The 72,089-nt window shown below is 33.5% G+C and overlaps 1 pseudogene; it reads left to right on the top strand.

The window, feature by feature from the left end:
* The first annotated feature begins 48,682 nt into the window (after positions 1 to 48,682).
* Positions 48,683 to 51,855, top strand: LOC114083531 (small ribosomal subunit protein eS1-like; annotated as a pseudogene).
* The last annotated feature ends 20,234 nt before the right edge of the window (positions 51,856 to 72,089 follow it).

The raw sequence follows: 72,089 nt of genomic DNA, 5'->3' as shown, positions 1-72,089 counted from the left end.
TCAGAGGGCTCTGAAAGAAGAGAGAAAAATACAAACAAGTGAAAGATTTTTATAACTTCAAAAGTGACAAAGAAGTGAATTTTCTGTGTTTTGATGGTTTGCTTTGCTTCCATATTCCTGCTTGGGTACTGGAGAAGTTCATAAAACAGAAATGCCAATAGAGGCAGACAAAATATAAAAAAAAACCCAAGGAAGCATGGTTTCTCTAAAAAGAGACTGAGAAAAAGATGGCAATGAAAGATGTAACCCTTTAGACTATGTCTAGTCTCCTCCAGTGAGTAGCAAGAGAAAAGCTGTGCCTACTTCTTTCCCCACTGGGTGCTGCCTTCCCAGAGACTGCACACAAAACCCCATCTTTCATCCCTTCCCTGCTCCAAGGAGGCATCAAACCACCATTCATTGTCACGACTGTGTGTTGGAGTCCTAATAACCATTCTCATGCTACACACACTTAAAAAGGGCTGCATCCCCTCTCAGCCACAGTGATCACTGTTGTGATTCTGCAATAAAATAGCTGTGTGAATCATTTCAACCCAGTGCTGACTACAAATCAGCAAAAGAGCATTATTCCTTCCTCTCTTCACCATTGTCTTTAGAGACTATGAGGTAGAATCCTGTTTACTATCCTAATCTTGCACTAACCTAAATGACAAAGCTAAAGCTCTACACAATTCAAAAATAGAGAGCAGGTATAGGGAGGGAAGGGAACTGCAGTATAAGATTTGCATAGAAAGCTCTAAGTAAACTCCAAAATGGCTTGAGCATGGAAGCAACCATAGGATTTCAGAACTGATACTTTATTGAAAAACATATAAATAATGCAGATCACAATGGCACCATAAAGGTTTTGAAATTGACATTTAAATAATAGTTCGCAAAAGTAAGCCAGACCTGAATTCTGAACAATGCATGCAAATCAAGGAATATTGTCTGCATAGTAAGAAAAAGTAGAAAATAGTCTTATCATATAAAACTAGTATCTGTCATGAACCATACAAAATCTTCAAAAAAAGACTGGCAAATTGAAACCAGAAATAAAAATAATCATGCACTTTGAGAAAGACAGTTTATCAAAGGAATGCAAAGCTGGCTTAGTATTTGAAAACCAAACAATGTAACAAACTATATTTACAATACAGTTGTCCCTCAGTATCCATAGGTGATTGGTTCTAGGACCCCTCACAGATAGGGAGGTCTGTGTATGCTCCAAGTCTCTGCATATGCACATCCTCCAAAAACTCTTAAGTTATCTCTAGGTTGTTTCTATTATCTAATGTAATGTAAATATTATGCAAATATTCATTGAATTGTTTAAGGAATAATAACAAGAAAAACATTTGTTCACATTCAGTACCAAGGCATTCATATTTTTCAAATATTCTTGGTCTGAAGTTGATTGAATCAGTGGATGTATAAACAACAGATACAAAATGTTGACTATATAAAGAAGAGAAAGCATGATTATTTCAAATAATGCAGAAAAGATGTTTGCCAAAATGTCATGCCCATTCATACAAAACTGCTTAGCAAAATAATAGAAAAAAACTTCAATCCGATTAAGACCATCTATCAAAAATACATACTTACCATAATACATGCTGATGAAAAATTGTTTTCCCCCTAAAGTTGGGAGCAAAGCAAAGATATTGATTATCACCACTCCTACTCACCATAGTACTGGAAGTTCTAGTCAGTGAAATAAGGCTAGAAAAGGAATCAAAAAGCAAACAGACTATAAAAAGAAAAAAATGTTTACTGTCCCTCCCATGGATGTCATGAGATGTCAGAACATTTCAAATAATCTATTTTTAAAAAACTCCTAGAACTATCAAGTAAACTTAGCAAGGTCAGAGAATATAAGACCATGGCAGAAAAATTAAATATTATTCCCACATAGCAATAATGAATAATTGGAAAGTAAACTTAAAAATTCCCATTACTACACCTTCTCAGAGTTAAGCACTTGTTGAAAGACATTCAAGTTGCTTGAAGCTATATATTTTACCTTTGTACTTGTACAGTATATATGAAAATGTATTTTTCAGATATTTTTGATCTGAGGTTGATTGAATCAGCAGAAGTAGAAACCACAGATACAGAGAATTGACTATAAAAAGAAAAAGCATGATCATATCAAATGATGCAGAAAAGTTGTTTGGCAAAATGTATACTATGAATACAGATTATACAATTACATTTCTATTAAGTACAACAGTAATATGGATAGAAAAACAGACACAAATATCAATGGATCAGAATAGGCCCCATTAGTAGACACACAAAGAGTACTTGTAACTGATTTTTGATAAAGATGCAAAAATGATTTGATGACAAAGGATAATTTTCTTACAAATAGGAAAACTGGATATCCCTTGGTGAAAAATAAGCCACAGTCTAAATTTAAACTTTGAGGTAACATGAAAATTACCTCAAAAATGGAGTTTTAGATATAATTAACCTTAAATTGAAAGTTTTAGAAGGTAACACAGGAGAAATACTTTGTAACTTTGGGTTATTCAACAGTTTATGATACCAGCTACATCATTCACAAAATACTGATTGACAAAATTTCACAAAAGTTAAAAAAGAAACATTTGCTGTGTGAAAAATACTGTCAAGAAGCTGAAAAGACAAACCAAACATTGGGGAAAATATGTACAAGTTGCTTATGCTACAAAGGTCTTATGTTTGGAATATGTAAGGAAGTTTTTTAAGTGGAACCATAAAAATAAAGAATTCAATTATAGAATAGGCAAAAGTCTTGAATACATACTTCACCAAAATGTTATGTCAATAGCAAAAATAAATAAATAAATAAACCCACAAAAACAAATACATAAAAATATTAGACTTTAAGGAAAAGAAAATTATAACTATTATGAAATACCACCATATACTCATTAAAATGGCTAAATTAATAAATAATGGCAATATTGAAGCCTGAAAAGAATACAAACCAACTGGCTTTTTTACCCATTCTTAATGAGAATAAAAAATGGTCTGCCACTCCGGAATAGAGTTTGAAAATGTCTTCTAAATTTAAATATATACTTACCAAGTAATCCTGGCTATTTATACTATAGAAATAAAAACATGTCATGTAAAAATGTATTCATGAATATCCATAGCAGCTCTCCCTATAATAGTGAAAAACTAGAAGCAACTTGAATGTCTTTCAACAAGTACATGGGATCCAAAATGTTGTTATATATCCATGCAGTAGAAAACACTGAGGAAAAAACTATTGATATATGCAGTTAGTTGAATGCATCTCATTATATTGTTAAGTGAAAAGTAACAAGACCAAAAATGAACACATACTCTGTGCTTTATTTATATTAAGTCCTAGAAAAGCCTACTAAAGATTCATGGTTGCCAGGGCTTAGGTTTGGTGGGGAAGGTGTGATTGGAATGTATAAAACAAATCGTTTCTTGAGATTGTAGAACAGTTTTCTATTCCAATTGTGGTGGTAACTGTATGAATACGTATTTATGATGTAGAATTACACTTTTAAAACAGTTTATGTAAAAATGTGGGATCATAATCCATAGTTTACTTGATAACACTGTACCAATGTCAATTTCCCAATATTTTATAATGTACTATGGTTATGTATATTGTCAATATTTGGGAAAGATGTGTAAAGGGTAAGTGCAAACTCTCTGTATTAGTTAATGCAACTTCAAAATAAATTTTAAAAAATACAATATCCAGAGGTTATATAATTCTTTATTTTATTTATGGAATTTATTTTTATACAAACAATGTCAGTGATGGAGAACAGACCAGTTGTTTCCAGAAGTCCCGGTGGGTGAGGGAAGGTAACATGGGAAATTTGATGAGGGTTATACCAATATATATATGTGATAAAATTTTATAGACCTTTGCAACAAAAAAACAACAAACACACAAAAAAAGAAAAACAAGTACATGTAAATTGGAGAAACATGAATAGTCTGTAGTTCAGTGGATAACACTGTATCAATTTCCTGGTTTTGGCAATTGTGCTATGGTTTTTTTGAGATGTTACCATTAGGAGAAACTGGGTGAAAGGTATACAAGAACTCTCTGCACTATTCTCTACAACTTTTATTTGAATCTAAAATTATTTCAAAGCATAAGTTTAAAAAAAGTTACTTAGAGTGTTATTTGCTATGAATTTTTAACTCAGAAGTCTTTTTCCTGTTCCTACCCTATGTTATCTGTCGCCTAACAACCTCATTTCTTATTGAGAAGCATTACAAATGGAAAAGTGCCACTGAATTACTTCCCACTGACTATAAAGCAATCACATTATTGCTTGGCAACCAGCCCAGGGTTATGGACAAGCAGTTACTGAGGAAAAAGAAAAAAAAAAAAAAAAAAAAGCTCAAGTGCAGTTTTTATTTGAAATTTCCCCTGAAATGGAAAGATGTTCATCAACATGGGATGGTAGTGTGCCTAGTTTGACAGAACATAAAACTGTATGCAATTTTGCTGAACTAATATAAAAGAATTTTTGTCAAGCTTCCAAGGATAGTATTAAAACAATAATACTGTAAAGCATTTGATTCACATTTAACCAACATCATATTAACAGGTCAGATTTAAGCCAGCACTGTGAAATAATTCTCTAAGCCCACTACTAGTCTTTTTCAACAGAACTGATTTTAGTTGGTGGGAGTGTATTCAAATGATGATTAGTAAAACTCTGAGTTCCTGCTATATAAATTAAACAAACAAAAGACAAAAAAGGCCAGATTTACTAAATTAATGTTTCCTTCTGCCATGAACATAAAGCAGATGGTTTTATATTCCTACAAATTCCATGCAAAACTAGATTTGTTTCCATCAAGTTAAATTCATTAAACTCTTCTTTATATTAAAAAATTCTGAAAATTAAAATTGTGACTGTTTGTGAACAAGCAGTATGTGGGAAGAAATGCTGAAAATATAGTAATTTGATGACTTCAAATCCATGTTAAAGATTTGGAACTCACACAAAAAATATGAACAAGTTGAACTTTACCTGGCTCTATTTCCCTAGAAAACAGTGATGATTAAAAATTTACCCTCATAATTTTGTTTTCAGAAATCTCCCCAGAATTTTGCCCTAAAGAAACTCATTGCCTCATAAACATGGATGAGACTTGCTATCTGCTCTTTTATTGACTCTTTTTAAAACTTGTTCATAACTCCCCTTAATATCTGCGACAAGACCAAACTCAGACACTTCAAATTCTTGTATCAATAACTATTTAATGAGGTTGGAAAGGTTTCTCTCCTTGAAACTAGCTAGACTCAGAGATAAACATTTCCTGGACAGCTTCCTGACTGGGACTTCCCTGATTGTAAAAATAATTACAACTCTAATTAACCTGACATGTAAATTGTCTACTACTACTTAAATAAGTCTGGGACAAAATCACCCTGCCAAGACACTCCGATCTTCAGATTCAGGGTGCTCTTCCTATGGCTAAACTGGATAAAATTGCTGGGGATTTAGCTCTTAATTGTCCAGAGTATATTTTAATTTGACAAAATAAAATGCAATAAGTTGTTCTTATTTTTGTTTAATAATATGTTGTTTTTATATGAAAATGATTCCAATGCAAGATTTAAATTTTGAATGAAACTCCAAACTAATAGCAGAAGGTAGAATGTAAGCTATATAAATACATGCTATTGCGGAAGCACTGATAAAGTCAACTCGAAAGCCAGTTTAGATCTCCATAAGTCATTCTTAGCAATCAGAATATGTCATCCGCCAGCAGGTTCACAGAGAGGAAATTTTCCTACCAATTTAAGACTGCACAGTTAAACTGGAGATCATTTTCTAATATTGAATTTGTAACTCTATAGCAATTATACCAAGTATATTTGGGGCTAAAGAAAGTATACCATATCAAGAAAACAGAATTGAAAATACATAAATAAACCATTCCAATCTTCCTCTCCTATACACAGTGAGATATGAACAGTTCTAATTGCCAGGACCATCCCCAACAGGAGCTGAGTCCACCCTCTTAGCCTTGAATAATGGGGACCTGGAACTGGCATCAAATGCAGTGCAAGGCAGGTGGGCCTCACTTTTACTTGCTGGGCAAGGAAATGCAGCTCTGGGAGTGGCCGTCACCAATGGGACTGAGCTGCACCCTCCTGTTTGCTGTAACACAATCTGTTGCCTTATTTGAGTGGAATTTTCTATGGAATGTCTTTCCCTAAATAAAAACAGGGGTTCAGGGTGCGTTCTCTCTCTTGCCTCTTGCCTCCCTTGCTCCCCTTGCCTGCTAGCGTGGGAGCTGAGATCTCAGAGCCATCCCTGATCCCAGAAAAAAGTATTTCTGTGTTTGTGTGGTCTTTTATTTACCAGCCCAATTCACACTAAGTGACCCTGACTCCATCACCCTCGCCAGATGTGGGCGATATCTAATAATAAGATCTCTTGGACTGGGGATTTAGCTCAGTGGTAGGGCACTTGCCTAGCATGTACAAAGCCCTGGGTTTAATCCATAACAACACACACACACACACACACACATTTGTTGATTTTCTAAAGGCAAAAACAAATAGACAAAGTAGAAAGGGCATTGGTGGTTAATAAAATAAACATGTTGTATCTCATACCAGAAACGAAAAAAAAAAAAAATCATTTATCTTTGACAGAGAATGGTAAAGGTTATTTAGGGGAAAGACTGGGAGTAATATGGGAGCTCTGTTGAAAAGGGAGAAAAGGAAGTACTGATTGAACATTGTGATATTTTTTTCAGCCATCAAAGATGAAAAGATTGCATTTTGACTGAAAACTGATGTTAAGTTTTCAGACTCTTCATCATTCTTTTTATCAATCACCATATCCTGTAGGTTCTCTGCTTCAATACTGTTTAAATCTAACTTCTTGCCATTTCCATCATAACTTCCGCAGTCCCACTTAAAATTATGTCTCAGTGAGATCACTGCAACAGCTCCACTCAGGTCTCTGGAGATCTACTCTTGCCTCACTATCACCCAAACCTCTTTTTTCCTACTATGGTTATTTTTTTCCCCAAATTTCAAACTCAAATTTCAAATTTGAGTTTTCATTTTTATAGCCAATTATCTTAAATATTTCACATTCTTTCCAGATTTAAAGTCAAACTCTCTTAACATGTTCTACCTAATGTTAAAATCTTTTGCTTATCCCAAAGTTATTTGTACTTTCTGTTTCTTTAACTGCTTTTTCCTTATTCCTCTTCAAGGTCTTTACACATATTTCCTACTCTGCCTAGAATATTCTTTTTTCATTTCCTTTTTCTGCCCACCTAATTTATTCTCATTTGACTTCAGTCTGGAGGAGCTAGAGAAACTTTTCCTGATCATTCTTCATTTCAAAATTAGATTTAATATGCACCCGTGTAACAATTTTTACCTTTATGACATTTATCAAATTATAAACAAAATAAACTCAATTTTTGTTAAAGCATGATTTCAAAGCAGACTGGCTAGAGTTTAGTTTGCATAATAATGTCACAGAATTCTCTTGTTAAATAGTGAAGAAGACTTTAGTATCAGGATGCTAAGATTAAGACAAACCATTAAATTCATACCAGGTTGTCAAAAGATATGTGCTCCGTGCAGAGATGCTAAGACTGAAGAATTAACACTCAATGGTCCTTTGGTCAAGTTAAGGGAAATTGTTCCACATTATTAAGTGGATAAAGGAAGGTCATAAAAATTCTAAAAGGACAACTAGACTTTTGTGGAGCAAAATGAAATATTTGTAAATATTGGCTGAGTGAGACTCTCCTTGGCAACATTAGAAACAAGATCAGCATTTCAGAAAAAAAAATATTAGCAATTCAAAATGGCAATAAATTGTAGAGCAAAAGCAGAAACAGCAGTCAGAAAGATTTTACAACTATTTCTGGGAGACATTCTTTACCATTCCTGGGGGCTTTATGAGACTTGGAAACAGTTATGAGTCATTTTTTTTAAGATTTAACTCACTTTGTGTTGGAATTCTATAAACATAATACTAATTAATACAAACTGTTATGTACTGAAAGAATTGTTCAGATAAATAAGGGAAATTGATTTTCACTTTCTCTGAAACATGTATGGTGACAACTTTATCAATACAGAAAAATGGATAAACCTTGGATAAATTAATTTTGTTTATTCAAAAAAAAAAAAAAGACTGAGTTGGAGAGATGGAATAGAGGAAAATTCCAAGAGACTAATTAAAAGAAGGAAAAAAAAAAAAAAAAGGTTGAAATCTGAGCCTGGAGTAATGAACATAAGAAAAAGTAGGTAAAAGTCCAACATCATGGTTGTCATAGCAAAGAGAAAGGAGACAAACCATAATTTATCAAGGAAAACTAAAGGAGATATAAGTTTGGTATTTCAGTTAGGTAATTATCCTTGAAGAAAAGAAAAAAATCTTCCCCAAATGAAAGCATTTTCAATAATATTTGTCAGTTCTTACTACATGTTGACATCAACCAAATATGATTTTAAGTAAAGACAATTAAATTCATAAGAAAATAATCTTTTTGAGGGAGAATCAGCAAAATATGGAAAAACATTACCATTAATTATGTATGCATAAAATGTTTGAGGACACTAAAAATACAATCATATATAAGAAAAATGTTTAAAGAAATAAGAAATGCATTTATAAAACAATGAATAAGAAAAAAATAACAGGATAATGAGAAATGACCAGATTGTAAATTTTTTTTTAAATGAAAAAAACTAAAGGAGAACAAACTGATTAGACTGACCTAAAGTGAGCTGAAACAAACACTTGAAGCTGTTTAAAAGAGTGACTAGAAGTTATACCTAAAACATTGCTCAAAAGACATGCAAGGATTTATAAAAGTACAAATGAGATTTCAAAAGATAGAGTAGAAAGAATGAGATTGTCCAATATATGCCTAAATCAAGTCCCAGACATAAAACTAGAGAGAGAATAACAACTCGAACTTTGACTAAATAATAGCTGAGAACTGTTCAATCATGGTAAATGATATAAGTCCATATAGAGAGGAGGCATTATATGAATAAAACAGGATAGATAAAAAGAAATCCACACATAGACACATTGCAGTGTAATTGCAAAGCAAAACTTCTGATCACCTGCAAAACAATGGCAACATGCAGAATTCTCAATAGGAAAAATAAAAGCCAGAAGAAAGAGGATACTATCTTTGATGTATTGAGGAGATATAATTGACAATCTAAAACTGAATACTAAACATAAGTATCTTTCAAGAACAAGAGTAAAATAAACACATTTTCAAATAATCACAAATGGGAAGAATTCACCAACACATGAATGTTAAATTTACTTCTTAAGAGCATACTTCAGAAAAATGGAAATGTATCCATCCTGGAGTGAAAAAGGCATGGTTAGTAGCTGACAAGCAGCTAAACAAGCAAAATAAGCTGATAAGTGGCCCTTGCAATAGATTTTGGGAGAATGCATAGGCATCATTTGGGACTTTTCCTATCATTTATATGTACAATATTCCAACTCTATGTTTAAAACTTGGCTTATAATAGGATGGAATCTCACAGGTATCCAGCTGAGGATTGTAGGAAGTGAATTTGGAAGTACTAAGTACTTTAAGTATTAAAATTATACCAAATACTTCAGTACACCCTGAATAATATATTTCAGTGATCAGAATTCTATTGTTAAATTTCTTCATTTTAGACAAGGTTTTGAAATTTTCTAAAAAACAAAAATACAGACATTTAGCTCTTTTCTTTTTCAAAATCCATCTGAAACCACTGAACCTCAAGTATAGAAATTAAGCATTTGGTGGAAACTTTAGCAGATATCTTCATAGCTAGTAAGTTGAGAATATAAAAATGAATTAATTAGCATATTGTTGCAGTGCATGCTTACAAAGTCCTCCGAATATTTTAAATATTATAGGGTGCAAAGTGTCACCAAGATTGCAAACAGGGAAACCAGGGAGAAGGCTAATCCTATCTATGCAGACGTGATGAGGGTAGTGGGCTTAATGACAAGGGATTTTTCAAGTATATATTTTGAAGTTGTAGCCACCAAAACTTGTTGTATGGGATATGAATATGAAGATAAAGATAAGTCAAATATTATTTTCAAGGATTTTTGCTTTACCATGTAAGTAAATATAGTGCTGTTCACTAAAATATGAGAACATTGAGATAGAAAGAAGTTTGTTAGGTGGGTTGTGGGATGGAGTGGGCATCAATAACTCAGTTTAACAGTGTGCAGAATTTGAGATGACTACCAGACCTCTCCAAGTGGACAGGTTGAATAGTCATTTGGATATTTGAGAAGTAAAGACAGAGGAAAAAGATACAAAGAATGAAACAGACAAGTTGCATAGTCAGTGCAGATTTTTTTTTTTAGTGTGAGATATAAAAGTAAAACAATAAACAAATCAAACGAGAAGGGCTAATTTTAACTAATATTCTCAAAGATAAAATACATATTTTGTTTAAAGTGACTTCAATTTTTATTCTTGCTTACCTTCATAAATAGCAATTTAATTAATAATTTCTGATGCAAACTGGTATTTCCACATAACTGGAATTGAAGCAGGACCCAGATACTTTCACCGAAGAAAAAAACATGAAAAATCTGTGCTGCCAGGCAGGATTGCTATTCTTATGCAAACAGATGGAAAAACTAATGGGAGTAATAATTTTTGTGGAAACACTCTTAAAACCTATCAAATCCAAAAATCTTAAAACTCCCATTTTATTTAATCAAACATTGCAAATATTCATCAATTTAATTGCATTCCTGGAAAAGTATTCAGAGTCCAGGATTTAATCAGAAGAAGTAATAAGACTGAGATAATTTTCTTAGATGTTAACATGCAGAATTGGATCTATAATGGAAAAAATGGAGTAAAGTGAATAATTTATGTGTTCCCAGTCAAATATTAAGTGACTCAGAGAATGAAAGCAAGGAAAGCATTTCAGTAAATGAAAAGACATGTTTATTGAAATAAATCAATTTTGGCTTCCCCAAAAAATCAAATCAGTAGTTCCTGAAACTAAGTGCTCAGTATATTTTGTCGTGTTTTGTGTCCTTTCACCAAAATAAATACATAAATATATAAAAAGCAGTCCAGAATGTCTCCTTGTCCCCAATCATTTCCTTTAGTTTACAGATTTACACAATTATTTCACTTGTTTATGTTTATCAACAATCAATAGCAAGCTCCTCAACGACTCCTAAAAACACCTTTTTTTTTAAATTGTAACACAAACCAAGAAGGCTGAGAGCTTCCCAGGTACCAAAATTTCCCATCCTCTCCCTTCTACAATTTACTGCATATGCCCATACATCTCTGTAAGAGGTCCTGGTCAGTTAATAAAGCTTAGGCACCAGCCTTAGTTTTCAAAACCACACCACTTTAGAAAGTCCCTGTGAAATATATAGCTGAAGAGAAATAGAGTACCTAATTGTAGGGACTTGAAGGTTCTAAGAAGTTTAAAACATCGCAACTGGTCCTAAACAGAAATCAATGGATAAACTCCATCAGAGGAAAAAATGGCTCATCCTGCATACAGAATTCCCAACAAAATACAAGAGTCTCACATAAATTTGGATTTTGGATAAAGTGAAAGTGCAATATTTGGAAAATAGTTAGACTAACAAAAATATTCATTGTTTATTTCAAATTTAAATTTAACCAGGCACCCTGTATTTTATCTGGCAACCATATTTGTAATCTTACACTTTCCAAAAAACACTTGGAGCCATGTATATCGACCTTGTTCCATATTTTCTCAACAAAAATTAAAATGAAGATAATATATTCTATATTTGTTATTCTCTTTTAAGGGGAGAAGATTAAGGCATATGAAAAACAGATCAGGTATAACTGAAGTTTTGCTACTTCTGTACAATCTAGAACTATATTTTATTATCAAATGGTTGAACTACTTTAGATATTCTACTTCTAAATTAGAACTTCTGGTTTAGAAGATCATATAAGACAGAGCTGTAACCAATGTTATGCAACTTAAATTAGAATATGGTATATAAACTAGTAAAATTAAGAACCTAGCCATGGATTTAGTCAAAAATTCTCATGTTTAAGATTTTAAAATTATAGCTTATACATTGAAGTATTTTGTATTTTAAAAAGAAAATTGTCTTGTTTTCAAGCTCTCCATAGCCATTATTTTAGATAATATAGATATTCAAGGTAGATTTATGATATTGGTGTGGTCATATTACCTTTATTCCTGTGACCAAAGTTATAGGAAAGAAAATATCTCAGCTCTTCCTGATGGTAACTTATGCTGAGACAAGGGCAAAGCTCCAATTGTTTAAAAGTAGTGCTATACTGAAATAATGTTGATAGCAGCATTGGCAATAAGAATGTTGTCTTGCTGTGCTAGTCAGTTTTTCATTGCTCTGACAAAATACCTGAGAAAATTAAAGGAGCAAAGATTTGTTTTGCGTCATTTTTTCAATGATTGCTTGACCTAGTGGCTTTTAGGCCTGTAGCAAGGCAATACACCATAGCAGAAGGATATGACAAAGGAAAATGGCTCACCTCATGGCAGCCAGGAAGCAGAGATTGAGAGGAAGAAGCCCAGCGACAAAGTATTCTCATCACAGATATGCCCTGAATAAAGTACTTCCTAACCAGGCGCCACCTTCTAAAGTTTTCACCCCCTCTCAACCGCCCATTAAGTTATGAATCCATAAGTGGGTTAATCGATTCTTGTCGTCAGAATACTCATGATCCAATCACATCATAAAGGCTTCACATCACTCCTGACACTGCTGAATTGGGGACCAAACTTTAACACATGATCTTTGGGGAACCGCTAAGACCCAAACCATACACACGAGCTTATAGATATGAAAGATACACTGACCAAGTGTCACACTGATAAGTTAAGAGCTGTGGACAGTATTATGTTTTGTGATAAATTGTTGGAATATTTTCTAATCCTTGGAACATGCTGATGATATTTTTTCTAGTTTCTCTTAGCTTTCTTAACTGCTTTTTCTCATCCAAATCTATGGTCATTTTATTTTTCATACTCAAAAATATGTTTTTCTCCTCAAACAAGGCCAAAATAAAATAGCCATGTGAAATGCTGCTATAATTCAAACAAATGTTGCCTCAGAAGCAAAGCCAATTTCAATATTTAAAATATTTTTAATACTGACCTATTATTCCCATGAATAATAATATAAGCAACATGCTGATTGCTTATAAAATAAAAAATTACTACCATCTTCTAATTTACCAATATGAAACATGAATATGAGAACAAATCTAGCATTTCCTACTTTGACATTTATAAATGAGAAAGGCTAATATGTTTACCATTTTTGAAACTTTCAAGTTTCAAAATCATAAATGTCAATCCTTTCATTAATATAGAGAGAGTTTACAACAATTTTATTCTATGCCCTAGAACAGGTTGACAAAAAGATGGTATTTCTCATCCAACCATATAAAATTTCAAGAACTTGATATTTTTGTCATCCTTGTTTATACATATCTTAGCAAAAAAAATTTCAAGACAATATTTTATCATGGTATCTGCAATATTTTATTGAAGAATTAGTTGTGACTCTCCAACTACTTTACTTTATTTACTTTCTATTTCAATAACATCACCTACTTTATAATATTTTCCCAAGGAATTTATATTTTCATCTAAAATGGATTAGGCATAAAATAAAAAGAAATATAGTCACTTCTAGTTCAATAAAGTCGGATGAAATAAAATTTCAATTTAATCAAATCTTAATACTTTTTATAAGCATTACTATGAAGAATATAAATATTGTTCCAGTTCACATTCCATTCATAAGCCCCTTAATTGTATAGTAGCATCAACAAATAAATTTTTAAGAGAAGCTATAATTGCATGATACCAAAATAACTGAAGTAAGGGAAAACTTTTGGTTGAACATTTATTTTGAGGAACTTCATGCCATTTATGAGACAATATCTCCCTATATCCCCACCCAGAAATTCTGAACACACTGATATATCTTTAAGCATTAATTGTTTCCTATTCAGTAATGGGGAAAATGTTGATTAAACACAGCTACTTCAGTATTATTAACCATAGAACAGGAAAGAATTTGATTAATTATGGGATAAATTTCCCTCAGAGGAATCCTAGGATAAATGTTGCTCAGATTTTAAAAAATAAAGGAATTGGCATTCAATATAAAAATTGTGAGTGATTTAAAAAGAGAGGGATTATTATTACATTTTTACTGTGGTTTATTAGATTGCAAATGAAAGAAATAATCAAACTTTTAAAAGTAGGATAAAATGAAAAGGTAAGTGCACTGAATTATGTCTATGGAGTGTCTCCCAGATGTCATAGTTCAGTCTCATTTAATATTTCTACCCTCCTAAGAAAATCTGACTATAGTCATATTTTTATATTAAAAAACATAACATATATGGATTAGTGGATTTTTTGTTTGTGTAGATCTTTTACATATTTTTAAATTAGGTTAATTGCTTTTATGATATTGGGTTTTTGGAGTTGTTTGTATACTCTTTAATTTTTTTAAATTATTGGTTCTTTTTAGTTACCATGACAGCAGAATCCAGTTTGATGTAATTATGCAAGCATGGAATATATCTTATGCTAGTTAGGACCCCATCCTTATGAATATACATGACAGTAGGGTTCACTGTATTGTTTTCATATATATACATAGGAAAATTATGTTAGATTCATTCCACTGACTTTCCTTTTTCTATCTCCCATTCCTTCCCTCCATTCCCCATTATCTACTGAACTTCTATTCTTCCCCTCAACCCCCAACCTCTTATTTTGAATTAGCTTCCACATATCAGAGAAAACATAAACCAGTCCTAAAAAGACAAAGGTTGAATTTTTTATGAAATCCTCGAAAGCACAGGAAAACAGAAGCAAAAATGGAAAAAATAGGATTACATCAATCTAAAAAATATTTTGCCCAGCAAAGGAAATAATAAATAAAGCAAAAGACAATCTGCAGAACAGAAAACAAACAAACAAACAAAAAAAAAAAAAAAACATTTGTAGTATATACTTCTGACAAGAGGTTAATATTAAGAATATGTAAGCCATTCTTACTGAAGTGAGGTGGAATGAATGGGTAAAGAAAATGTGGTGTACATATACAATGGAGTATTTACTCAGCCATTAAGAATGACTTTAATATATTTACCAACAAATGGATAGATCTATGCAACCAAAAAAAAAATACACACAAATGCTCAACAGATCTGTGAAAAAGTGCTCAACACCAATAAGCATCACATAAATACAAATTAAAACCAAAAGGAGATATCACCTCACTCAGTGAGAATAGCTATTTGCAAAATGACAAAAGATAAAAAGTGCTGGCAAGGATTTGGAGAAAAGGGAAAACTTTACACTGTTGGTGAGAATGTAAATTAATATAGCCATTATGGAAAACAGTAAAGAGGTTTCTCAAAAAAATTGAAAAGATTTCCGTATGATCTAGCACTACCACTATTAAGTATAGTATATCCAAAGGAAATAAAATCATGTGTCACAGAAACATCTGCACACTCATGTTTATTGCAACACTATGCATAATAGCCAAAAAATGGAAACAGCTTAAGAAAGCATCAACTGAGGAATGGGTAAAGAAAATGTGGTACAGATCCACAATTGCATATTATTCAGCCATGAAATAGAATGAAATCCTGTCACTTGTAGCAATATGATGGACTGGAGATCATTATGTTAAGTGAAATAAGCCAGGCATGGAAAGACAAATACCACATGATCTGCCTCATGTGTAGAATCTATAAAAGTTCTTGTCATAGACATTGAGAGTAGAATAGTGGTTTCCAGAGGTGGGGGAGGTTGTGGGGGTTGGAAAATGGGGAAATATTGATTGATAACTACTTAGTTATAGATGTATAGGAGTAAGAAGCCATGGTACACTATCACACTATATATCAACTGTAGACAATATTAATGTACTGTCTATTTCAAAACATAGAAGAAAAGGATTTTAAAAGTTTTCAACATAAAGAAATGATAAATGTTTGAGGAGATAATATCTATTTAGCTAGGTTTAAATTTTATACTATATATATGTATATATATACATATATATATCAAAGCATTATATGGTAACCTATTAATATCTATAATTTTATGTTTTATTATAACAAAGATATTTTTAAAAATTAAATATTAAGATAAAACTTTTCAGTTTCAAAAAGTAATAGAAAAAATGTGGTATACAATGTAATACTATTTAGACATAAAAAGGAATAAAATCCTAAAGTATAGATTCTTATATTCAATAATATAAACCATGCACAGAAGGAGAAGTATCATGATCACATTCATATGTGGAATATAAGACAGCTGATATCATAGAAACTTAAAGTGGAATGGCAGTTATCAGAAGTCAGGGAGAATACAGAGAAGAGAAGGATGGGGAGCAGCTAATCAATTGGTACTAAATTCTAGGTAGATAACAGTAAATGTTTCTGGTGTGCAATTGCACAGTAGGGTGACTATAGATAGCAATAATGTATTGTACACCTCAAAAAACTAGAAAAAAGAATTTTGAATGCTTTCACTATAAAGAATTCATAATTGCTTGAAGAGAGAGATACAGTTAACCTGATATTTGAATGATAAAATATCATTACACCTTAGAGAAATGGAAATTAAAACACAATGAGCCACTTTCCTATTAGAATATCTCAACTTCAAAACACTAATCCTTAGTGTTGGCAAAGTTATAGCAAAACTGGAACTTTCCTATTAGATTGATAGGAATGTAAAGGGTACATGCAGTTGCTTTCTTTCTTTTTTTTTCCTCCTCTTTTTCTGTGTTATGTAGTTTAGTGGAGTATTCTGTAAAATGCTCAACTAATTTCCCTACATTCATTGATATTCATTTTTTTTTCAATTATCTCCAGTAGTTACCCAGTGCTTTACAATGATTTTTAAATAATCTGAGTCCACCTTCAAATATTCTACCACTTTTTGTGTAACATAGGATCCTCACACAGTATTCCTAGTCCTCTATGTCATCCCTGTAACATTACAGTCTTTTTTATTTCACTTATCCAGCCTCTAAATTGCCAGCACATTGCTCCTCTTATTGTTTCAAATAGCTGTCCTTTAGAACAATAAAGAATAAAGGGGAAAAGCCAATTTATTTTCTCTCTCTCCCTCTCTTTTTTTCCCCCTGATTCTCTTCCTTTCTTTGAGATCAAAGTTTTTGATCTACTACTTTTTTCTTCTGCCTGAAGACTTTCTTTTAAGATTTCTTTCATGGACTATCTGCTAGTGAGCCAACCCTTTAGTTTTTTATTTTAGAAGAAAGTGTTTATTTCACACTCATTTTTCAAGAATATTGATTCACTTTGACTGGATACAGAATTATATTTTGGCAGAGTTTTCTTTGTTCCTTTCAGTGTTTGTAAAGATTTTATTATTTTTTTAATTTTTTTATTTTATTCTACTTTTTTATATGCATGGATTCTAAGTCCTCCATAATTCTTATCTGTTCCTCTATATGTAAAGTAAAACTCTTTAAGATTTTTCTCTTGGGCTGGGGATGTGGCTCAAGCAGTAGTGCACTCGCCTAGCATGCGTGCGGCCCGGGTTCGATCCTCAGCACCACGTACAAACAAAGGTGTGTCTGCTGAAAACTAAAAAATAAATATTAAAAAATTCTCTCTCTCACTCTCTCTTTAAAAAAGAAAATAAAAAGATTTTCTCTTACCTCTACCTTTTGCATTTTGAATGTAATGTCCTTTAGGGTTTGATTTGTTTTTGTTTTGTTTGGGAGTATTTAGCTTTGGAATTTTTTAACTTTCTAGCTCTGTTTTTGTGCTTGCTATTAATTTTGAAAATTTCTCAGATACCCTTCTTTTCTTTCTTTCCTGTTATTCTTTTCTTACTTTCCTCTTCTGGCATTCCAATTGTTATACACATTTTAACTTTTAAAAAAAAATTCTCCAAAGTTCTTGTATGTTCTCTTTTGTTTGCACTGTTTTATTTTATTTTATTTTATTTACCTTTGTATTTCAAACTAGACAGTATCTACTGATACATCTCAAATTCATTCTTTCCTTGATTACATCAACTCTACTGAAAACTCTTCATTTCCATTACCCAGGATTTTTATTTTGTTATATCCTTTGTATCTTTCTTATGGTTTCCATTTTTCTTCTGAGGTTCCTACAATCTTGAATGTGTTCTACTTTTTCTGTCAGAGTCCTAACATATTAATTGTAGTTATTTTAAATAACTTGTCTCATAATTCAAATAGCTGACACCTTCATAGCTGAGTCCTACTCTGAATAGATTATCTCACTTTTCCCCTTATCCTAAACAATTTTTCTTGAAAGCTGGGCATACATTAAATAGTGGAATAAATAAGACAATAGGGGAAAGATTTATGCAAATCTGGTTAAGACATGTACTGTGTTTAATATTTTTTGTAGCTCTAAGTACTAGAGGCTTCACATTCCTCAAATGTCCTTGTTTTTGTCCTCTTTTTTTTTTTTTAAATTTGAGGCCCTTAGCACCCCACTTCTTGGAGAGAGTCCTCATCTTTGATTGTTTTTCATTGCTGTGCTGGTGTTTTGATGGGGAAGGACATTTGATAATCTTCCTTCTGTTTTCATGGGCATGCATTTCACAGTAAAGCCTTTGCAGGTGTTTCTGTTCCTCCTGCAGTGGTATAGCTTCTTCCTTCCTCACCTGATGACTCCTTCTTAAGTGCAGCATTCTCAATGCATTCCCTCAGAGCCCTTTCTCCGGTTAATTATTATTTTTCATTTCCCTGTTAGGTGGAACTAAAAGGGTAGAGCAAGCTGGAATGGGTGAAATTTCCTTCTTCCTGCTGGACAGGGTTTAGCGTTGCCTAGTGATAAAATTCTTTTTCCTAGAGAGTAGGTCTTCGGTAGAAAGAAGGCTCTAGGTGGTTTCGCAATGGCTATTCACTTCCTCCTATCAGGGTCAGCAAAGGTTTTTCTCAGACCTTCACTATGAGAACCTTGTGGGCATCCTGGAGGGATTCTGTGTCAGAATCTCTTCTAATAGCCGCTTTCAGGAGTTTCCCAAGTCTGCAATCAGCCTCCCTCAATTTATCAAAACCACTAGCTGAGTACTAAGCAATTCTACCAGTGGAAGTTGTTGAGGATTTCCTAGACAGTAAAAGTAAAAAAATAAATGTAAAGTAAATAAAGTATTGACACATAAAATTCTGTGGATCAATTTCAAAATAATTATTCTAAGTACAAGAAGTTAGACAATAAAACAAAACAAAAATACCTACTGCATGATATTTGAGAAAATGCAACCTAACATATGTTGATAGAAAACAGATAACATATTAATGCCTGCCTGTTAATGGGATAAGAGAGCTACATGGGAGAAAATACAAAAGACACAGGAATTGGGAGTAATGGTTAATTCGATCTTTATTGTAGTGATGATTTCTTAACACACATGTAAAGATCTATAAATTACACTTTCAATGCTTGCATTTTATTTTATGTTGTATTTCAAGAATGGAGTATTACTCTGCATTAAAAAATGACAAAATCATAGAATTTGCAGGGAAATGGATGGCATTAGAGCAGATTATGCTAAGTGAAGCTAGCCAATCCCTAAAAAACAAATGCCAAATGTCTTCTTTGATATAAGGAGAGTAACTAAGAACAGAGTAGGGTTGAAGAGCATGAGAAGAAGATTAACATTAAACAGGGATGAGAGGTGGGAGGGAAAGGGAGAGAGAAGGGAAATTGCATGGAAATGGAAGGAGACCCTCAGGGTTATACAAAAGTACATACAAGAGGAAGTGAGGGGAAAGTGAAAAATAATACAAGGGGGACAAATGAATGACAGTAGAGGGGGCAGAGAGAGAAGAGGGGAGGGGAGGGGAGGGGAGGGGAGGGGGGATAGTAGAGGATAGGAAAGGCAGCAGAACACAACAGACACTAGTATGGCAATATGTAAATCAATGGATGTGTAACTGATGTGATTCTGCAACCTGTATATGGGGTAAAAATGGGAGCTCATAACCCACTTGAATCAAAGGGTGAAATATGATATATCAAGAACTATGTAATGTTTTGAATAACCAACAATAAAAAATTAAAAATAAAAAAAGATGGCCAACTTTAAAAAAGTATAGAGATAATAAAACATAAAAATCAAAAAAAAGAATGCTGCAAAAATAAATAAATAAGTATGTGAATAAATAAATGATAAAGGCCATAAATGTTTTATACTTCTCCCATCAAATTGGAAATTAAATTCTCAACCCTGTATTACCTATTGAGCTTAGTTAATTGATTCTAACACACAAAATGTTCAATATCTATAGCTTTGTGTCTTTCAAGGCCTGATTAAAAAGATGATACTGCATCTGGATAGCTCCATGAGTAAATGGGACCCCAGATGACTATTCCCTAGTTTTCAAACTGCCTCAAGCAACACTTAGTGAAGCAGCAATGGGCCATTCCTGAAGAACCCTGCTCAAGTTGAGCAGTTATGAACAAAATAATTATTGTTTTTAGCCACTATGTTTTGGGGAAGTTTGTTACACAGCAGTAATTATTGACTTTACTTTTCCTTTCTCCATTTTCCTTTGATATAAGTAATCAATGACTTTTGGTAATTGTATATGTGAGTGTATATGTGTTGGGGAGGGAGAGAAAGAGAGGAAGCACTGATCATTTAAAATGTTCCAAAGAGCAGACTCTAAACTCTATTACCATATGCCCTTTCAATCTGACAATTTTATGCAAATCATTTTCAGGCTTTTATTTCAAACACCTGTATATCCTTAAGGGAAATTCTGTAGGATATATTATTAAATTTGAATTCTATTAAGAAATAAGTCCAGAAAGATTTATAGTGTCACTAGATTTAATGATAATAAAATCTTTCCTCTAAATCTTCTAGCATTAAATTAGACATACAACACTCTTAGAATTCCATATAGTATTTGTTTATATGAGAGAAAAGGCACTTGCCTGTACAGACTAAAGCTTAAGGGAAATTAGTTTATTGTTTCATATTGATTTTTAAGAATCAATATTTGTGATCCTTATAACAAATTAAATTATTTTGAGGTTACTTTACATTTTTTTGTCTTGGTTGATTATGGAGATACTTATCAATTTAACTTCAACCTAGTAAATGAACTAATTTCTAAAGTCATCCTTCTGTGAATTATCATGTCTAGCCCAACTAATCAGAAAGAACAACCATGTGTTCAGATAACCACTTACATCACTGGGCCCAGTGTTTATCTGGATTCTTAGGTTTCAAAATCCTTGGTAGTTTGGCACTTCCCTCTGTTATACAATTATGTTTATGTCAAGGTAATCAGGAACAAGTTCACATAAACTGTGACAATCAAGTGGATTGAAAACTGTGGACAAACTTTTAGTAGGTATTTTCCTGAACTGTATGAAATCATATGGCATTTTGTAGGTAAAAATGAATATATAAAGCTAATTTCATATAATTATATCTCATTGCATAGAATCAAGCCTAGTGAAGGAACCCCAGTGAGAGTAAAGGCTCAAGAAAAAGTGCAGGAATGAGAAAGCATTTGTGATGTAGAAAAAAAGAGAAATATATCATGCTACTCATTTTCATAAAAATACTTTTGATTTAGTGAATAACATTTTAAAAGACTTTATCAGTTATTCCAATAGGAATCAAAAATTACCCAGACAATTGAAATGATCAAAGTGGCTATCATTTCTGAAATAATGATGTTCTATCACAGACAAATTCAAGAACCTAGGTTTAAGGTGATAATCATGATGATTCAGAATACAAAATTCAGAAATAAGATCAATTAAAATAGAAATATAGATGTCCATAAGTTATTTATTGAGCATTAGTATATATGAAGTTTATCTACCCTATTTTTATTGACATTCAAAGCATAGTATAGCATGGTGGATAACTATTCCTCAGATAGTTCAGGTCTATCCAAGGTCCTTAAGACAGATATCTAGAATGATAGATGCATAGGTTAATAGGCAGTTGGGTGAATGGATGGAGAGAGAGATATATGATTAATTGATTGATGGATAAATAGATAGATATGACATGCAGACATAGAGTTTCCTCTTATGTGCACATGCAAATGAAACAGTGAGTCTCAGTCACTACCAATCCAACATATGCAAAGATGAAGCTCACTTTATTCTGATTGGCTCTAAATAGCTTATTCCCTGGCAATGAGTAAACTTAGTTCTATTAAACAAATGTAGTTAGGTTAATGCCACAGTCTGGCTGGGCACAAATGCCGCAGTCTGGCTGGGCACACAATCACGAGCCACCACACAGCTTGTAGATTCAAACAGCAACTCTTTATTCCCGAACTCACACCAGCCGTCTACAATCACGTTCTGGGGAAATCCAAGTTCTCTGCCCAAATCCACCACCACTGGGCTTCTGTCTCCCAAAATATACTCTGAATCCCGTGAGAACTCAAGGGGAACTCAGGCAGCAGGATACGCCCTATTCCCAGCAGGAATAATCTTAAACCTTAAACCTGGAACCTAAACTGGGAACGCCCTAAACCCGATTATCCTAAACTGGGAACACCCTAATCCGCCCTGGTCCTTGAGCAAGGTCGCCTACATTCAATATCACTGCAAAATGTCCTATTTCCACGAGTCCTTCCACTAAGCAACATGGGGTACGCTGGCAAGGAAATTGTCATACCTACTTGGCTAATGGCTCCCAGCATCTCCCCCCTTCTGATTAATTAAACAACAAGCAATGTGGCTTAAGGACCGTGCCTGGTAGGTTGTCCAATTCAACATATGGTTCTTACCCGTCATCGGAAAACTGACCTTTAGGCGTCAGCCTCCTGTCTTAGGTTGATACCACTGCAATTGGATCATACCCGTCACTGACTACCGGTCCAGCATAAGCCATTGGCCCCCAAATTTTAGACCATCACTAGCAGAAGGGAGGAGGATACAGAAATGCCACGACACCAAGCCAATTGATGGCTCCTTGGGAAAAATTGCATCACTGGTGACACCATCAGCAAAGATATGTCAGCACTACCACAATTAACATGGGGTGCGCTGGCAAGGAAATAAAAATTGCATCACTAGTGACACCATCAGCAAAGATATGCCAGCATTACCACAATTAGCTGCACCAAACGATAGTTACATAGTCCAGGCAAGTTCTGCAAGCAGTTCAAAGCGGAGGAATCTATCAATATGTCCATTTCCTCCCAAAATCCGTTTCCTCCCAAAGTAAGTTAACTCCTTGATTGAGCATTACTTGTTGAGTTATATTCATTGATGCATCAGTTTATACAGTTTACTGTGATAGCTATCATAGAAGCTGTAGTCTGGTTGTATCTTTGTCTTCACCAGCACTGGGATGAAGATAGGAATTCTGGCAATGATGCTAAAAAGACATTATCCTGAAAAGAATTATTAAATATAATGAAAAGGAAAGGTGAAAGTAAACAAACAGATCTGTTAACCTACTTTAAAAACAATCCTTAACAGCTGTTTACCTAATTTAAATTAAACCATTTAAATCACATGAATAAAAAATAATAATAATAATTCGGATCCATTTTTTCATGAGCGCTCCTCATATAAGAAATATGGACATATGCACATACAGACATACAACACAAAACACAAGAGTGTACACAAACGTACAACACATAAGAAAATAGTAAAGGCCTTGTAGCTTTACCTGGGTGAAATCTCCATTGCAATGTTTAAAAACTCCACAGTCAAAAAATAAAACTGATCAGTAAAACATTAACCTAGGTTTGTATGAGCTCAAAAAATAAAAATAGAACCTTATGATGTGGAAAAATGCAATAATAAAATAGCTATTGAAAAAAGCATCCTGGTTAATCACTGTCACAGATGTAAGAATGGCCAAGCTGGAGTTCTGGATATCAGCTGTTATGGATTTGAGTCAAATCATCTTCTTTTCGATCTGTAGAAATTGTTTTAGTTAATCTCTCTGGAATCCAAATCGGCTGCTGTTCTCCCTGTGGAAAAACACAAACAGAACCCCGACTCCAGACAATCACTGGGTCAGGAACTTTCTGGATACATATGCCTTTCCGCAGCACTAAGTCCTGATGAATCCAAATTTTAAAAGTTTAGAGTAAAAAGGGTTATTTTAAGTTTATCTTTGGGGGATATATACCCCTATCCAATTCCCTCTTTTTGCTTTAATAAGTATATGTCTGTATCTAATAGTTATCTTAGCTTTTTGCATTTTCTGTCTGTAATACATTACTTGATATTTTCAACCATTTTTTATCTTATTTCTATCTTCTAGTTTTTTTTGTTGTTGTTGTTGTTTTAAGGTTTGTATATTTACCCTTAGTTGCTTATTTTCCTCCTAGTTTTTTTTTTCTTCCTATTTTGTGGGTTTAAAATTCTTGTCTTCCTACATTTTTTTATCTTTCTACATCTTGTTTATCTTTTTTCTTTTTAACTTTCTATACTTCTGTCTTTAAAGTTTTTCACTTCAAATTTTTAATCTTCTTTATCTAAATATCTTTTATCCTGTTATCTTCCCATTTTTTTAAAGTAATGCCTTTAAGATTAAGCTTCTTTCCTCCATCATGAAGGAATTTTAACCACCTTCAATTTAACCTTTTAAAGCCTTTTAATTATCATCTATACTGTACTTTTAAATGTACTTTTTCACCACCTACAGCTTCACTCTTTTAAACGAGGCTTAGATTTTGTTTAAATCGCTTCAATGTTAGTTTACATGGCTGTCTTTCAACCAAAGGCTTTTTTTTTTTTAACTCCATTGAGAAGCTTTGTCTCAATCTGCCATGTACAAATATCTTTTTCTTCTTTCTTCCTTTCTCAAGCTTTTAAATTAAGTCTAGTTTCCTCAAATTCTTTTTAAATGGCATTTACAACTTTTTACTTTACCACACAGAGATTATCTCATCTAGAAACATTTTTTTCCTTTAATCTTTTATATTAAAATATATTTCCACATCTTGAATCTTTTTCTATCTCTTTTTTAACCGTTAACCCTTTGTATAAATTCACATTTTGAAACAACTCTTATAAAATTTCTGATTTAGACAAATTACTCCACTTTAATAAAATGAAAGACTTTCATGTTTTTTATGATACTATAATACTATAATTGAAACCCAACTGACAATTTTTCTACTCTTTGTATATAAATTACACATGATAGAATCTTAACACTTAGTAACCTTGTTTTAGCAAAGACACAGACACAAAGCAATATTAAACATTTTTCCATTTACCAATTTATGAAAACACACATAATGGTTAAAAAATATTTTAGTCTATGAAGAAATTTAGAATTTCCATGATGATCTAGTTTTAATCCTAGGTCTTATCTCTTCTCATGATTTCATTCTTTAATCTGCTTCCTGATCCTACACTTAAATTCACAAAAATCACTTGTGCCATTTTGAGAGGAAAACGAGTCAATTAACATGGGTCAAGATCTATCTGTGAAAATTCCCTGTGTGGTTGAATTAGAGTGACTGCTCTGCCAGCTGAGCATGCTGGAGTGATGAAGTGTATTGGATATTGCTTCTCCAAGGTGTTGCCTTTATCAAGCAATATATTTAAGGCAGGTTCTATTGTAGTCTGTACAACTTCAGATGTCTGAAACTATGTGGGGGGCCTCTTGAACTACTTTATCAAGCTATTATAGTGACTGTAGAAGTTCTTATCAAACATAGCCCAGGCTCATCTACCTTCCAGAGTCTTCCCTAAATTACAGGGAACCAATAATTTTAATTAATTCCAGTGGTCCAAACAGTTATTACTTCTCTGGCAATGGACAGGTGACTTGTCCTCTGTGTGCCTCACTTCTAGCATTAGGCATTATTAAAAACCAAGGAACACTTCACTCTTATTTTCAACCATGCCCTCAGCAGAGGCACATTAGAAAAGAGGTATATGATGAGTCAGATCCCTGATAAAAAGACCTTTAGAAACTGTTTTGCAGAGGAAGCTCAGCATAGAACTGGGATTTTTAGTATATCTGAGAAAGGTGGATTAACTCAACCTAATATGGACTGGCATAAGGTTAAGATCATTCTACTCTATACCGCCAGAGTTAAGAGAGGATAAGTGTGGGGGCTGGCTGAAATTAAACTCTGTTTCGCTGCTCATAGTGTGTCCCAATCAAATAAGTTAATTTCTCCATGATTCAATTATCCCATCTATGTAGTAGAGTCATTAATAAGGGTTTCATCATAAGGGTGTTGTGATGAGTTAAAAGTTAGCTTATATCAAATACTTAGAAAAATGGTGGACAAGCAGAAAATATTAAACAAATAATAGCTTTTTAAAAATATCTTCATTTGTTTATTTTTATGTGGTGCTGAGGATCAAACCCACAAATAATAACTTTTTGACGTTAAAACAGAACGAAGGAAGTTAATATTCTTCATTAAGCATATGGAATATTCCAATAATGTGTGGTAGACAAATTAAATATGTAATTTTATGAAATTATGGAACAACTTGAGAGAAAGTGGTGACATTTCTATAATATTAAGTTTCGCATCACGGAAAAAGAGGTCTTATTTATTAAACTTGAATGCCTACTTTTTCCGCTGTCCACAGGGACAGTTATTATTGCATGTTAAAGCTTATTATGAATTATAGAGGAATGAATATTACATTATGCATTACATTTTAATATCTTATATGTACTAATTATCACATTTTACTGATATTAATAATCTACAGCATATTCAAATAATTTTTCCTTGGATTACATGTTATATATAATATGTGAAAATTTGAACTTCACAAGGATTTAATTCTATATAAGATAAAAGTTCCAGTTTCCAATGAAAGCAATTCAGTTTTATAAGACTAGTACATAAAAGACTATGTTAAATTAACTATGATGATTTTTAATTACAGAAAAAAATCGAATTTTGTAGAGATACTTAAAAGGAGAGAAAAGGAAAGGAAAGTGAAATACCAAGTAGTAAAATATTTATACCTAAGCTCTATTTTAACCTCTAAAGCAGCAGTTGAATTTACTGACTTCAAGATATGACTATATGCAATTACATTATTTACACCTGTTAAGTATTTATGAATCATTTCTTCGGAATTATCATTTAGACCAATTCATCAGATTTAATTCAGACTGAACTCTGCACTATCCTTCTTTGTACAGATTTTAAGAAATGACAGGCAAAGTAACTTCCTCTGAGTCTATCCACAGCACAAAACTGACCAAATACAGTACAATCTTTTTTAATCTTGGAAATTATTAACTGTGCCAAAATTTCTTACTGATCTTCTGATGCTGAAAAATAGGAGAAAAATAGCAATATTTTTGTTCTGTTTTTGCATAAAATGATTTTGAGAATATACTTATAATACTCCCAATTTTCATTTTATGAGATTCAAATTTTGTATTATAAATGCATAGCTTACCCATAATCTTTACTTTAAACACACATTAAGTCAAAACTTAATTAATCAATAGTATCAACTGTACCAATTTGATTAGGTATAGTTTCAAATCTGAAACTATTGACATTTTGGAAAATGTTTCCTGACTAATGGCCTTTAAAAATAGAGATTAAACATATGCAGAAGCTAGAGAAGAAAATGGAAAACATAGGTGGGGAGTTGCTTTTCTAAAAATCAAAAGGAAATCAGTAGAGAAGAAGGAGCAAGAGGCAGGAGGCAGGAGGGAGGAAGTGCTAAGGAGGGACATTGGCCAAATCATATTGTGTGCATGTATGAATATATAACAACAAATTCCATCAATATGTACAGCTATAATGCATTAATAAAAAATGTGGAAAAGTAGTTTTAAAACAACAGGTTAACAATACTCCATTCCAGTTATTACTATTAATAAGCATAATATAAACTAAAAATACAAATTTCATTACTTCTGCAGAAAACTATTTTTAATCTACCTGCAAAAATGATTCATTTTTATGGAACATATATATTATTTTCAAAAAAATTAGCAGTTTTAAAATTTTTGTTTTATTCTTTTTTTATTGATGCATTATAATTGTACTTAGTGGAATTCATTGTTACGTATTTGTACATGCACACAACATAACAACGTAATTGGGTCAATTCCGTTCTCCAGTACCTCTTCTTCCCCCCTCCCAACCTCCCCCTGGTCCCTTTTCTGTATTCTACTGATCTTCCTTCTGTTTTCATGAGGTCCTTCCGCTGCCACCATTTTTTTTCTTTTTTTTTTTCTCACTAGTTTCCATATGTTAGAGAAAACATACAGTTTTTGATTTACTGAATTTGGCTTATTTCACTTAAAATAACATTCTCAAGTTTCATTAATTTTCCTGTAAATGACAAAATTTTACTTTTTATAATTGAATAAAACTCCATTGTGTGTATACATCAGATTTTCTTCATTTGTTTATTTGCTTGGCTTGTTCCATAATTTGGCTATTGTGAATTGTGATGCTGTAAACATGAGTATGCATGTATCACTGTAGTATGATGACTTTAATTCTTCAGCATAAACACTGAGGAGTGGTTATTCCTGGGTTATATGATGCTTCCATTCCTAATCTTTGTAGGAAACTACATATTGATTTCTATAGTGGTTGTACTACATCAACATCCCACCAATGGTGTAAAAGCGTTCCTTTTCCCCCACATCCTCTTCAGCATTTTTTATTATTTGAATTCTTGATGACTGCCATTCTAACTGAAGTGAGATTAAATCTAACTGTGGTTTTTATTTGAATTTCTCTGATGGCTAAAGATGTTGAACTTTTTTTATATATTAGTTGGCTATTTGTGTTTCCTCTTTTGAGAAGTGTCTATTTAGTTTGTTTGCTCATTTAAGGATTTGGTTATTTATATTTTTTGTTTGTTTTACTGTTAAATTTTTTGAGTTCTTTATATATTCTAGATATTAATCCTCTATTGGAAGAGTAGCAAGCAAAGATTTTCTCCCATTCTATATGGTTCATTATTTATGTTCTTAATTGTTCTTTTGCTGTGCAGAGCTTTTTAATTTGATATCATGCCATTTAATAGCTCTTGTTACTATTTCCTCAGTTTAAGGAATACTTTTAAGAAAACATTACAAATGCCTTTATGTTGGACTGTTGACCCTATACTTTCTTCTAGCAATTGCAAAGTTTTTCTATCTGATTCCTAGGTCTTTGATCAATTCTGAGGACACTTTTTGGAGAGTAAGGACTCTAGTTGTAATTTTTTATTAACAAGTATTAATTATAAAAATATTTCATTTTGACATTTTTATACATGTATATATCATGCATTGATTATCTCTATCCCTGACCCACTTCTTTCTTCCCCCTCCCTCTGAATCCTTTCCTAGTCCCTAATAGTCTCTCTCTCTCTCTCTCTCTCTCTCTCTCTCTCTCTCTCTCTCTGTCTCTCTCTCGGTTCTTCTTAGTTACACATGACAGCAGAATTCATTTTGATAAAATTGTACAAGCATGGAATATAACTTATTCTATCTAATTTTGATCTCATTCTTGTGGATGGACACACTGGTGGGATTCACTAAGGTATTTTTATATATGCACATAGGAAACTTATGTTAGATTTATTCTACTGTCTTTCCTATTCCTATCCCCACTCCCTTTCTTTCCTTCCCTTTTGTCTAATGAACTGAACTTCTCTTGTTCCCCTTCCCCACCTTTATTGGGTTTCAGATTTACTTTCACGCTCTTGTTTCTTTTGCTATGAAGAAGCATTTTAGTTTGGTGTTATTCCATTTATTGATTTTTTTAAAAAAATGATTTCTTGTGCTTTAGAAGTCTTTTTCAGGAAGACAATTTTTGTGCCAACATGCTGAAATGTTGGGACTAAGAAGCCCAGAATAAAGAAATCCTTAGCAAGAAACACAAAGCAGTAATCATCACAATACCTAACCTTAAATGATATTACAGAGCTATAGTAACAAAACAGAATGGTATTGGAACCAAAATAGGCAAGAAGACAAACGTAACAGAATAGAAGACACCAAGACAAACCCATATAAATACAGTTACCCTATACTAGACAAAGGCACCAAAAACACACACTGGAGAAAAAATAATCTCTTCAACAAATGGTGCTGGGAAAACTGGAAATTCATATGTAATAGAATAAAAGTTAACCCCCATCTCTCACCCTGCACAAAAATTTACTCTAAGTGGATCAAAGACTAGAAATTAGGCTAGAAATCTAGTCCTCTTCTATTTTCAGGTCATCTATTTTTTTAGTTTTTGCATATGAGAGAAAACATGTAATATTTGCCTTTTATGTCTTTTATTTCTCTCAACATGAAAACCTCTAATTTCATCTATTTTCTGTAAATGACAGGATTTAATTATTTTTATGGCTGAATTATACCCATTGTTTATTTTTTTGCATTAAATACTGATTTAATTAGGTATAACTATTATAGTAAAGCAAATAACATAATTTTTTTTTCAGTGAGCTTCGGTTTGAGAAACAACAGCCAAAATCAATCTTAAGATATGAATCATGGCCAAACTGGTAGTTCTTTGAAATCTGGGTAATTCATTAGCTTAACCACTAACATATTCTACCCCTCACCTGGAGAAAAGCCTTTAATTAACTTTGGGGACTAAGACTGAACACCAGCTAAGTTATGATTTATTGAAGTCTAAAACCATCTGCAAAACTGACCCAAAAAATGAAGAGAATTAATGGCAGATAAGAAACAAATTTTGCATTAGAGGGGCCAACTGCATATTTTATTAAATCATTTTGAATTTTGAAAAATGAAATGCTTCATTGTATCAGAAATAAATCAAAGATTATAGCGTCTTATACAATTTGGAAACCCAGAGTGGATGCTGAGCTACTAGGTCTCACTCCAGGTGTAGAATTTTATTTGCTTAATTTTTTAAATGCATTTTATTTATATAGTTTCCTTTTTAAAATTCTTTTTTTAGATATACATGAAATTTGTAGAGTGTATTTTGACATATTATACATCCACAGAATATAACATATTCTAATTAGAATTCTATTCTTGCCATTGTACATGATGTGTAGTTTCACTGTTCATGTATTCATATATGAATATAGGAAAGTTACATCCAATTCATTGTAGTGTCTTTCTATTCCCATTCCTCGTCCCTTCCCTTCACTACCTACTGAACTTCTATTCTTCCTGTGCCCCTTATTGTGTATTAATATTCTCATATCAGAGAGAACATTCAACCTTTGGTTTGGGGGGATTGGCTTATTTTACTTAGCATGACAGTCTCTAGTTGCTTTCATTTACTGGAAAATGTCATAGTTTCATTCTTCTTTATGGTTGAGTTATATTCCATTGTGTATATATACCACATTTTCTTTATCCATTCATTTGTGGAGAGGCACCTGGGTTGATTCCATAGCACTGCTATTGTGAATTGAACAGCTATAAACATTGGTGTAGCTGTGTCACTGTTGTATGCTGATTTTAAGTTCTCTAGGTATGTACCAAGGAACAGGATAACTGGATCAAATGGTGTTCCATTCCAAGTTTTCTGAGGAATCTTCATACTGCTTTCCGTAGTGGTTGCACCAATTTACAATACCACCAGCAATATATGAATTATCTTTTTCAGCATATCCTTGCCAACACTTATTGTTGCTTGTATTCTTGATAATTGCCATTCCTAATTGAGTGAGATGAAATCTCAGTGTAGTTTTAATTTGCATTTCTGCAATTGCTAGAGATGTTGAACATTTGCTCATATATTTAGTGACCATTCATGTTTCTTCTTCTGTGAAGTACCTGTTCAGTTCCTTTGCCCATTTATTGATTGGGTTATTTGTTTTTTGGGGGGTTTTATATATATATATATATATATATATACATATATTTTAGTTCTTTGTATATCCTCAAGATTAATGCTCTAAGGTTGCAAGGTTGCCAGTGGCAAAGATCTTCTTCCGTTCTGTAGGCTCTTTCTTCATGTTCTTGATTGTTTCCTTTGCTGTGAAGATTTGTAGTTTGATACTATTCCATTTATTGATTCTTGATTTTACTTCTTGTGCTTCAGGAGTCTTATTGAGGAAGTTGGTTCCTAAGCCAACATGATGTAATCCATTGTTTATACATATATTTTCTTTATCCATCTGTTATGGTTTGGATGTGAGGTGTCCCCGAAAAGCTCAATATATGGGACAACACAGGAGGGTTTAGAGAAGAAATGATTGGGTTGTGAAAGCCTTAATCCAATCAGTGAATTACTCTCCTAATACGGATTTACTGAGTGATAATTGAAGTAGTTGGGTATGGCTGGAAGAGGTGGTAATTGGGAGCATGGCTTTCGGGTATATATTTTTTATCTGGCAAGTGGAGACCTTTGTCTGCTTTTCTGATCATCATGTGAGCTTCTTCCCTCTGCCACACCCTTCTATCATGATGTTATGCCTCACCTGGAGCCCTGAGGAATAGAGATGGCCTTCTATGGACTAAGACCTCTGAAATCATGAGCCCTCAAATAAACTTTTCTCCCTCTATACTTGTTCTGGTCAGGTCCTTAGTCAAACCAGTGAAAAAGTTGACTAAAACACCATCCATTTGTTTATAGGCACTCTAAGCTGATTCCATATCTAGCTATTGTGGATAGTATTGGAATAAACATGGGTGTATAGGTATCTCTTTTGAATGTTAACTTCATATCCTTAGGATGTGTACCCAGGAGTGATACAGCTAGATTATATGGTATAGACATGATGTGGACATAAAACCTTGATCAGAAAAGCAGGGTTTTTGTTGTTGTTGTCATTGTTATTCATTTTGTTTTGTTTTTAATGCTGCAAGACTGGCTTGTTTTACAAAAATTTTGGCAAATGAACCTATATAATATTAATATTGTTTTGGTTGACAATAACCTTGTTTTTTCTTTAAGAGCAATAGTTCAGTATTTGCTAATTCAGTGTTCATGGAGATTTTATAGAAGGATTAACAAGAATCAATTGAACTTGAAAAGGGAGACTTAAGCCAGTTAAATAACTGTTTGGCTTCTAACAGTTCTTTTAAAAATTTAGTGTCACTAAAATTAATGGGGGGAGATTATTTATATCTACTTTTAGGTTTTAGAGGACTATCCATACTATTTTCCACAGTGGTTTTACTAAATTATATTTCCCCAAGAGGATATAAAGAGTCCTTTTTCTTCACAATCTAGCCAGAATTGTCATTTTTGTTTGTTTATTCTGATAATAGCCATAGACATTTTCTGCTATTATTACATCAAATTGTTTTTCTATACCTTTAGCCTAAGTCTCTTCTCCTTTGTTTATTACAATTATGCCTATGCTTAGTCCTTTAATGATGTCCCAGAGATGTATGTTCTGTTCATTAATTCTTACATTTTCTTTAGTATTGTCTGAATATGATAATTTATTGTATTGGACTTGTCTTCAAGATTTACTATTCTAACTTCTGCCTCACCTTGTCTGTTATTGAGGCTTCCAAATGATTTCTTTTATTTGACTCATTGAACTTTCCATTTCCAAGATTTATGTTTGGTTCTTTTTCAAAATCTCTCTTTCTTGAACCTCTCATTCATATCCTACATTGTTTTCCTTAATCCATTCCATTTTAAAATATTTTCTTTGAGTTCATCAAGCTTTTGCAGAACATTCTTTTGAATTTTTTTTACCAGCATTTTATCCACTTTGGTACCTTTGGAATCTACTACATCGAATTATGAATTTACAAGTGTCATAGTGCCTTGTTTATTTATTCTTCTTGTGCTTCTATATTGAGATTTGCCCATCTGTTGGAGAGGCTATCTCTTCCACTTTTATGGAGGACCTTCTTAAGAAGTTGCTTTCTCTTAACGATGTGTCTTGAGGTATTTGTTATGTAATATTGAATTAAATTCCAATTACATCTTGTAGTGCAACTTCCTTGTCACTTCTTCAACTGCAAATAGTAGGTTTTGACACAATGTGTACTATATGGCAGCCTGAGGAACCCACTCTGTCCAACCTCTTTGCATGTGGTATAGACAGAAGAGTATGAGGAGTGCACCCTCTGTGCTTACTTCTACAGTGGGAATAGAAACTCCTATTAGGTACTGGGGGTTTCCACAAGCACTGCTTACATTTGCTCTGATAACTGAAAACAATTTTGATATTGGCTATTCCAATTGTGGTTAAAAAACTTGAAGCCTTCATTCTCTATTTAGACACTTCTACAGTCCCTGATTATCTCACATGGAGAGGAAAGGACCAGGAACAGAACTTTCCTTCTTTGACACTCCCATCCAGCTTTTTCAGCAATATGCAATCCAAGAGAGTTTGGAAGCAACTGATGCTGAGAACCCTTATATCCACAAAATTTGTCTTATTACTCTATAGTTACTATGGGGGATGACTGTGCCAGAGTGGGACATGAGCCCTCCCTATCTGTGCTCATATCTGAATGTATCATCAGCTGGGGGCTTTACCCCACTTCTTCTTTAAGTGCAAGAATCCACAAAGGTTCATGGTGGATTCTTCTTAGCTAAACTGGGAATGAAGTTCTCTGATAAAGCACCTGTCCAAGGTATGGACTTGATCACCAGCACTACAAATGAATGAATGAATGAATATAGCAGAAGCAGAAACAAAGCCAGGAAAAAAAGAGTAAGACCATATAGGATAAAATTAAAAGGTGAATAAAAGAAAGTAAAATTCATTAAAAGGATACAGAAAACAGGACAAAAATTTAAAAGGTGGAATAAAGAAAGAGAAATAAATTTTCAATTGAAAAGAGGAGAAGCAAAAAAGAAAAAGAATAGAGCAAAGACTAGAGGTTATTCAGCCCCCCAGTAATTTCCATTGTGCTTACCAGGTAACTAGTGGAAGAGATTTGTGACTGAAGTTTTGGAGTTCCTCTCAACTGCTTTGTACATTGAAATGAGCTAGCAGGATGTAGAACTCCCTAGGCAAAGATTCTCTTTATAGTCCTTTCCGCTGAGAACTCCTAGGGCAGTGCCAATGGCTGCCCTGCAGAGCATTAATGAGCCAGCTCAGAATGTGTATCTTAGCTAAGACTCTCTCTTGGGGCTTTCTGGGCTGCATATTCTTGAGGTGGAACCAATGCTAGTGCTGTAGCCTGTTAACAATCCAGTGCAGATTGCTGAATTCAGTAAGCAAAATTTATTTCCAGCGTTTCCTGAGCTCCATGATCTGAGGGCAGGACAAATGATGTCCCTGAGAATGTTACAGGAGGTGGCAAAGATCTATCCTGGGAATCGAGTCTATGCTATCTGCCGCCCATGATCCTAGAACTCCCGAACTTGATCCATGAGAAATCACACATGACTGTTCTCTCTCCTGGGTTCTGATAGCAGATCTTTTAAAATGCCGATTTTAAAGGGAAGTGCCTTCTATTTCCTTCTGAATCACAATCCATGCTTCCCACTGTGCAAAATTACCAGCAGATTTGTGTCAGAGCTACTCTCCCAGGACAACACTGTCTCTCTGGGTGACCACCTCCTAAGCCAGTGCAAAGAACAGACTGTTGGGTCTCAGCACCTAACAGTAATCTCTAACAGTAACATTTAATAGTAACCTTCTAAAATGACTCTCTGTTGGGGCAACATTGGGAAATGTTAGGAATGAATACATTGGGAAATGCAGAGAACTTCCCCTAATGCCAGCTTGCCAAGGAGATTGCAGGTCGCTTATCTGTTTAGACAGTTTGCCATGTTCTGTGCTTAGGAGACTGCTAGGACTCTCACCTGTTCCTCCACAGAGGGAGTATGCTAGCCCCTCTACCAAGCCGCCAAGTCCTAGGGCCTTCTGTTCCTTTTGTTACTCTAAGATACAAAATTTCTGAGTTTGATCTTGTAACTGTCTCTTTAGTGTTGACTCCAGTGCTCTCCTATGAACCCCACCTCAACATGCACCTACACATGTGTTTTGATTCTGTTATGTGGGGAAAATAGATGAGAGCTGGATGTCTATAATCTGCCGTCTTGAATCTGCAAGTTTCAATATATTCTAAAACAGAGACAAAAATCAACAACACCCAGAATTAAGTTTGTAAATCTGGCTGTGGACCACTAACTCAATTACAGGAATGAAGTGAATAGCCTAAATGAATGAAGAATTTGGTTAATTGGAGAAAGAAATATATTTCACTCTCTGTGAAATCCAGCTTCAAATAAGTTGCTGTGTGTGGGACTGTTGGAATATTTTTTTGTGGCATGTAAATAAATCTTTACTTTTTCATGAAAAACCGGAAACCCAGAATTTCTTTGTTTTTCAATGTTGGCTACAATTCTAAAGAATTTTAATTATGATGCAGGATAAACAAACGATGTTTGCAGGCCAAATTAAGCCAGCTGGTTGTCAGTTGGTGAGTCCACACCAACCCTCATCATGTGTGCCTGCCTCTGCAGATTTTCTCATAACCTTCCCAGGCTGAGAACATACAGGTGACTACATGGAAAATCTGCCCAACTAACTACTGACAGCATGAGCTCTTTCTTGGGTGTTGAAATTGAAGATAAATGCCTGTTTCCTCAGTGCCAAACACTTCTTTTATGTTTTCTACCATTCATACCACATTTCTTCAAAGAGATTGTATGTCCTATTTCTATACTAAATCTAAAACCAAAAAGGCAGGAATTATTTCTTAAGAAATTTGATATCTACACTCATTTAGTGCAATACCTTATACATAATAGAGGTTAAATACATAATGAATGAATGAACTCTAGCATTAGTCTCTTTGAGATGAGCTAACATAGTGTGGTAAATGTCAAATGGAAACCCATTATAATAATTTGTAATATTTTAAAATAATTGAAGAATATGAAAGACTTATGCCTTTATCTTCACCTGAATTAGTAAGAATAAGATAACGAAGCAATGAATATGTGAACAAATACATATATAAACTTAGACTTAAACCATTATCAAAAAATGCCAACAACAGTTCTGAGAATAATTTTTAAATTAATGCATTATACTATGTAGTTTCCAGAATGACAAAAAAATGAAAGGATCTTTTTTCAAGACTAACACTTGAAATAATAGAAGTATCTTATGATTTTAATACAAATGATACAGATAAAACCAGATCATTTGCATTCAAATAACATCAAAAATGGCTCATTACCTTCTGTGATTTATGTGGTTTTGACCTGGCAGACAATGGCACTGATTTAATTTCTTGAATTGAGTTATAGAAAAACCTTTATTAAATAAGAGCCCTAACTCTACCCTTCCCCATTGTACTATATTTTAAACTTAATGGAAAAGACAAAGAAGAAAATGTGAAAGAACAAAAGATATAAAGTGTAGTTTTCAATAATAATTATAAATTTATTAAATAAGACTAACAACAACATAATAAATTTAGTAAGCTACATATTTGGTCCATTTATGGCAGTGAATATCTCCAAGAACTCAAAGCAATAAAACCTTGACAAGTTCTAAATATTAATGCAACAGACTCCTAAAGGGTATTTATTTCAAGCCAATTCTTAGATGAGACAAGATAAAATTCTAATGGTTAGCACAATAATATTTATTTTACAGAGTATCATCTCCTTTGGTTTATACCAGTTTGCTAAGGAGAAAATGCAAAACCTGATACCCATTTTGGAATAAAACCAACCATTAGAAATATAGGTGACTTGCTAAATTTTAACTGATATCAAGTAATAGAAACAGAGCTGGACCTCAGGTCTCCTGACAACATCTCTAGAGTTCTTCACCCTACACCCTCTGTCTTGTCACAAGCATAGAGTACAATCATGGAGTACATTAATATACTTTTGTTACAAGAATAAAAGTTTCTCCAGTCTCTTTTTTTATAAATTAATATATAGTTATACTAAAATGACCAAAGGGAAATTAGAATTCATTTCTGCATTAGAGTGTCTGGATGGTATATATGCTCTTATACTTCCTTGGCATGTATTCTAACTCTTCCCAACAGCTCCAGGTTTCTATTGCAAGAGGGTGTTCTCCTGGAGAAACTAAATCTTCTTGGCCCCATTTTTAGAGTAGGTTACCTGGGTGAAGCCAAGCAGCACTTCTTTTCTAGTGATGGGTTCAGTTTGAGGACATGTAACATAAGGTGATCCAATCAGAACGAAAACAAAGGGTTTACTGTGAATAATAGAGAAATTCACTGTTTTTTTTCCATCCTGAGTATGTCTGAAGAAAAATGTAGCTCCAGAAGCATTGGTATCCACTCTGGGAACTAGCTTAACTTAAATACACCCTTTGCATCATAAAACTTACTTTTCCAACTTCATATTATCTGAAATAAAATATCTCTCCGTTTACTTAATAGAAGACTTCTTGTTAATAGTTCTTGTTCTTGACCAGAGAGAAGTGAAGCCCACATCTTTTAAGGGAAATCTTGGAAATAGAAGTTGGACCTTAGTGAGAGTATTGATTGACTAGTTCAGGCCTTGTATGATCTCCTTAAGAATTATTTGAGCCAGCAAACTATTTAGGCAAATTAAAATTGAATTTTTAGTTACTTCTAGCTGAAAGCATTCTACCTGCTAATATTTTTTTTAAGGTCTGAACTGAAAGTAGTTCTATTTTCTTAAGTAATTTATTGTTACATTTAAAAGAAACCACTCTCATAGATGTCTCCAGTCACTGTTACTGTCATTGAATATATTATACTTAGTAGACTTCTGTCATGTTCAGACTTCTAAGAACACAAGGCTGAACTTCTTATTGAAATTTCAGTGATTTCACAACGACTGGCTGTCACCTATGTAGATGAAATCTTTGTCTACTTCTTAACTTATTCTGTAGTCTGCATCCCTACAACTAAGTAATCTCAATATCTCGTGCCTTTATTTTTTTATTATTTATTTTTTAAGCTTTTACTTACCCTTATGGGTAAACTCAGATCTTTCCTTAATGTGTACAGCTCATTGCTAAGTTATCCCTAGAAATGGGAAAAATGCAAATCTTAAAGTTTCTGAAGTATTGTAGGGCAAAATAAATTGGAAAAATTCATATATGTTCAAGAATATACCCTTCTAGTCATGAAACTTTCTATAATGTTATCTATAAAAAAGCTTCCCTGTATTTATTTTATACAACATTTTCCACTATCAAAAATAGTTTTTGTTTGAAAAAATAATGATTGGTTCTTAATTTGTAAGAAAACATTTTCTTGAGCATTGTTCTTTACTCATTTTTAAAATTATTTTCCCCATTTGACATAACGGATCTCTCAAGAATTAATAAGTTTTTTTGAATGAATCATCAAATATGTTTAATTATTATCACCACTTGTACTGTTATAGAGAATAAGCAAAGCATAATTTTTGAAAAAATATTACATAATTAAAATATTTTGTAATATCAGTTCATGATATACCATTTTCCCTGAAATGTGGAACTATTTCCAAAAATAATAATCATTAATGCTAGCCATCACTTATCAGGAAACTTAAGGTGAGGCAGGCACAATTCTTAGTACTATGTCTGATTAACAACTCATTTAACATTTATAATTCCCCTAGGAGGCACACATTATCATTCAATCCATTTCACAGAGAAAGAAACAAGTATCTTAAGTTTCTATAGGAAGCTATTCAAGACACTTAAGGGGTTAATCAAATAGTAGTGGCCATTCCAGAATTCCATCTCTGGTAGTGTGAGGAAATAAAATGCATCACAGAACTCAGAAGCACACACCATTGGCATCCTGCATGAAACACAGAGAGCTACATATTATTGTAGGGCTTGATCTGTGGAGCTTGGAATTTACCATATGAGTCTAAACTACCCAGAGAAGTCCTGAGATTAATAATTTAAAATGGTCTTCCCTCTCCATTTCAAAGCTAACTACAGTCATTGGAATTAAAAAAAAATGGTAGAGATGATATGGAGGAATAATCATGAAGGGATTGTTATTTAAGGAAAGCTAGTTATTTTTCTGGCTAAAGAGCAGAAGATTTTAACCATCTTGAAGTAATCTGGAACATCGGCAGTAGGTAGAGAACACAGTTTATAGCTTTGCCCAGCTCTCCACAGGACTTCTCTTGAGTTAACCTAACATTCTTAAATGGGCCTGGAAAGGGAGGGAGTTTGCAACCAGAGCATGACTCAGGCTTAACTGGCAAAGAGATCCTAACAAGAAACCAGAACTTTGAGTTCCTCCTCCCCAGAAGATTGATACTACAACCCATTTGTTATAACACCATAACACCAATTGTAAAAGGAATAAAAACCTTTAAGTTTATATTCTATTTGTTTAAAATTGAATACAATTATATTTCACTGCAATTTACCACAAATGCATTTTTACTGAATTTTTAAGGAATGTTACTGTTGACTCTAATTATATGGCTGTGTTACAATGTTATTCAACACTTGGCTTCAGATTCTGGAATGATTAAACAGGAAAACAAATGATCTGAGAGCAGAATTCAGTTTATAAGAACAGTACATATAACTATTGGAATTTCTTTGTTAATATATTTATCTGTTTTTGACATCAAGAAGCACATGATCACAAGTTTATCCTTAAAAGAATAATCTCTAAGATTACCATTAATTTGACTATCAACTTTTTAAGTGATTGGATTTAGTTGGCATCTCAATGCTTTTTCACAGAATTTCTAAAATGTGAAAGAATCAGATCTTTAATACCCACTATAATCTTACTGCTATTGCCATGAGGAATGATAATAAGAGTCATTCAAACAGTAATCTACTACTGAGCTAAAAACAATGGATGCTAAACAATGGATCCATGGAATCAATTGTCAAGACAGCAAACACTAACAAAAATTAAGCAAGACAAACTTTTGATTCAAAAACTTTAGATTAGAGATTCTATTTGATCAAATGTTTCCCTTAAATTTATAGTTGTCATTATTAACACAATTTTGTTTCACATGAAGAAATTTTTTTTCTTCTTACTTAATTTCACCCACACTTCCTGGATTACATGTTCTAAGTTAATAACCTCAGTTGCCAGTAGAAGCTGAGGGATTTTATAAACATCAATCAATGTCATAGCAATAAGTAGATGAATCAGAGGATATAGTAATAAAGTACCTTCCCTATGACAGTAGTCAGTTATTTCATAAACAAAATTTTGATATTAAAAGTAAAAGGCCCTGTACCTTATGAGGACAGACAAAGAATAATATCAACTATCTGGGGTGGGGGAGGGGAGAATAGGAAAGAAAGGGAAAATAGAGTTTTTCTTCAATGTCTTAAAATAAATTTTAGTCATGACCCTTATGCCTTCTTCTTCACCTTCAGATAAACCAGCACAACACTTAGGCTCTAGAAAGTGTGTTGAAATGAGAAAGACAACACAAGAATGAGGAGTTCTATCCCTGCAGATTAGAGGCTGGTGAAACAATTTGCTCCAGTATCTGCTACATTTAGGCCCCACCTTAATTTTCATGTATTCCAGTGAAAGGGGGAAGGTAGAAGTTAGAGGATTTAGAGTTCCCCCATCTTAAAGAAGAGTTATTTATTGCAGAAGTTACAAGTCATGGGGACTCTAGAAACCCAGCTCAGTTTTATCCTTGACTCCCATCAGAAATTGAGTACACAGAAATCCCCTGAGCTCTCTTTAGTGGTAATAATGTGTTATTAAAATTTTCTACATCAATAGCCAAAGCAGAGTATAGATAGCATTGGTGTCTATGGTGAAAAATGGTGAACATGCTCAAGTTTTTCATTGGCAAAATAATGCTTCCAATGGAGTGCACAGATTACCCTAAATGTCCCAATCATCTCTTGTATAACCTGGGGTCTATTATAGTACACAGTAAGATTCATGAAGTGAACTGATATGTAATCTCTTAGAATGCTTTCTTGAAAAATGTATCTGTTGTAAGCTTTCAATAGTTGATGCAACAAAGCAAGCCAGTGTCACATTGCAGGACATTAGACACCCAGTTTACCCAGAACACCATCTGCTCTTAGTTCAGTATGAGCTTTCAGACTCCAAAGGACATTGTATGAAATATTTTTAGGATCATCTTTGCCTAAACCAGAAGTTACTTTGAAGACCCCACCATTTGCTGCAGGTGTGGTTGAAATGTGCTAAGTGCCTTGATAAAGTTAATGAATTCTTCTCACATATCTTCTCTCCCAACAAGGTAAAACTTCGTCATACATCATGAGTCCTCTAAGAATAGCTAACTCAAAGGAAGATCTGGAAAGTAAGTGTACAATATATTAATTTTACCTGGGCATTGATTCTTCTTTCATTCTGGAAGAGTCAACAAATTTTGGTAAATGAAACTGACCTAGAATAGTGTTAAATCAATTACTTCTATACAACACAATTAATTTCCCAGAGTGCCCATGTGTTCATAAGTTCCATCCCCCTTAAATCTCCATGAAGCAAGGTCTAAATATCAGGAAGAAGAGAAAAGAATTATGAAAACTGAATAAGAGGTTTAAAAAACTAATTGTTTAGATCTCCAAAAGCAATGCAAGCTAATTGAAATTAGTTCTATTATATAAATTTCCAAGGGAATCTTTTATTCAGTCTCCAAAGCCAGTGTTCAATTTGGAAACACTTGTCTCACAATGAAAACTGCTATACTGTTGATTAGATTAGGTACTTCATTCATATTGATGGTTTTTGGAAGATCTCTGAATTATTTTGTATCTTTGAATTTCAATAATTCCATATACTGTAAAATGAATAATTTCCTTGAACTGAAAATAGCCAAATCAGGAAACTCTTGGCTTCATACTTTTTTTTTTATCTTTCCTGAAAGATGAATTCCAGTCATTTTAAAACTATTTTAGCTGCTTTTAAGACAGTCTGAACATAATGCAATTTATTTTTATCAAAAGAAATCCTTATTTTCCCAGGTTATAAAAACTCTCATAGGTTGAATACCACCTTAATATTTATATTTAAGTTTTGTTTCTTAACATATTATAAGAATGAATCACTCCATATCTTCATGAGAAGCAAGCAGATTTTAGACACAACCACACCACCACTGGGTCAAATCTCTCTCTCATCTCATCAAGAAAATGGCTAATGATAGAATAAGCTCTTTGCTAGATTCATGATCTTGCTATGGCATGTTCCATAAATAGATTCTCACTCTGATGCCACACATGCAGTCTTGATATACAGATGTTATGTTATTAATGAAGCTTGTATCATCAACAAAGCTTGTACCATAACATTTCTTTAATATGCAGGCTCAGAAGAAGTTTCTGACAGATAAAATTCCCTCATAGCCTGGCGCAGTGGTGCCACCTGTAATCCCAGCAGCTCGGGAAGCTGAGACAGGAGGATCTCGAGTTCAAAACCAGCCTCAGCAAAAGCAAGGTGCTAAGCAATTCAATGAGACTGTGTCTCTAAGTAAAATACAAAATTTTGGGATGTGGCTCAGTGGTTGAGTGCCCCTGAGTTCGATCTCCAGTACCAAAAAAAAAAAAAAAAAAAAAAAGCCCCATGATATGGCATAGTACATGAGTTAGGCCCACTCCTTTTTAAAAAATATCTAAATAATTTACCAACTATTAATATCCTATAGCAAGTAGAAAACACAAGTGTTGCATGTTGGTGGTCCAGTTTTATTACCAAAAACCAAGACTCAGTATAAAAAAGAAAATGAAACTGTTGAGTAATTATTACCAAACTTTAAAAACCAACCTTAGTACAAATAAATGTAATAATTTATGATTTTACAGAATTAATAAAACTCCAATACCAAACTTCACTTTTCAATGATTTAACTATTTTATCATTTGGGATATTTCTCTATAGCTCATTTTAAAATGTCCTTTTTTTTGCCTGCTCAGTATTATCAATATAATTATTATTTTTGAGGATATTTATCTTCCTTATTTTAAATATTAGTAGTAACCTTTTAGCTCATGTGGTGGTTTTGGATTATCACTATACAAGTTTTGTTTTATTTTATATGCATTTATCTGTGTATAATTATATATATACACTTATCTATATATAAGTATATAAATATATATCTCATAGTATTTATTGAAAGATTACAAGTTCTCCAGAACCATATAGTGGACAGAAAAGAGCATACTTAAAATGTTTTCTCCAACCTGCTCATGACACAGAGGATCCCCTTTCCCTGATCTCCCTTTGATGCCACATGAGTGCAGAACACCTTCCATATCCCCAGGGGTTTTCTGCAATTTTGTGTTCCTCAGATTCGTGTGCTTATTCCTTGTTCTGGGGGAGCTTTAGCTTTGATTTGAAGAGAAATGCTACAAACTTGCAAGTTTGCAATCTTGTCAGCTTCTTGTCATTTAGACAATTTAATATTGTGAGACATTTTAAACCCATTTCAAAATTAATCTAATTACGCTTTCCTGCAAATGCTAAATGTTATATTAGATATCCTTTTCGAATTCTTTTATATGATATCATGCTTGGGTCCTCATAGTTACTCTCAACCACCACCATCATTGCCATGCCATCCACCAGTGCCTAAATGAAAGTAGCACCTCTGGCTCTGTTACTTAAATTGACTCTTTAATGAAAACAGCAGTGTTCTCTTTATTGTATCTGTTCCTTTTGTTCAAAATAAAATTCCTACTCCAGATTCAGGCTATCTGTAAGTCAAAGAAGAATAATGACAAAAGTTAATTATGAACCCAGAGAAAATAGATTGTCTCCAGGCTAGTATGAAAAAGGAGGAAAAAAAGAGTTATTTTATACAAATCACAGCAATATTTGGAATTTATGTTATTTAGATGTTCTTCCTGGGTACTATCATAATATGAAAATGCTCTAATTTTAATATCTTAAAATTGTAATATTATTTATATTGCATGATTAATATGATTTAAATTTCCCTTTAGTTGAATTGTGTTCTTACACATTTTAGTCTTGTTTACAAACAGCATCTGTTTAGATTGTTAATTCCTAATGAATTCCCTTAATAGATGGAATTCAATTTTTTCTCATTTGTTTATAATTTATTACAGAAGATCTAGATTATTGATATAACCTTCAAAATTGTGCATGTATTACTCTCCAACATTTTGAAAATAATTTTATTCACATTGATTATATCAAATTCAATCTAAAAAGCCTATCATACTTGTTTTGAAATATGTGAAAAAAACATTCTAAGAATATTAATACACTACTTCTAAGAAGGATAACAATCTTTCCTGTACAATTTCTTAACAGTAAATTCTATAATTTCTATTTTTGTGTTTCTTTTTATATACTGCAGTTTTCTTGTTTGTTATCTATATACCCATATGTAGAGGAATTTTAATATTCAGTAAGTCATCCCTTTATTCAGCAAACATTTATTTAACTCCAACTATATGCCAGCTATTATGCTAATCACAAATCATAATAAGACAATTGAGAAGCCAGTGGTGGAAATGGGGTTCCCTCTTGGTGGAATGGGTTGGCTGAGAAGTAGCTAGGAAAAAGAGAATGACGAAAAAAACCACAGGACACAGAAAATAATTTCAAAAGTTGAGGCAGGACAGGCAAGCCGATCAGACAGATGGAGCTTCTAGACTAATGGCAAAATGGAGCCCATGCCTGCTTTATTTATATTGGGAAACATCAAAGGCTTTCCATGGAATGTTCTTCACCAAAAAAGGTTAAAGGTGGGCTATCTGGTTCCCAAGGGGTTATGCCCATCTCTGGAGCTACTAAGAGGTATCTTCTAGCAGAGCGGAAATAAAGGTCATGTGCATTGGGAAATCTACTGTTATTATTCCAGTCTATTGGAAGAGCCACAGACAGTTCGTTATGCCACCCCTAAATCTCCTTGGCTACCATACAGAGAGAGGATCCTCAAGTAATTCACAGATGGCTTCCCAAAGAATACATTATATATTATAAGGTATTATAAAGTGCTTCAAATATGCTATACCTTATAAAGAATGGTTTAACAAATATCTACAGTCATTATTCAGCTTCAACATAATTTAACATTTTCATGTGTATGTTTCACATTATTTTAAAAGATAAAGCATTACAAATAAAATTGAAGTTTCTATATTACTTGAATTCTCTCCCCAGACATAACTAATTCCCTAAATTTGTTTCATATTTGCCATTCATGATTTTATATTTTTAATATCTATCATCACTGAAAATACACAATGTCAATTTGCATACCTTTGTAAACAGCATCCTACTTTATCATTACTTATTTCTTTATCCATTATACATGGCAACATCATACATTTGAGATCTATTCACATCAAATTAATTTCAATAATTTTCTAATAAAAATGTTCATTTTATAGGCAATCTTATATATACATCCTCTGTTATAAGTGTACAAACATCTCTCTAGGGTTTATTCCTACAAATGACAATACTTTATAGTGGATAAAGTAAAATGACTCTGTACCCATTCCAGAGTGGCTATACCAATTCATTCTTTTACCACATTGTGTGAAACTACATGTTTCTTTGAAGTCTTGCCAACTGTCTTATTTTCAGACTTCAAACTTTTTTGTCAAACTGATGAGAATGAAGCACTAAATTCTTGTTTTAATTAGTAAAGAAATGAATTCCTTTTCTTAGATTTAGCAGCTTCTTAAATTTCTTCTTATTTGTATCTTTCCTGTTTATATACATAAATTAGTTTTCTATCAGACTGTCAGTCTGAATTTGTTGAAAGAGATCCTTATCATAATTTAAATAATAAAATCTAAAGGCAGGGTTGCCCATTCAGATGAACTGAAATATCATAGTAATTTAATATGGCTTTTAAGGTCCTTACGGTTTTCTTGAGTGTTAAATCAGCTGATGCATTTAATGCATTTATAAAGACTGGCACATGATATGCACACAATAACACTGGCCACTATTATCATCATTATTACCTTTATTATTAACATTACAAGTCAAATTAACTTATATGTGTGCATCTGTTTTCAGACTCCATATTCAATCAACAGGTGTTTGTTCCTTTGTTTTGGTTATTAGACAACTGTTATGGTTTTTATTCCTTTAATTTTATATTTTCTGTGTGATCTTATTTTACATGTGTCTCACAAGCAACATACATTTTAATTTTTTAATCCATTTATCTCCGACTTAATAGTTAAGTTAAATGCATTTATGCACATGTGATTATTAATATATGTTGGCTTAGCTTTCTCACCTGATTTTATACTTTGTTATTTATTTTTCTCTTTTTCTATTTTTGTTACTTTCTTGTCTGTCATTGAATTGATAAAAGTTTTCTGTGTATTCCTGTTCCCCTTGTGCTGTTTGTAAGCCATTCTTTCAATGATTACTTTTAGATTTTTTACATACATTCTCAAAAAGTAAGTTTTTATATTAGTGTCTGAACCATTATTTTTATTTCCTTCCTGAACAATACAAGGAGCTTGGCATATTTTAATTAATCAATGTGTAACCCTAAAATATTGCCTTCTCATCTAGTTTTAATTGTATTTTGATTAACATAAAAATTTAATTGTATTTTCAGTCAAAATTTAATTAAATTTACTAAAAGCTATTTTAAATTTCTAACCTCACTATTGTTTTATTATTCCACAGATTTCTTTGAATTAATTCTTTCTTTTTTAATGAAGTCTTTGGGTAAAATACTCTTTAACTTTCTATTTCTGAAAATGTTACATTTATACTTGAATGGCTGGTTCCTTAGATGCATCATAGCTTTTTGCTCACCAATTTGAAGGCTTGCCTGTACTCTTTTCTGGAACTTTTTATTATGTAGGCAGATTCTATAAGCATTTTATTTTAATGTCTTTGATTATAATCCATACCTTTTTTCCTGCTATTTCTTTGACATTTTAATCTTTTTTGTCTCTTTTTTTATTGGTTGCTCAAAACATTACAATGATCTTGTCATATCATATTTCATACATTTGATTCAAGTGGGTTATGAACTCCCATTTTTACCACGTGTACAGATTGCCAGATCACATTGGTTACACATCCACGTTTATACATACTGCCATACTAGTGTCTGTTGTATTTTAATCTTTGTAATAAAATTATATAGGTTAACTATGTGTCTAGATATGGAATTTAAAGTTTTTAAATATTCAAACTACATTTATCAATATTTCATAGTTTTCTTCAACTTGGGGAAATTTGTAGCTATTGTTTCTTCAAAGATTGCATCTCCATCATTGCTTTTCCATCTTTCTCTGGCACTCCTCGTAGGTATACCCTGAAGATTTATCATCAGACCTACATGATATTTAATAGTTTTTTATTTGTTGAACTGCATTCTGGGTGCATCTATCAGTACTTCGTTCCAATTCACTATCATTCCTTCACACATGTCTAAATAAGTGTTTATGTTATCTACTCTTTTAAATCTCAGAAACAACATTTTTTTTTCTTTTCTTGTATTCTTTATTTTCTTGTTTATGATCCAAATTTTTATTTTATTTCTGCCTATTTTTATCTTATAACATTTTGTTCCTTTTAGATTGTTCCTTTTAGACTGGCTCAAAACATTCTAAACAAACATATTAAATTTGCTGCCATATTATTTCATAAGACTAATTTCCTCTGAAATTATTGCATACCCTGCTGGTTTATGTTTCTTACAATCCTCATTCATAGTAAAGATTTTTGCTGGTGGTATATGCCCATAATCCCAGCCACTTGGGAAGTTGAGACAGGATGATCACAAGTTAGAAATGGGCTTCAGCAACTTAGCAAGGTCCTGTCTCAAAAAAATAAAAAGGACCTTTTGGCTTTCTGAGCAGTACCATGGTGGTAGGCAAGAACAAGCACCTTACAAAAGGCGGCAAGAAGGGAGCCAAGAAGAAAGTGGTTGATACATTTTCTAAGAAAGATTGGTATGATGTGAAAGCACCGGCAATGTTCTATGTAAGAAATATTGGAAAAACATTAGTTACCAGGATTCAGGAAACCAAAATTGCATCTGATGGCCTCAAGGGTCAGGGGTTTGAAGTGAGTCTTGCTGATCTTCAGAATGATGAAGTTGCGTTTAGGAAGTTCAAGCTAATTACTGAGGGCGTTCAGGGAAAAAACTGCCTGACCAACTTCCATGGCATGGATCTTACTGACAAAATGTGTTCCATGGCCAAAAAATGGCAGACGATGATCAAGGCTCATGTTGATGTCAAGACTACCGATGGATATTTGCTGCATCTATTCTGTGTTGGTTTTACTAAAAACCTCAGCAATCAGATACGGAAGACTTCCTAAGTTCAGCACCAGAGGTCCGCCAAACCCAGAAGAAGATGATGGAATTCTGAATGGAGAAAAATTGAAGGCATTCCCTCTAAAATCTGGAACAAGACAGGGATGCCCTCTCTCACCACTTCTGTTCAACATAGTTCTTGAAACACTGGCCAGAGCAATTAAACAGACAAAAGAAATTAAAGGCATCAAAATAGGAAAAGAAGAACTTAAATTATCACTATTTGCAGATGACATGATTCTATACCTAGCAGACCCAAAAGGATCTACAAAGAAACTATTAGAGCTAATAAATGAATTCAGCAAAGTGGCAGGATATAAAATCAACACGCATAAATCAAAGGCATTCCTGTATATCAGCGACAAATCCTCTGAAATGGAAATGAGGACAGCCACTCCATTCACAATATCTTCAAAAAAAATAAAATACTTGGGAATCAACCTAACAAAAGAGGTGAAAGACTTATACAATGAAAACTACAGAACCCTAAAGAGAGAAATAGAAGAAGATCTTAGAAGATGGAAAAATATACCCTGTTCATGGATAGGCAGAACTAACATCATCAAAATGGCGATATTACCAAAAGTTCTCTATAGGTTTAATGCAATGCCAATCAAAATCCCAACGGCATTTCTTGTAGAAATAGAGAAAGCAATCATGAAATTCATATGGAAAAATAAAAGACCCAGAATAGCAAAAACAATGCTAAGCAGGAAGTGTGAATCAGGCGGTATAGCGATACCAGACTTCAAACTATACTACAGAGCAATAGTAACAAAAACAGCAAGGTACTGGTACCAAAACAGGCGGGTGGACCAATGGTACAGAATAGAGGACACAGAAACCAATCCACAAAACTACAACTATCTTATATTTGATAATGGGGCTAAAAGCATGCAATGGAGGAAGGATAGCATCTTCAACAAATGGTGCTGGGAAAACTGGAAAACCATATGCAACAAAATGAAACTGAATCCCTTTCTCTCGCCATGCACAAAAGTTAATTCAAAATGGATCAAGGAGCTTGATATCAAATCAGAGACACGCTGTCTGATAGAAGAAAAAGTTGGCTACGATCTACATACGGTGGGGTCGGGCTCCAAATTCCTCAATAGGACACCCATAGCACAAAAGTTAATAACTAGAATCAACAAATGGGACATACTCAAACTAAAAAGTTTTTTCTCAGCAAAAGAAACAATAAGAGAGGTAAATAGAGAGCCTACATCCTGGGAACAAATCTTTACTCCTCACACTTCAGATAGAGCCCTAATATCCAGAGTATACAAAGAACTCAAAAAATTAGACAAAGAGAACAAACAACCCAATCAACAAATGGGCCAAGGACCTGAACAGACACTTCTCAGAGGAGGACATACAATCAATCAACAAGTACATGAAAAAATGATCACCATCTCTAGTAGTCAGAGAAATGCAAATCAAAACCACCCTAAGATACCATCTCACTCCAGTTAGATTGGCAGCCATTATGAAGTCAAACAACAACAAGTGCTGGCAAGGATGTGAGGAAAAGAGTACACTTGTACATTGCTGGTGGGATTGCAAATTGGTGCAGCCAATTTGGAAAGCAGTATGGAGATTTCTTGGAAAGCTGGGAATGGAGCCACCATTTGACCCAGCTATTCCCCTTCTCGGTCTATTCCCTAAAGACCTAAAAAGAGCATGCTACAGGGACACTGCTACATCGATGTTCATAGCAGCACAATTCACAATAGCAAGACTGTGGAACCAACCTAGATGCCCTTCAATAGATGAACGGATAAAAAAAATGTGGCATTTATACACAATGGAGTATTACTCTGCATTAAAAAATGACAAAATCATAGAATTTACAGGGAAATGGATGGCATTAGAGCAGATTATGCTAAGTGAAGCTAGCCAATCCCTAAAAAACAAATGCCAAATGTCTTCTTTGATATAAGGAGAGTAACTAAGAACAGAGTAGGGTCGAAGAGCATGAGAAGAAGATTAACATTTAACAGGGATGAGAGGTGGGAGGGAAAGGGAGAGAGAAGGGAAATTGCATGGAAATGGAAGGAGACCCTCAGAGTTATACAAAAGTACATACAAGAGGAAGTGAGGGGAAAGGGAAAAATAATACAAGGGGGACAAATGAATGTCAGTAGAGGGGGCAGAGAGAGAAGAGGGGAGGGGAGGGGAGGGGAGGGGGGATAGTAGAGGATAGGAAAGGTAGCAGAACACAACAGACACTAGTATGGCAATATGTAAATCAATGGATGTGTAACTGATGTGATTCTGCAATCTGTATATGGGGTAAAAATGGGACCTCATAACCCACTTGAATCAAAGTGTGAAATATGATATATGAAGAACTATGTAATGTTTTGAACAGCCAACAATAAAAAATTAAAAAAAAAAAAGAAGATGATGGAAATCATGACCCGGGAAGTGCAGACAAATGACTTGAAAGAAGTGGTCAATAAACTGATTCCAGACAGCATTGGGAAAGACATAGAGAAGGCTTTCCAATTGATTTATCTTCTTCATGATGTCTTTGTGAGAAAAGTAAAAATGCTGAAGAAGCCCAAGTCTGAATTGGGAAAACTCATGGAGCTTCACGGTGAAGGTAGTAGTTCTGGAAAAGCTACAGGAGATGAGACAGGTGCTAAAGTTGAACGAGCTGATGGATATGAACCACCAATTCAAGAATCTGTTTAAAATTCAAATTTTTAATAGTGACTAATAAACAGTCCTATTTGTGAAAATAAATAAATAAATAAAATATAAAAGGCTAGAGAGATAGTTCAGCGATAGAGACCCCTAGGTTCAATGCCAGTGTAAATAAATAAATAAATAAATAAATAAATAAATAGTTTCTTTATATGTTTCAAAATCTAGGCTCTTCAGATTATTTTCAGTTTGGTATCTATTTTGTATTTTAGAGATTTGGAATGTATTTTGTTTTTCCCAACCCAACTCTCCTTTTTTTTTTTTTTTTTTTGTATCATGGATAGTTTCTCAACTGTCTCTAGTATTCCTCAAGAACTTTAAAAGATTTCCTCAAGAACCTAAAGATTCTGTTTTCTGAGTTCCTGCCCCATGGTGATATTGGGGACATTGAATATTCAGAATGCAGTGTGTCACTTGGTTCAGTTTAGGGAATTTGAATTCTTCCTTCCACTTTTTTTCCCAACCCTGCCTCCAGGTAGTAGTTTCCCAGACAGAAGTGGCCAGCATGTTTTTGGAGTCTTGTTTTACAAGCAGCATACTGTAAGTCACTCTATATATAAACTGCAAACCACAGGCCTGGTTCTGATCATCAACAATCCTCCTGTTTACACCCATTACCATACAGGTGGCCTGGAATATTAATGCTTCTGTGGCTTCAAAACCCAGAGCACTTCAGTCCTATGCCTTCAACCTCACTAATTTCTTCACATTTCTGATTATATTACTGGCTCACAGCGAAATCTATCATTTTTGTTCTTGGTGTAGTTTTTGAATGTGTTTGTGTCTTTTTAATCTATCTTTGCTTTGGGGTCTGCAAATGAAAATGAGCACAAAACCAACAATATACTGTGCCATTGTTAGCATGTCTTTAATTGGTTCTTTGAGTTCTGAACATGCTTAAAATTCAAATTTGAGACTGAGGGAAAATACGTATCTTATGCTTTATTTTACGCAGGTTTGTTAGCAGAAAACTAAGGGGTTAGAAAAGGGTGGATGATGAGAATAACCCAAAATAAGTGACTAATGAATCTATGTTGATCAATTAATTTTATCAAGGTTATTTTACTTTTTTTGTGAGGAAGCAAGACTTTTTCATACTGAAAAATGAAGGTAAAATATATGAAGGTAAAATTCTTCTTTTAATATATCAATTTAAAAGTCAATATTGTTTTACCTAGTTAAAATAAAATGACTGCTTTGACCATGTCAACTTTTATTTTAAACCAGGATGTACATTTTTTATTTTCTCTTATTACCAAAATCAGATACAAAATTTTCGTCTTTAAAATACTCTCATCTTATGATCAATTTAAATGAACTCAATTTCCTTTAGAACATAGACTTAAATTATGTTTTAAGGCAGTAAGTCTGCTCCTACTTAACAATGTTTTTTTAATTATTTTTTGAATATTTTTCATAAAATATGTATTCTATACTTTTATTAACCATGCTTCTCCCTTCTCTCCACAGTATTATCACAAACTTGGAAGCAATTCCCTTGATTAATTTAAGTATAGATAGGCACTGCCACTGGATCCAGAGGTTATTAAAAGAATGTTATACTATACTTTTCATTCAACACACTTGAACATACATTACCTCACTGGAGTCTCAAAACTACAATTTTAGAGAGGTAAAGTCTAAGTGTACCTCTCCCCAAAGTTTATAAATCAGTTACAGCATCCTGCGGGATTTAGCCGTTTACCCACCCAAAGCACTGATGAAAAATAACATCTTGGTAATTTGATACAAATGTTCCCTTTCTGAGATTATAAAATTGTTGAAGCAAAAAATGGATGTACCTTTGAAATCTATTATATGTGCACATGGGTATGTATGTGAAATATACATGATAACTTTTTTTTAGTGAATGACTCTTGAAAGAAACAAAAATAGGAAGCTAAACCATGTATTCCTGCCAGTATTAGATAATTATATGAAAATAGCAAGCAGGCACCTGAAAACGTACCAAATAAGAAAATGGTTTTCAGTGTGCCTTTCATAATATTATCCATACTGCCTTATGGAATACAGATTTTAATAACTAGTGTTCCATATATGCTGAGGCAACATAAAATTAGTTCAATGACTTAACTACATGTGAATAATTTTGATCATATTTTACACCTCTCTTTCCTACTTTCCATATGAACTCATACTTAATCTTGAAGCTCATTTATTTCTCTCAGTCTTTATTATTTTCCATTTGTATTATTATGGAAATTAAATGAAAAGTGCTGCAGGTAATAAGATGTATTAAGTACAGCGTGCTTGATGATATAATATTGAACACAGTCTCTGCTGTTACTATCAAAATGAATATTAGAATAACAGCGCTACCCTGGCAGGTAGATGGAGAAAAATTTCTAATAGGCTTACCATAAAATGACAGACAATTATACTAACCTCATAAGGTTTCTGTGAAGAAAATAAACTCTTAGGTTTTTGAGTAGCTAATAAGCTATTGAACACTCTATTCAAATTTAAAGTTCTTCAAGACTGACTTACAATCAGCATTGTCGAAAACTAGCAAAAATGAATATGGTTTCTTCACAGAATTAAATTTAAAAATGAGGGAAAAAAACACACAATCTAACTATATATCATTTGTCTTTTCAAGTAAGAGCTGTGTTTATTTGATAATAAATGTCCAGGCTGCATTCTAAGATGTTGGGCATAAATAGATTCAATGTCTGAGTCTGAATCAACAGAAAACAACTATAGCAATTATTGTTTTTACCATTAGAATTTCTGCTGGAAAGATGTGAAGAATTAAGCATTAAAAATATAGACATTAAGATATTTAAAAGTTCTATGATGAAAAATGTATCTTTGACCTTAAAATAACATATTTAACATGTATTATTCCAACCTCCAGGGCCCTGTCAACATCCGTTCTGTCTATTAAACTGTAAGAATAAGAAGGAAAGGATCATTAATCACATTGATGTCATGAATATGTATTTATAAATGACAAATGCATGTGCAAGGGAATTCTGAATGGATGTGCAGGTAAGATTTAGGTGACAAATATGGAGGAAAGACCTAAAGCGATATTAAAAATTTTAAGTCTTTAAAATTTCAAAGCATGACCTTTAAAAAGAAGCTATCCATATGACTTTTAGAGGATATAAATCAAACATTAAAATGTATTCATATTAATACTTATGAAACAAAATTATATATATTAGATGAGATTATCTTGATCAAAGATAAAATTTATGCAGTTTGTTAAAGAATATTATATAGTCTTACATTTCCATTTGCTACAAATATCTTATGTCAGATAACCATGATCCTAAAATTAGAATATTTTTTATTTCAACTTTTTAAATACAATGGACTTATTAAATCTAATTCCCATTTCTTTTGGTCATCTTTCACAGTCTGGGACCACCACTTTGACCCTTTGTCAACACTGAGGCAGACTCTTAAAAAATAGAAGCAAATGGCCTTTAGACAGCTCCATAATTCTGACTGTTCTGTTTTCTTACTGAAATCCACCCCCTGTGACACCTTGTTTTTTTGCCCCTCCCCATTACCCATATGAATGTGTTTTTGGTTTGGAGAACTTACTTTAGTCGGGACATGTAGGTTAGCACCACAGCTACAGTAAAATAGACTCTCACAAACTCATTATTTCCCACATTACTTACAAAATAGGGGATCTTTACTATCAACCATTTCCAGAGAATAGAGTCTGCATTTACTACTCAAAATAGTCACTATTGCCTACATATCAGATTAAGAGTTCCTTCAATCTTTTTTGGAGTGTGTGTGTACACACACACACACATTTATTTAGAGACAGGGTCTCACTGAGTTGCTTAGGGTCTTACTAAATGGTTGAGGCTGGCTTTGAACTAAGATCTTTTTATTTCAGCCTCTTGAGCTGCTGGGATTATAGGCATGCACCACAGCGTCTTGCTGAAGTTTGTATATTTAAACAAACGTATAGGAAAGGTAGCAGGATACAATAGTTACTAATATGGCATTATGTAAAAATGTGGATGTGTAACCGATGTGATTCTGCAATCTGTATTTGGGGTAAAAATGGGAGTTCATAACCCACTTGAATCTAATATATGAAATATGATATGTCAAGAGCTTTGTAATGTTTTGAACAACCAATAAAAAAAATAAAGTAAACAAACGTACAAATACACACTGGTGAGTGCATATACGTGTGTGTCTAAGTAGGGTAGTAGAACTCCACAGATGAGAATACTTCAGAACTAAAACCATTATCACCATCAAACAACCCAGCATTTCTGCAAGAATGAATCATGGCATGCAGGTTAAAAGTAATGATTTCGTAGTCTTTGATACTTAGCTCCCAAATGTGGTAATGTGCATGAAGATGTCCTTTCTGCCAAGATCTAAATGCATCTATCTGCCAATTCTGGAAATCAGTGACAATGGAAATGTCAGAACTGCTGTGCCAAGTATTCTGGCAACACAGACCATGTGACAATAACAGCTATGGTATCAGGAGCAAAGAAGCAACAGCAGCAGCAGGAAGACCCAGAAGAACCTCAGAGAAGGCTCAGTGTTGGAAGTCAAAAGATATAGCAGAGACGAGTCTTCAACGAAAATGATGATATGGAGTTTTCTATTGCCTAAGCTATCTCTGCCCCCAATGAAAATATTTTTAAGCCACTGGAACCCATTGCTGAAAAAGTGAGAAGTGAAGGAATTGATGAACACCAACACTGAGGAAGGGGATAATTTCTCAGTCATGACTGACCATCAGAATCTTTTCCAAGCTGGGTGCAGTGGCACACCCTTATAATCCCAGCAGCTTGGGAGACTGAGACAGGAGGATTGCGAGTTCAAATCCAGCCTCAGCAACCACGAGGCACTAAGCAACGCAGTGAGATATTGTCTCTAAATAAAATACAAAATAGAGCTGGGAATGTGGCTCAGTGGTCGAATGCCCCAGAGTTCAATCCTTGATACCCATCCCCACATTCCTCCCCCCAAAAAAGAAAGAAAAAGAATCTTGTTCAAAAATACAGGCCCATGTTCCTTCTATGGAAAGTCAGCTACATTAGATCTTAGGATAATAGAAGTAAACCACACAGGGACTTATAGGTCAAAGTAATTTGGATAATACTCTGAGAGCAAAAGGGAACTATTTTAAGAACTTGAAGCAAGGGTGCACCATAAGCACCATAATCTAATTTATGTTTAGAAAGTGACTGCTTTTTAGAGATTATTTTTAATAGATAGACCAATACAAGGCCATTGCTGGAGGCCAGGAGAGAGGTGATTATGACTGGGACTGGTGTAATATTGGCAAAATGACAATTAGTTGATGGATTTCAAATATATTTGGATAGAATAAGCAACATTTCCTGAGAGACTGAACTATTGGTATTAGGGAAAGGATCAATAAAGATAGCATCTAGATTTAAAAGAATTGACCTGCATATAAATAGGATATCGTTATTCCTACAGGTTAAAAGTAAAGTAATAAAGCTTGAGCTTTTGTAGATCATCTTGACCCTGGCTACAGTGGGGATCCCTTTCAAACAATGAAACTAAGTTGTTTGTTTTCACCTAAAAGGAATAGCCACTTATAGAGCATTCATTTGGCGATACCACATTGTTACCTAATTCCATTGACAACACAGAGGGGAAGAAATGTCCATCACAGAAAAAAAGATTTTTAATCACCCCAAATTTATTGAAGACTAAATATATGCTTGGGGGACTCATATTTCCCTTAGAAGTGCATACGTGTGAATAATACATGCCATTTTAGAATGGAAAGGTTTTATGATTTCTTCCTTTCCGTCATTATTCCCTAAAGGGTTTTCTGTAGTATGCTAACGGGTTACATATAAATGATGTTCATTATAAAATAAGTTTTGAAAAATAATGTTTCCTTTACCCTGTCACCTTTTAAAGGTTTTTTCTTTGTCAAAATGTGCAGGGATCTTGATGAGGAGTGTAATTTTTTCCAAACTCATTTAAAAATTATTACTTTTAAGATGTGTATCGTTCTGATGACCAAATAGTCAAATTCCTTTGAGAGGGGATTAAGGTGAAAGAGAGATAAACAATATTGCTTTTTGCTAAGGTAAAATCCAGTCTCTTTCCCTTTGGTTCTTACTTATTTGAGAGTCTTGCCTATATTAGTTAAAAATGTCATATCATACTTCTCTGTTATGTGTACTTTTCTCTCTGGACTCCATTTTTATTCCCTTTGGGCTCATGTGCTTGCTCTCTCTCTCTTTACACACACACACACACACACACACATGAAATAGGATTGTGGTTCTGCCTCCATGATAGCCTGATCTGAGAAAGCCTGTTAAGAATAACTCTTGTAGCAAATTTCTTTTTTCTAATCTTCATGTTCACTTGCTTGTTTTCTGTCTACTGTATTTGCTTTTCCCAGAGGGAAGGATGAGTAGATTCAATGCCAAAACAGTCATATTTACCTGCTTGAACTTAGGCCCGTGTTTACGAAGTCCAACTCCACTGGATCCTGTCTAGCTAATGGAGGCCTTCCAGATGTGTTTTGCTTTACAAGCTAAGAACCTTCATTTTTTAGGCCTCCAAATCCTACTGACATTTCCTGTAGGTGACTCATAAGGCAACAGGAGACAAGTTAAGGATGCAGTGAATTATATTTTGAAAATTACGTAGATTTTTAGTATTCTCACCACAATAATAAGTATGTGAGGAAATGTATATATTAATTAGCTCTTCCTAATGTTAATTAGGAAATGTACATGTTAACTAATAAAAGACATGTTTTCATGTCCAATCAGTTTTTGTTCTATATTTTCATTTTCTCTTTTGGAGCCATTCCAGAATGTATAAACATTCAAGATATCATGCTGTCCATGATAAATATATGCTGTTTTTATCTGTCATTTTCAAATACATTTTTAAATGACAGGCTGGCTGTTAGTGTTCTCAGTCATCTGTCTTCCCATCTCAACAAGTTTTCACATAGATTCCTAGAGTAGTCCTTGATGAAATATTCTACTATTGTCTGTATCTTTCCTATAAAGCACAGGCTTCATAGTCAACAAATTTCAAAATGTTAGACCTCTACTTCTTCCTTCTCCAAACTTTAATTCTCTGTCTTATCCATTAAGTTGTTTCCCAGGTTTTCTTAGTTTGGATCTGTTTCTTCTACTGTGAATAATCTGCTGTGTTTAATAATAGACTATACATCTTCAGCAGGCAACACACTCATTGAGGGTAAAGCCTCAGTTGGTCATACTGCTGTTCCTATAAACCAGCATAGTACAAAGTATATGTTAGCAAAGATTTGAAGAAAAAAAATGAGCAAATGCATGAATATGTAAAATGGCAAGTAAAACAAGTTATCTATGTCTTTACAATTATTTCCTGAACCACTCTTAATGACACCACTCTTTTCCTTTGACTACAGCCATAGATTTCTATAACTAATATCTTGTTTACATACTTGGTTTTTTATTTTATTATATCACCTGCCAATCATTTCATCCTTCTATTTAAAAACTCTGAGACTCTCAGTGATATGATTCATGATGAGATCCAAACAGAAGCACACATACTCAACTTCTCTTGTATTATAAAAATTCGTATCACCTGGAATGGAATGAGCTCTTCTCTCTGGTTTTCTTTCATGGTGTCTCTGACTCCCTGCTGGTCTGTTGTATTCCCTAAATTCATCTCTGCCAACCAGATTCCTGGTACTATTTTTATTTTTTTCTCTGTGACCACTGCAGTTCAGATTCTTCTCTGTATCCTGATAGGTTGAGCTTTAACTTCTACCCTTCGCTGCCCTATTCTCCCTATGTTCCTTAATTCAAACTCAATTAATTAAACATTTGCACAAAGCCCTAATTTGCTTACCCCTACCTCACCTCTTGATCTCTTCCTCCAGGTATAGAAGCGAAGGACAGTTTGATAGTTAAGAAACATTACCTATAAGATTTACCCCTTTAGCAGAGCTGTGAGTCAGTTAGTTTATCTGAGAATAGGTTGTGGGGTGGAGGTCTAGTCTTGCAGTCAGTCTACATGGGCAATTGTTCCCTAGCTTTGTGTTCTTGAACAAGTTTCTTAATCTCTCATTGCACAATTTCTTCATTTGAGTGCTGGGGATGTTAACAGAAGCAAACTTAAGTAAAGGTTGTGAATCTTTAGTAGATAGATAGATATTGATACAGACATAGATAGATAAAGGCTGGTTAGAATAATACCTGGTCCATATTAATACGCTAAAGTGTTAGTTATGATTACCTAACTCCACGGAGGCCTAGGCCAAATGAAACCTCCAATCTAAAATTATCTTAAGAGCCAACTGAACACTGTTCCTGAACATTTAAAGAATAACTATTATTCCTCCTCCTCTGGGATTGTCCCCCTTTATTTTACTGCAAGATCCAGACTTTCTCTCTCATCTGTATTCTTATTTGCTTTTCCCACCTGGGGATAACATAGCAAACATGTGCTTAATTAACTTTACTTAAATGACATTCTCAACTTTTAATTATGACTTTTTGGTAAATAAAGTATTCTCTTTCACTGTCCTCAATGTCAAACCATATTTATATTGTTCTTAATACCAAACCTTGCAATTTTTTCCTACTTTGCAAACTGCTGATAAAAACATGGAAATTCAGTTCTTCATCTGGTGATCAATCTCCCTCCATTAAAACCATAAGTCTACTCTGCTTTTTATTACACAAAGAGTTAACGTCTACAACAAATACAGGCAAATTCTGATATACCATTTCATATCCTTCCCATTATGAACAGTTATTAAAGACTTGCAGTTGTTCAAAATAGATAACTGAAATAAAAGGATGGATTTACAAGTTAAAATAATAGCTTGATCTTGAACACAAAGTATTAATTGTTGATGACTTGTAAATGGTCATTAAACTTTATATTTAATAGTATTCAAATATTTTTGTCTTAAATATTGTTTATAAAATGCTTAGTTTCCAATGTCATTAATCTTTAGAAATGTGGAAGGAAATGGTTAACAGCCAGATATTTTTAAAATGCAATTTTACCAAAGGGGAGGTAAACCACCTTAATAAAGAACTAGCCTTGTTTAAGCCTACTAATGATAAACATGTGGGTTCTGACTACTCTCTCTTTTAGAATATGCCTTATATATTTTACAGTGCCTGGGAAAAAATGTTTCCCTTATCTTTGGATAACTATATATTGTAAAACTATTTTATGGTCTGGAGGAAAACTATTCTTTTATCTCTAATTGATAAAGAATCCATAGCCAGTTCAAGAGCATGCTGATTGATTTAAAAATGAATTCTTAAATGACAGCAATGAGAATGATTAGAACCTTGAGAGATAGATAGGACAGCAGTAGCCAGATAAAATTTCCATCTAGCACAAAGTATCAGTTATTTTAAATGTGAAAATGCCATAAAAATTAATTAAGTCAATGCTTTTTTTTTTTTTTTTTTGAAACAGGAATTAAACCAAGAGGTACTTAACCACTGAGCCAATCACCAGTCCTTTATTTTGAGATGGTCTCAATAAATTGCTTAGGGTCTTGTTAAGCTGCTATGGTTGGCCTTGAACTCCTAATCCTCCTGCCTCAGCCTCCCAAGTCACTGAGATTACAGGCATGCACCTCTATATTGAGGCTAATCAATGCTTTTTTGACACTAAAATAAATGCAAACAAAAACTTTTGTCCCTAGTTAACATATACAGAAAAGTGAAAATGCCAAGAGAAACAGAGAATCAACAGCCCAGTGGAATGCAAGGTCACAATGGAGCCAAAAGGTAGATGGCACAGCTCTTGGACATTTTCCAGATAGGTGTTGAGGGCTTCCATTACTTGCAATGAGAACATCTGAGCTTTGCCAACACACAGCTGGACATTCACTGTCCCACCAACAGTCACTCCACTGCCATTGCCACAAGTATAAAATTCCCACTTTCCTTCCTCCAAATTATCTTCCACTGAAACATATCCACCATACATTTTGAATTTCAAAGGTATATCACCTGTTGAAAGTTAAATAATATTTTAATATTTAGAATGAATTAAAAATAATTTCTATAGACTATTGTTGTTTGTTTTGTTTTGTTTTTCTTTTCTTTTTTTTTTTTTTTTGCTTTGTTTTGTTTTTGTTTTTGTAACCAAGGATTGAACTCAGGGATACTTGACCACTAACCATATCCCCAGCCCTATTTTGTAATTTATATAGAGACAGGGTCTTACTGAGTTGCTTAGCCCCTCACTTTAACTGAGGCTGGTTGTGAACTAGCCATCCTCCTGCCTCAGCTTCCTGAGTCACTGGGATTATAGGCATGTGCCACCATGCCTGGCCTATTGTGCATTTTTAAGTAAATATTGCAGTTGAAATCCTATTCAATTGGAAAAATAAGAGATCCACAATAAGAATCCAGAGGTACTTAACCACTGATTGACTCAGTGATTAATTACCTCTGGGTTTAATTCCTATTTCAAAAAAAAAAAAAAAAAGCATTGATTTTAATTAATTTTTATGGCAGGAGGATCACCAAATTCAAACTTGTCTCAGTAATTTAGGAAGTCCCTAATCAACTTAGTGAGACACTGTCTCAAAATAAAAAATAAAAAATGGCTAGGGATGTGGCTCAGTTGTTAAATATCCCTGAGCTCAATCCCTGGCAACCCTTTCCCTGAAAAGGATTCTATTTGGAGTGTGGTGGAGTGTGTGCTCCATATAGGTGAATGTAGTTTGGCAGGGGGGGATTATGGTAAAGAATTCCCAATTCTCATAACATAATATACTCATAAGAGCTACCTAGAAAACCTAAAACTGATTCAGGGTGAAAATAAAAGCAATAATATTTAATTGGAGTTTATGTTTCAATAGGGAAACATGCTTAAGGGAACATGCTTAAGATAGTTCATGAAAGAAGATAGTCAATCATCAAATAATTAAAAATTTACAATTTTTAATAATGAGTAATAGTCATAGAGATGGCCATTATATGTATGAAATGTCTTTAAATGTACACATACATATTATATATAAGTTACATAAATAGAACATGTATAAAGAATATTTAATATGTACAGATGCTTAAAATGGAAACAGAGCTTAATTTAAACTCAGTGACTTTTTTAGGATGAAATTTTATTCATTTTAATAAAGCACATATTTTGTGTTATGTTTTTTCCTGTAATGATGAAGAATGTGAGTTATCATCTTCTTATGTGACCAAGGGAAATCATGTCAGCCAACAGCTGTGCTTGATTAGAACATCAATCAAAGCAGCCCACCCCAAAGAGGGGGCCATCTGACAAAGTTGTTCTCTCTGTTGCCTTGGCCAGACCCATTAAACCTTGCAACATGTACACAGGGATGTGCTACTGATATTTAACAATTAGCTCTCTGAGTGTAGTTCCAACATGAACACCAGGTAATATTTTCATTTAATTAACAAATAAGATCTAAGTGAAACATCAAAGAGGTATATTGGAACTTGAGTTGTTCATCAATGATATGAATGACTAACTAGTTTTCTTAATTGGGCAACAGTTTTTGAATACTGAAAGAGCATTTCTTCCACTTTTTTTATTCTATTAACATTTAAGAACCTACAGAACCCATACTCTTTTAAATTTAGACTTAATTACTAACATTTTAACACATTATATATAATTTTTGAATGTATTCAAATTTGTAAGTTCATCAAGATATATCTAGTGGATGCATACATATATTCAGTCTATACATGGATGAAGATGTGATTCCACTTTTTCCCTTATCTTTGACCAAATAAGCCTAAAGGACACACGTGGGTATAATGATATTGTAGAAAAATATATCTTACATATCCATGTAAATTATAAGATATTATTTTGCAATTACAATGTGATTTGTCACTGTATTAAAATTTGTTTTATTAAGTGGTAAGAAACCAATATAAAATAAGTAACTAAAAATATGATTGTGTGTTTTTTTCTAGTAAAGATCTCTCTGGGAATCTAATGAACACAAGTGATACATATAATAGTTTGAATAAAATATCTGGAGATTCAATAATCTCAGAATACAGAATGTACAAACACACATATGCACTTAATTTTCATAGGACAAAAATACTCATTTATTTTTTGTAAAGACATACTAAGTTCTTTTTCTTTGGCCCAATAGACCTATACTTCAAATAAATGAAAAGCACAACATAACTATTACCATTTAAAGATTACTATCTTTTCTTAGCAAATTAAACTGAAGTATTTAATTAGTTCAATGAGTCTATGTGAAGAAAACCTGATTTAATTATTTGCTTGCTGGCCTGTCTTTTTTTTCCCCCTCAAGATGTGGCTCATTAAAAGTTGTGATGTACTCTGCCAATAAAATTTAGCAGATTGCCCTTTGCAAATAGGTAATTAAGATAGTATATGATACATAAAATTGTTTTTTGAGCTTCTAATCAATCACACACTGAAAGTAAGACAAATACTTAAAGCTAAATAATATTTTCAAAGTATACATATTATTTTTTAAAAATAACAATATAATTTTATTATTTCAGTACATATTCTACTGTTAAATGTTAACTAACAGAGAAAAACTTTACCCAGTTAAGAAAACTAATCATTCATATCGTTGATGAACAACTGAAGTTCTGATATACATCTCTGCTGTTTTACTTAAATCTTAATTGTTAATATAAATGAAAATATCAAAAGATAATGATAAAAGTACTTTATAACAAAATACATTTAACATTTTTAAAGGATAAAAAATGGATTAAAAAACATAAAATGACCTTGCAAGTAATAAATAAAGCAAGAATATTAACTCCTTTATTATGTATCCGCAAGGATTTTCTGAAAGAGATGAAATGTTAGGCATCTGGAGATGAAGGAGAGAGGAGGGTTGCATAGTCTTTAAAGCAAAATAATCGCTGGCATATCACATGGCTTTGGAGGGGGTAAAAATTCAAAAATGGGAGTAGAGCAATATTACTACTACATTAGGTTTTCATACATTCAAAAATTATTTGAGGATAGAAAGAAACAGGAAGAAATTCATCTCACTTAGTAAGGATTTATATCTATAGAACAAGGACATAATACTCTTATTGTGTAATGGAAAGCCAAGCCAGAGATCAACTTCTGGGGATTAGCAGTGATTGTGACATTTTAAAAATAGTCCAAACAAGAATATCTTTGACAGTAGAATAAAGGTGGATTGAAAAGGCAGAGACTGTCTTCTGAAATGATGGTTACAGAAGTAATTCTAGAAGAAATGACATCTAGAATTCTGCTGGGGATGACAAGGGCAGGGAATCAAGGGAAAACCATATGAAGAGGCATCAGAAATTTATAGCCAAATATGTTTGCCAATCAAAAGACAGTATGCTGAAAATCCCTTTATGTTCTTGCTTGAGTTGTCTATGAAAAACCATCTTTTGGTTTAGTTAATAGGATGTTATGAAAGCAGGAAAAGTCAGGGAAAACTATTGGGGGAATCCACCTCCTCATGTATCACTGAGGTTGACAGCGGATCACTCAAGCAGATTCAAAGTACAAAACAGATGCTATAGAATTCTGCACACAGAAGGTGTGGTGGTGCTCACTTGTGATCCCAGCACATCAGGAAGCTGAAGCAGAAATATGGCAAGTTGAAGCTAGATTTAGCGACTTAGCAAGGGCCTGAACAACTTAGCAAGACCCTGTTTCAAAACAAAAATTAAAAAGAACTGGAGATGTAATTCAGTGGTAATATGTACCTGGGTTCAATCCCCAATATAAAAAAAAAACTGCACACAAATGTGAGTGTGAGGTAAAAGATATGCTATTAAAGATACTATTAATCAGCAGTCTTGAAATTTATGGATGTGATAATTCTGGTCACTCAGGCTTCCTCTTGCTGTTTCATTAGATGTAGCCATTCTCATAGACAATTAAGAGAGGAAATAATCTCACAGTAGAAATCAGAAAAATAAGATTTATAAGGGATTACAAAAACATACTGGGTCAATCAAAAAGCTGAAGAGGGTGATTGCTTTCCTTTATTTTAAATGATACAGTTCTGTCATTTGTCAATACTTTGTATTTAGAGCACAACACTTCATATATAAAGTTCCTACCAAAGCGCACTGTACTTCTTGAATGAAAAGTTTACTTTGATTTTTAGCACATAAAATCATCCTTGGATATTACTCCCAGAAGCATCTATCAATCTTGATCAAAACTGTAAGAAGGGTTAGCATAACAGAGAAAGAGTTGCATTTTTCAAAGTTTAAGATGAATCTTTAAAAGAAAGTATATAGCTTTTCAGTTGTACACTGTGTGTAACTGGACAGGAAAATTCACATTTGAGAGAGCATGGAAGAAAATATGTATAAAAATTGTAGGGAAGTATGAAGAATGTAAAAGAGAGGTGTTTATATTTGTATGTCAGAGAAGACTTTTTCCCAAAATAATGCAATAAGCTGTGATAGAAAGCATGATTAGAATTTGCCCAAGTAAATAGTGGACAAAAGAATATTCAAGCAAAACAGAACTCTATCTGTAAAAGCTTTAAGAGAGAGAGAGAGAGAGAGAGAGAGAGAGAGAGAGAGAGAGAGAGAGAGAGAGAGAGAAGAGGCTAATTGAAGATGAAGAGGAAGCTATGGTGTAATGAGTAAAGAGAAAAAGTGGCATGAGAAAAGTTTTTTGGTAGGACTCTTTAAGAATATTATTTATATGCTAAGCACATTGATAAAACACAGGAAAATTAGAAAGCAGAGGTTTACATACAAAAAAAAAAAAAAAACAGTAAAAAGAGAGTGAAAATGAAAACAGAAAATATTTTGCCACAGCCCAAAAGACAGTGGAAGCTGGAATTGTGTAGTGTAAGTGAAGACTAAGAGAAGTAGATGGATTAAAATAAAAGGCTATATTAGGGGATTTCAGATGCCAGTTCAAGGAGGGGGCAAATAATGGAGGACTACAAGACTACTAGTATGAGTAAGTGCGGGAAGCAGTTATACGAGGATATCAAGAATTCAATATTGAGAATGGGAAATCTGACGTGAGATTAACTCACATGAAAAATGATGGAAGTAGACAGATGGGTATATGGGATTGTCACAGCCAAGTAGTTCCTAAGGAGACATGACAAGTAAATCTAATAAGCATCTTGGATATAATTTTGGAAAAGGAAAAGAACACTTTTTAAAAAAAAAATAAGGAAATCTGATGTATGGATTTTAGTTAATAATCACTTATCAAAATAATTTCATTAATTTGTCAATACTAAAATTAAGACATTGAGAAGTGGGTAAGGTTTTTGTGAACGCTCAGTACTAACACCAGAATTTTCTGTAAAGCAAAAACTGTTCCAAAATACAAAATTTATTTAAAAAATACATAAAAGAGAACATTATACTCTAAAAGTAAAAAAAATTTACTCTCAAAAATTTGGAAGAAAAACACATACTTTGGGAAGGATATGGCAATTGTATTCGCAGCAGTGAGGCTGTTGTACAAAATTTAAATACAGCCCCAAGCTAACACTTTTTGCTGAAAATTCTTTCATCCTGCAAATATATTAGATATACATTCTTTTGAAGAGATGTGTCAGCAACTTCTGCTTCTTAAATAGATTATTTCCAAACACAATGGATGTCTTTATAGCTTTCCTCTGCTGCTGGTTCCCCTTGCCTTTTTTAATGAAGCTCTTGTGTGTTATTGCTTTTACCTATGCCATTATTTTTCAAAAAAATATGCTTCTCCCTTACAGTTTCCAAATAATTAATCAGAGGAATATCCTCATTTCACTAAGAAAATGCCACTATAAAATGCATTGACTTTCTTTAATTTCTTGCATAAAGTATTTTTAACCTAAATACAAACCAATTTATTGCTTCCTCTTGAAAATAATGCTACAGGTCTCACCTTCTGGCTTAATGTTTAAACAGATACACAAGGAGGATAGATTCTCTTACTCGTGAACAGATAAGAACATGCATTTGTCTTAATATGTTCGCTTTAAAATGATGTACATAATGAAAGACAAGATATGGGATTTAAAAAATCATCTTTATGATTAAATATTCTATGTGTTTTGATATCCATAATTAAGAATCAAATGCAATTTTTTAAAAGAAATACTTGGAAGATAAGAATTCCTGATTAATTGCTGATTATTTGAATCATAGTCATTTTTTCCTCTTGTTCCTCCTATGAAGGTCTATACTAAGGAAATAACATGTTGAGTACATGAGACCTGGTTAAAACCAAGACAACAACATTTTCTTAAGGTCATGCTGGAAAAATAACTTGGTAAACCTTGAATGGTTTACAAAATGTAACAGATAACTATTTTCATCACTGCAAAAATATGAGCTAGGATGCTGGAAACCCAACAGAATAGTAAAACTCTTAAGGACATCTATAGGTCAACTTTCATAAGACCGGAAGTGAAACAAAATTAAAGTCCTCAAAAAAGGATGAGAACACCCATCTTGCAACTTCTACTTGTAGACATTAAAGGAAAGTCCAACTTTTTTTACAGAGCAACCTAGAAAAAGGGTTAGCAGATCTTTTATTAGCAACTTCTCCCTTAAAATTTTCACTTGAATAGCTAAATCTTGGAGGACCCACAATACTTTAAAAACTGGTTTTCCCCTTTTTAATATGTAATGAAATTAGATTAGATTATTTCATCTTCAATTTTCCTATTTCAGATGCTTTCAAGGAGGTTGTGATTGGGGAAAACTTTCATAAGTCAAGCACCACTTTTTTTCCAATAAATCATCTAAAGGCAGCCTCAATTTTCTTTTATACACATATATAATGAGATAAAATGAAGAAATGGGAGAGAAATAGAGCTAACATAATAGCTTATTAGCATTATTAAGAGTACTTGAGAAGGAGTCAAGATGGCGGAGAAGAGAAGGTTACTTTCCAAATGGCTCCATGGTGCAGGACCAGGAAAGAGGACAAAGAGCTTCTTTTGGGGGTCAGTAACAAAAAGAAAAGAAAAGAAATCCTACTGGGATTTAATACTGGACTCTTGGAATGGCCTAGGGACACAGAAGTTTAAAAAAAGAAAGAAAAAACCCACCTCTGGCACTTTTGACTGCTCTGATCCACCTCAGGCAGGTTGAAGGAAGAAAGTGCACATTTTGGGTGGCACCGAGGCATGTCTTAAAATGGAGAGGACAGTGATTGTAACATTGATCCAATAGGTGAGCTGAACTTTGCTTTTGTAAGAGAGGAACTAAGCATATCTCCCAGTGACCTGTGGAGAGCAGGGTCAGCTGCCATCTTTTTCCACTGTGCGACAGCTGTGCAACAGCAGGGGGTGGGCATATGTGGGTCCAAACCCAGGCATCCAGACCTGTATAATTCCAGCTGGGTCCCAAACCCTAACCTGGGCTAAACCCGCCATGTGACCTAAAGGATGACTAGAAAATCTGGTGAGATTCAGGCTTGGAAAGTGTTGCACCCAAGGAAAATTGAGAAACTCAGAGATCCTAGGGAGGTAGAGGAGGGGTGAAGGACTGCCTCCTCTAAAACCCTGAAGATATTCAAGCAATACAGCTGCCCAGTGCAGGTTAGAAGCAGGTGGGCTCAGAGGTGTGCTGATTTAAAAAGCCGTACTAAACATCATTCTATGAAGCAACAGGGTCTAAGTAGTCCCTAACCCTGCTTCTGGGAACTCCTTTCATGTAACTACAGTAACCTTGCTCTGAATAGAGTAGACAACATCCTCCAACCACCCCCACCTCATATTGCTGAGAAAGGGAAACCTGACTACCTCCACCAAAACAAGAAAGAATTGATAGCCCCCACTACTACTCTTGAATGAATACATACCTCAAGAAAAAATGGAAGGAGAAACAACTGGGAATAGACAACAAAGATATAATATAATGGACAATATTTTGACTATCACAACAGATACAATTTCTTTAAAAATTCCATCAAGAAATTTTTCTTTAAACTTTTAAGTTCTGAATGCTCTGTGGACATTTGTATGTGTACATATTTGTCTTACTCTTTGTATTTTTAGCATTTCTTGAAAGTAGTTATTTTCTTGACTTTGTTTTTGAGGACTAAGTTTCTAATTAGTATACCTTGGTTTTGTTTTATGTTGTTGTTATTATTGTCTCGTATGGTTTTTCTCCTATTTCCTTTGAGTCTATTCCTTTCTCTTCTTTCACAAACAGCCAAATTTTATTGTTCTCTTTCACTCTTCCTTTAACTCTTTATTTGTTTGTTTGTTTGTTTACTCTTGGTGCTGGGTATTGAGTCCTAGGCCTTGTACATGCTAGGTAAGTGCTCTACCACTGAGCTACATCCTCAGCCCTTCCTTTAACTCTTTACTACTAACTTCTTTAATCCTCCTTCTCAGTTATTACATCCAACACCTCCTGTGCATTCCCCCTCTTCACCTTTTTAAAATAATAAGCCCTTTTATAAACATAATATCTCTACTGTTGGCAATTGCCTACCACACCATTTCAGGTGATAATGCCAATTAATATTGTAAATGTCTAAATAAGAACTATTTAGTTTATATCTCCGGAAATTAAGACAAAATATATAATCTGAAAGTTGGCCATGAAGAAAAGATGTTAAGAGAACATGAACAGAACTTTCAAGAAAAATAAAATAGCATGAAAAGACCAAATTTAAGATTTATTGGGATAGATGAAGGCTTAGAGATGCAAGCCAAAGGAATGCACCAAGTGGGTTTCATTCCAGGGATGCAAGGGTGGTTCAAACATATAGAAATCAAGAAATTTAATTCACTACATCAATAGGCAGAAAGAAAAGAATCAGTACAATTATCTCAATAGCTGCAGAAAAAGCATTGACAAAATACAGCATCCATTCTTATTCAAAACACTAGAAAAACTGGGGATAGTAGGAACATATCTCAACATTGTAAAAGTTATAAGCACTAAACCCAAGGCCAACATAATTCTAAATGGAGATAAATTGAAAGCATTTCTTCTAAAAACTGGAACAAGACAGGGATGCCCTCTTTCCCCACTTCCATTCAATATAGACCTTGAAACTCTAGTCAGAGCAATTAGGCAAAAGAAAGAAATTAAAGGGATACAAACAGAAAAATAAGAGCTCAAACAATTCCTATGTGCTGATGACATAATCCTATATTTAGAAGACCCAGAAAACTACTAGAAGTCATACACAAATTGAGCAGAAAAGCAGGATCTAAAATTAACACCCACAAATCAATTGTGTTCCTATTCACAATGATGAATCAGCTGAAAGAGATATTAGGAAAACTATCTCATTCACAATAGCCTCAACAAAAATAAAATAAAATACTTGGGGAATCAATCTAGTGAAAGACTTCTACAATTTGAAAAAAATACAGAATATTAAAGAAAGAAATTGAAAAAGACCTTAGAAAATGGAAAAGATCTCCCATGTTCTTGGATAGGCAGAATTAATATTATCAAAATGGCCATACTACCAAAAGTGCTATACAGATTTAATGCAATTCCTATTAAAATGCCAGTGACATTTTGGTGGTACTTGGAATTGAACCTAGGGGTGCTCTAGCACTGAGTTACATCTCCAGATCTTTTTATGTTTTGTTTTGAGACAGGTTCTTGCTAATTACCTCAAATTTGCAATCCTCTTGCCTCCCTGTCCCCAGTTGCTAGGATTACACCCATGCACCACTATCCCTAATAGAATGCTTAAACTTATTGCATGTAAAACATCCTTAAGGATTTTCATTTTGTTCTCAATTTTCTTGTCTTCCCTTCAACTTTTTCCAAGTATTAGTAGTAATATTAATAGGAATAATAAAATAACAGTAGTGCCTTCATTTATATCATTTCATAACTTTTGCCTAAATCCTAGAATGCCATTAGAATAACATCCAAATTTTTTACCATCTTAGATCCTTCACCAGGATCTAAGCAACCTGGTTGCACTATGTACCTGAGCCATTCCAAATTGCTTACAATTCTGGGAACACAGAATTTTGTGTTCAGCCTCTGGTCTCTTTGTATATTCTTTCTTTAACTCCCTTTCCTGTTAAATCTTATTTATCCTTCAAATCTTGTTCTAGAAATCTCAGCCATTCTTGACTCTCAAATTTGGATTAGTTTATCTTATATTGTTCTAGATCTCATCATATCCAACACTTCCTTTATCAAGGTGCATACAATGTTGGCAAAATGCCTATGTATTTACCTGTATATATTACTACATAAAAGATCCCTGAATATAGAAAATATAGAGAGTGTAGGAGCATTGGACCTACAA

This window comes from Marmota flaviventris, chromosome 11, assembly GCF_047511675.1.
Source record: "Marmota flaviventris isolate mMarFla1 chromosome 11, mMarFla1.hap1, whole genome shotgun sequence".
NCBI classification, from domain to species: domain Eukaryota; kingdom Metazoa; phylum Chordata; class Mammalia; order Rodentia; family Sciuridae; genus Marmota; species Marmota flaviventris.
The sequence above is the reverse complement of the archived record's forward strand: the minus strand, read 5'-3'. Positions and strand labels throughout refer to the sequence as shown.